Source organism: Trachymyrmex cornetzi, unplaced genomic scaffold, assembly GCF_001594075.2.
Source record: "Trachymyrmex cornetzi isolate Tcor2-1 unplaced genomic scaffold, Tcor1.1 scaffold85, whole genome shotgun sequence".
NCBI classification, from domain to species: domain Eukaryota; kingdom Metazoa; phylum Arthropoda; class Insecta; order Hymenoptera; family Formicidae; genus Trachymyrmex; species Trachymyrmex cornetzi.
Window position 1 is genome coordinate 597,939 of NW_017300191.1, and position 72,089 is coordinate 670,027.

At 35.0% G+C, this 72,089-nt stretch overlaps 5 protein-coding genes across 5 annotated transcripts; 3 read left to right on the plus strand and 2 right to left on the minus strand.

Moving 5' to 3' along the window:
- Positions 1–7,182: 7,182 nt before the first annotated feature.
- On the minus strand, positions 7,183–9,625 carry LOC108769070 (uncharacterized). The gene is made up of 3 exons (XM_018519823.1): positions 9,580–9,625; positions 8,257–8,528; positions 7,183–7,709 (listed from the first exon to the last, which is right to left on the minus strand). The coding sequence occupies exons 1-3, from the start codon at positions 9,613–9,615 to the stop codon at positions 7,184–7,186; spliced, it is 834 nt and encodes a 277-aa protein (XP_018375325.1). The 5' UTR covers positions 9,616–9,625; the 3' UTR covers position 7,183.
- A 2,195-nt stretch (positions 9,626–11,820) lies between these two features.
- On the plus strand, positions 11,821–15,222 carry Mcm6 (minichromosome maintenance 6). The gene is made up of 11 exons (XM_018519804.1): positions 11,821–11,971; positions 12,114–12,257; positions 12,328–12,592; positions 12,706–12,908; positions 12,987–13,185; positions 13,270–13,797; positions 13,857–14,162; positions 14,234–14,591; positions 14,681–14,797; positions 14,884–15,023; positions 15,106–15,222. Exons 1-11 carry the CDS (start codon positions 11,880–11,882, stop codon positions 15,208–15,210), a joined length of 2,457 nt encoding a protein of 818 aa, XP_018375306.1. The 5' UTR covers positions 11,821–11,879; the 3' UTR covers positions 15,211–15,222.
- A 672-nt stretch (positions 15,223–15,894) lies between these two features.
- Positions 15,895–24,501, plus strand: LOC108769059 (urea transporter 1). The gene is made up of 11 exons (XM_018519805.1): positions 15,895–15,940; positions 16,232–16,322; positions 16,817–16,939; positions 18,932–19,051; positions 19,372–19,523; positions 20,151–20,298; positions 21,758–21,844; positions 22,441–22,588; positions 23,478–23,662; positions 23,742–23,900; positions 24,433–24,501. Exons 2-11 carry the CDS (start codon positions 16,284–16,286, stop codon positions 24,499–24,501), a joined length of 1,230 nt encoding a protein of 409 aa, XP_018375307.1. The 5' UTR covers positions 15,895–15,940; positions 16,232–16,283.
- Positions 24,502–30,933: 6,432 nt separating this feature from the next.
- LOC108769057 (uncharacterized) lies at positions 30,934–55,643 on the plus strand. Its single transcript, XM_018519803.1, has 5 exons — positions 30,934–31,004; positions 32,661–33,220; positions 33,829–34,090; positions 37,189–37,496; positions 54,939–55,643. Exons 1-5 carry the CDS (start codon positions 30,934–30,936, stop codon positions 55,016–55,018), a joined length of 1,281 nt encoding a protein of 426 aa, XP_018375305.1. The 3' UTR covers positions 55,019–55,643.
- A 10,553-nt stretch (positions 55,644–66,196) lies between these two features.
- On the minus strand, positions 66,197–71,500 carry LOC108769096 (facilitated trehalose transporter Tret1). The gene is made up of 3 exons (XM_018519897.1): positions 71,309–71,500; positions 69,331–69,406; positions 66,197–67,737 (listed from the first exon to the last, which is right to left on the minus strand). The coding sequence occupies exons 2-3, from the start codon at positions 69,380–69,382 to the stop codon at positions 66,362–66,364; spliced, it is 1,428 nt and encodes a 475-aa protein (XP_018375399.1). The 5' UTR covers positions 69,383–69,406; positions 71,309–71,500; the 3' UTR covers positions 66,197–66,361.
- Positions 71,501–72,089: the final 589 nt, after the last annotated feature.

Consider the following 72,089-nt stretch of genomic DNA (forward strand, 5'->3'; position numbering starts at 1 on the left):
GCTGTTTAGACAGATCTGTTATTTTCGCTGCACCGATTGGGTGCACGTCAATGCGTCGAGTAAGCCGATGCGAATTGTCGATCAGTTGCCTATGCGTGGGCGATCAATGTTCAAAAATCGTGGCGTTCAGTCAACTAGTCGCTATTTGTTTCTCTCGTATTTGTTCGTTACTTCAGTTTCTCAACAAAGGATTAAACACGAGTATACATCAGGAATGGTCGAGATTATTTTGTAATCCTTTGCGAAACAAGACTTAGAGGATTTCTACATATCCCAGCACTTCCTATATCAAGTCATCTAAAAATTAACTTTACCATATTTATTGTCGATTTAATTCATTGTCAAATTTTAGTTTCTTTGACGGAAATATCAAGACGATAATTACTTCTAATATAAATAAAGTACCAGTGTAAGTCGCAGTGAACAAATGTTGTTTGGTAAGTACGTTTTAATTGATAGCAAATTGTATCTCATTGCATTATGAATACATAATTTACGCATTAATAACCGCGGCAGTTCACATTGATATTTTACTAGAATTTTTATTTTATTTTATTTTATTTTAATTATCTAATAAATTTCTATATTAATATAACAATTATAATTAGAAGAATAGAGAAATCTTGAAAAAAGATAACTTATTTTTCTATCTTTAGATTAACATTATTATAATCTTATCTGGTGTCTTAACTTGTCACAAAAAAACGTGATTACAAAAAATAACTTGTAAAAATTATATTTAAAACATTGTTAAAAATATATTAGCCTTTTTAAGTTCAAGTTTTCTTATTTCTATAGAGATAGAAGTAAGAAAACTTGTACTTAAAAAAAAAACGATGGAAGTTTTCAATTTAATAATGTCAATTTATGTATATCTATATAATTTGAATCATTTCTAGAGATCGTCTAAAATGATGAAAAAAAATGTAACTAAAAAAATATATTAAATGTAAGGTGAAATAAAATGTACAGCAGACAATTCCCATATACAAAGAATAACGAGGAGCACGTATAAAAAGAATAATTCCGCGTAAAATTTTATAAACGGCTAAATTTTTTCGCGCGTCTCCTTTGTCCGTGATTCTTTGTGGTCGTGATGATGGAGACAGTCTTAAACCGGCCTTGATGGACCATCGCATCTCACAGACACGCGATGTGGTCACGTCACATTCGTACACGATAACCAGCGGTGGCAAACGAGAGAAATGAAATGCACGACTCCGAGACAAATCGGACGTCAGTCCCCACGGGCATCGAAAAGCCACCGAATGTATCGGAATCTTTCGATCGAAATTTCAATGGTTACCGTTTTCCCGATAGAGTGAATGAAGGGGTGAGAAGGAAAAGGCAAGCCGATGTGGAATTGATCGGTATTGACAGCAAGTAGGTACCACGTATGGATGCGCCGTTCGTATGTACCATTATATGTACTTCGTTCGGCGCTTTGTGCTCCGTCATTCCTCGCCATTCCCCCCAGAGCTTCATATGAGAATTTGATAAGATGCCAACACGGTAGTGATACCCGGAATGCAGACCGGGCTCAAAAGTTCACCGTTGAAGTATCGTTGCTTGCAGTGATAAGGAGAGACCGAGATTTGCTGGTAAAACGTTGCTTTATACGACATAAAAAATGTATGTTATGCTTATATAGCTACAAAATTTATTTTATCATGATTTTTCCGGGTAATGTATAATTGAATAACATTTACGTTAAATTCATAATGTGAATTAATAATTCGCGTTATTTTTAATTATTTCTACACTGGGAAAAAACAGTTGTTAACTTGACTAAATGCATTTAGTTTGTAGCGATTATTTAGTTTGGCTATTTATATATTTATAAGTTAAATATACCCGAGTCATGTCAACATATTATTTGTTTGAATTAACAAACACTTGTTTAAATTAATAAATATTTGTTCGACAGCCCGTCATCACTGGATTTAGTTGAATCAACTAAATTATATAAATAATATTTTTTGAAACAGCAACTTTTTCTTTCAATGCATGTGTCGTTTAAAACAATGAAGTTAAACAATTTCATTCAAGAAAATGTACTAAATTTAATTCAAATTTAGTCATTTGTCATTTACTGAATACGAAAGATGTTGTTTATTTTAAAACTAATCACACAAATGGACTGATTTACATTTTAAACATGAAAGTTAAAAATAACAAAATGTTATTTAAGTGAAAGGATTACCCAGGTTATCGTTGCCTTTTAATATCTAATAACGTAACATCTAATTTGAGAAATATCCATACAAGATTGTAATAATGGAAATTATGACTTTAAATTAATCGTGTATTGGCTGTGATTTAATGTAACTGAGGGAATTAGACAGATCTGGGCTGCGAAGAGAAAGTTTCAGAGAACAAAAAGAAAATTTAACATGACGGGTTAATGCCATATGCCTTCTCGAGCCTCTCTCTCTCTTTTCTCGCAACTCGTTTCGCTTTCTTTCTCGCAGTCGCGCGAAAGCAAGGCAGAATCGGTGAAATGAATCGTATCGCCTCGAGGAAACGTATTTCTCATATTTTATTCTCGCTGCTTTTTACCGTCGCCTTTTTTCATCACGGTTTGATTTGAACCTCCTCCCCCCCCACTAACGCAAAGAGCGCCCAAAGGAGAGCACGGGAATTACAGGAAAGGAAAAGAAACGTGAGGAAATTTGCGCGTCTCCCGTTCGGAATGATGAATGAGCCGCTTTATTCATTCTGCTCTCAGATATCGTTCTGACTATTAAAAGAAAAGAGATGCGCGAAATTCAACGCGACGAACGTGACGACGAAGAAGCCGCCCTCCTCCGGTTTGCGATTCCGCGCGTACACCGAAGCTATTGTTGCTGACTTTCGGCATAAAATATTCATCGTCGCTATATATGATTTAAATAATGCAAGGGCAGAAGCTGCGGCAGAGGCCACTCAGCACAAGGCTGTCGTTTCTCGCTATCACGAGTTGTTTGCATGAAAATACAGATTTGTGTAACAGAATTTTTTTACGCGACGTCTGTTCTTACCAATATACTTTTCTTAAGGTTCGACGACCTTCTCTAGTCTTCCGTGGCAGGTATCGAATCGATAACAGACGGATAATCCAATACGGATGCAAGCTACTCTCGACCAGAATAGAAAGACATCACAGAGGAAAGTCTGTGCACCACTAATCTCGAGTGTATGTATCGATATCCGGCCAAAGTTATTAAGACTCATCGATTTCGCTACCGTAAATCTCGAAGAAACGAATGGCGAAGCAACACGGAAAATACGATTTTCCTACAATATGCTTTCCTAGTGGACGAGAAGCAATCAAGCGTCACTTAAGAGTATGATCGTCTGTTTTATGATCTCGTGGCAAACTTCACTTCGGACGGTAAGATTGAACAACCTGCGAGAACCTGGTCGCCAAATTCGCGATACCTCCCTTCGTCATCCCGCCATGGATCATGTTCCTTCGAAACGCATTTTGTAATTTCGTTACACGTTCGTTTACAGCGAACGCGTTATAGCTGATCGATTTTCGCGTATCCCCGCCAAATTTATTACCCCTATCAGCAATGCAAATGAAACATATGTATACGGCGACTGTGAACGCGTATACATATATATATATATACACACACATATGTAAATATTAAATATGTATATAATAATGTCAAATTACACACCTAATTTGCGTTATTTTTAATCATTTTTATAAGGCATTCCTACTCTCAAGATAATTTAACTGAAACAATGGAATTAAACGATTTAACTCAAGAAAATATAGGATAACTCCGGTATATACACCGCGTTGGGATTTAGGGGCTCCGCACAATAAAAGGAACAGGGAACAGAGAACAGAGAATAAGAATTTCAACCTATCAGAAATTATGTATTGTGGAATATACACTGCGTATTCCGCAATACATGATTTCTGATAGGTTGAAATTCTTATTCTCTGTTTTCTGTTTCCTGTTTTTTTTATTATGCGGAGCCTCTTACGCCGCGGAAGTTAGAAATAATAGAAGGAATGGGGGTAATTTTCTCGCAACTACTCTGTTACATGCCTTTATGTTAGATTAGTATTGTGTTATGATTTCAGTTTCTTACCGTTAATATTAATGAAATTATTGTGAGTTGAATCGATTTGTCACTGTGTTAAGTAGCGCCATCATAAATTATAATCTACATAAAATGATTACTGCAGAAGACTTAGTGGTTATTTCATGATACATGAGTGTAGAGGAATAGTAAAGCATGTTGTATAACAAAACATATAAGTACTTCTTGTATTCTTTGTTTAGTTTGTTGAAACCCTTGCATTTTTGCCATATATCCCACTCATTATCTATATATATAGCAAAAATGCAAGATTTCAAAAAGTTTATTTTTTAATAGGAAAACTAAATATTTCGGATTTCTATAATAATATTTTTTTCATAGTAGTGTAGACAGTACAAAGTTTTTACTCATATAGTTCGTTTATTTTAAACATAGTAAATAATACTTAATAAATTAAGTTTTTGATAGGGGTGCGGCGTATATACCGGAGTTACCCTATTATATATAATAAATTTGATTTAATTTAATATTTACTAAATGCATACGTTGCAAAATTTCAAAAACCATTCGAGCTATTTTGATGAAATTTTTAACATATACAAAGTTAAAATAATTCAAGTTGTTTTTGATATTTTTCCCGAAAAAATAAAGTTTTTCCTTCAACTTTTTGACACTCTGTATCTTTGAAACTCCAGCCATTTCGTGCATATATTACCATATGAAGTTTCTGTTTTGAATTTGTTTAAGAAATCGCTTCTTAAAATCTTTTAGAGTATCCACTCTGAATAACACGCAATATATATATTCACATTTATTGATTAAAGCTCGCCAATGTAAATGGAGGCTTGCGTACATCCGGATAACGATATGTCCGTATACATATATGTCATTCACGGTCTAATTCAAAATTTATTCATAGAATAATCTTGTGGAAATGGATAGAACGTATCCAGGCGTAATGTATATTTGAATATTTATATACAATGGGGGGGGGGGGATTTGCACAGTTACGCCCGCGTCAAGGGTGAAATTTGATGTGCGGGTTGAGATCTGCGCGGGATCATCTATTTATCTTCATATGCCTGTAAATTATGCTTCCACGTTATTTCGGTGAAAGTTGCTTTTCCAACTAATCATCTCGTTCCCGACAATGTGTACTTAACGATTATCCGAATCTAAAATAATCGATAATTGTTTTATAATTGCGAGTCTATCTCGCCGAGAGGACAATCGTAGTTTAGATAAATGACATTGAACAGAGGAATACCTATTTTCAGACCGGTGATAAGACAGAAATGTGTAACGAGAGTAGTTTACTGCTTAATCGGAGTTTCTCGAGCGGATTCCCAACTACTCCAATTAACTCGCCGTAAAATCCGATTGTGAATACGTTCAAGGATAAATTTTGTGTGATATCGATTAACCGTCTAGCCGTCAGATCGCGACAGTGAGTTAAGGATTCCTTTAATAGCGCTTTCTAAAGATTCATTCTGTTAATTACGGCACAGCTGCCGTACGACAAAGACAATTGTAATGCTTAACGCAGAATCGCTTCCACAAATGTTTAAATTTGATCACAAACTTGCCAAAGATATCGATTTCGTCGATCATGAGCAAATAAAACGTAATGTACGCACACGTACCATTCGTGTTTAAGCGCGGTTAGCAAACGTTTAATCGTTTAATGCAAGATTGACCGACGGGACGCAGTTTGCGCTACAGAGAGAACTGCTACGATTGTTCAGGGTCCCGCGCAGGAAGCGGCCGAGGGCCTTGATGGGCGTCGTTATGTCTTTGTAAATGGCTATGAGACAAATTACATTGTGGGCGGCACGGGGAATAAGGGCGGTGCGGGGAATATTTTTATATGTTCGAGCACACACACACACCGAAGAGAAAAACGAACGTCCGATCCACGCCTAGAAGATGCGAGTATTCAGAACCATTGTATGAAAAATTTATATCACAACATTAAACTCAAAGCATTAATAAATAAAAAAAAATTTCACAGATTGTTCTATTATTATGACTAAGAATCTGTGTCAAATTTAAGTACAATTCGCTTATTGGTTTAAAGTTATTCAATTTTTTTGTTTGCGTTGATTCTCATGTAAAATCAAATTATAGTATTCATTTACAAAGATAAGGAAATAATTTACAAATTAAATTAAATATATTGTATAATAAGATTTTAATAAATATTTGTGTGAAAGTTCATTTAAATTCAGTTAAAGTACCGTCTTATAACATACATTTTTTGCATAATGCGATATACGTATCGCGTCTGATTGGTCAGAAGCATTACGCGTTTCCGTTATGTCTATATAACGCCTGTAATTGATTACACGATACGTGAAAAATGTGTATCATGAAACGCGATTTTTACTCGTTTAAAAGTTATTTATCTAAAACTGCAGCAAAATATGGTAATTGCGCTGCATAAATCATTAAAAGTCAAATAATTCGTTGTTTTTTTGCTGTTAGTTTCAAGGCATATTTACGATAAATTTTGTTTACTGATTGGTTTTTATTGGCTGATATTGGCTTTTTTGATACTGTTAGGTGATATTCTACAGTCAAAATATCCTTAATTTTTATTTTTTTTTCTCAAATGTATTTATCTCCATTTTTCGATTTTCGCAACTCAAGACGACAGTTCGAAATTAAAATTCTTTCTCTTTAAAGATGTATGTCATATCTTTTTTTCCTCCGCGAAAGAATTGCATTAGATAGCGCTATATTTATATGGATTTATATGGCTCGATATAAAGTCGGAAGTCAGGAATGTTATGAATTACGTGCGATAGCCTACAGGCAATAGCAGTCTAGATATCATCTAATATTTTATCATATACGAATTATGAGAAATTCTTATAAAGCGTATTCTAGAATCTCATAGCGTGACGACAAGTGTGAGAAATATGTCGATCATTTTATTAATTTTTTTATATAGACATTCTATTGTTATAATCTATCTATTGTTATTTATCGTACATTTCGATAATTGTTCTGTGAGAATAAATTTTTCTAATTGAAGCTAACTAATTGAACTAGTTATCATTTTATTATTACATATTTAGTAACATCATCATACTTTCAAGCACAAATTAATGATATACATATATATTTAGAGTATTTGCTATCTTCTCGTGTAAATCGGCTCCTCATCGTACTCGTATTTGTACTTGCCAAAGGGCTGATGATTGTGGATGTTGTTTGCCGCCAAATACGCGTATACGCGAGGATTTCGCGGTCCAGGCACGTAACGCCCGTATCGGGACAATACGAGGGCTAAAACGGGATTGGGCGGTGGATGTACCTTGCTATTATAACCATCGTCGTTCAGAGTACGGCTTAGGAAGCGATCGAGGGCCTTGATGACTGCCGTTATGTCTTGTGGTCCTCGACGATAATATGTCTCAACTTTTCCACGATACGGCAGTTTATCGTCATCCAATTCATCTGTCAGATATCCGTCAAATACCTTGACATCCTGATCCGCGAATCGAGGTACGTGACGATGATATTCTTGGATATCTTGAGGTCCCGATAACGTTGACGTTGTCGTCGCGGTCGTCGTCGTCGATAGTGGCGACGGAGGCGACGGAGATGCGTTCGGCACTTTCGTCGAAAGCCAAGCGTCCTGATGAATTTCTGTAGGAAACCTCCGAGTATAGAAAAAGGAGATATAGTATAATATGTGCACGAAGTGGAAAATATAATTCATTGTATATTTAAAAATCTTGTCTAAGAGTGTTTTTAAATCAAAATAATTTTTAATTATATTTTTTTAGCACGATATTGAAATTTATTTTAGATTTTCTTCTCCATTGCTGAAAATTAGAAATTGAAATAAATAATCTTCAACTTTGGCTCAGAAAAAATCGACGCTAAAATGGTAGAGGTTTTTATATGTATGTAAATATGTACAAATATGTAAATATATATAAATATTTACATGTACACTTTACATAAGTTAAAAAGATTAATTTCAGTTTTCAGCAATGAGTTTCTTAAAAAGAAAATCTTTAAGTAAAATTTATAAATTTCAATATTGTACTAAAAAAATTAATTATTTTAATTAAAACATCCTAATAAATAATATTAAAATATCAAAATTATCTAAATACCATCTTACGTATATTCATAACTTCTTTTTCTTCTTTCACATACTTTCGTAATTACAAAAAAGAGAAGTAACAACTTTAATACCTCTGAGGACCAGTTTGCGACTTCTGCTTGTGATTACTTAAAGTCGACGCTGATTGAAGTCCCGTTGAACGCTCTGCCTGTAGATTTCTGAAGGATACTAGTTTCTCCAGATTGCTGTTGATAATGTGATGATCATCGTATTGATGATTTGGATGTTTTGGAAATGAAGAACTGCCAGGTGGCAGATAACTATGCCGCTGACGCGATATATTCGTCGGATCCAAAGATGTCTTGGTCACCATTATAGCACTCGTCAAGCAGATACGCATCGCCTATATTCAGGTAAGGATATACTTATTAGCCGTATTCGCATCTGTCTTCTGAAAACACATTCCTATCATGCCGTTCTGTTATACGGCGGCACAACGCCAGACTCATTTTAGGACCAGGGTCGATGCACCTAAACATCCTGAGCGAAAATACGAGCCAACAGCCAAGTTCACGGTACCGATAGCTGATTTAGACTATTCAACTTTTTACTTTGCGATTCTTATTTTGCGATAAGAAAAATCATGCCGTTAACATGTTAAATAATAAACGTAGGTATGTGTCAATTTCAAATCTTGATTAGCATTATATAAATCGTGCATAATAAAAAAATGTATGTAAAATTATACTAACACAAGTGCAAATTAAATCACACACTTATAATAAAAATTTACATAATTATCGTTTTCGTATAACTCTAACATAAAATATTTCTTATAGAAATCCAATTTAATATTGGCCAATGTAATTTTGTTACTGAAAGTAGTGATTAATTATTTTGAGTATTAAAAGCATACGGAAAGGACAATTTTGCTGAAGTATTTAAAAATTTAGCTAGACACAAATCTAAAATTTTCTTGGATTATCATAAATAAAACAATTGTATAGAACGTTTAGTCTGGTTATTAGGACAAAATATTTTACAGCATTGCTCACCATGAATTTTTCTACAATTATTTTAATGATTCAACAAAATTATTCTCAGATTTGTATCTACCCAAACTTTTAGATATGTCAGCAAAATTGTTTCTTCAATGCATTGTTTAAAATAAGTAATGAACATGACGATCTTTCAGTATTGTATTAAATTTCTGTAAGGGATTCATATAATTGTCACATAGAAGATGTATATTTTCATTATAAATCGTACGATTTTTATTTGTTGTTCATATAACTTCACATATTTTCAATCCATTTTACGGCGCACAGAGTTGTTCTGTTTAAATCAATATACAATATTTTTATTCCGTGTTTTCTATATATCGTCCTCACACGCAGTCTCGTTCGAACGTATCGCGAAACACAATAACTTAGATGTTTTGGAACTCTCGTTACCAGACAGACTATGCTGAGTTTCTTGGCAACGACCATCCTCCTTCTATTCCGTAAAAAGGACTAAAACGGCAGCACGCACTTTGCGTGCCATTTATACAGCGTGCCGTCGCGTCTGCTTAAGAGCCAAGTCTTGTTCTGGCCAGGAAATGCGTAAAGCTATGTTACTCCCTGTCTCTGTTCTATACACGCAGATTTCTACATTTTCCCCCCTTTCTCCTATGTCAAGACCGGTACATCATTTACGCAAATTGTCAAGCGTTATTAGAAACTTTCCTTTTGTCTCCGAGAAGACGATTGCGGGACGAATTCTGTATGACGAATAACTTCTGCTTCATTTAAATTTCTTTTGTCGTTTCTTTTTATATTGTCGGAACAGTACACTTTTGTTATGCTGATTACAGATGCAGTTTCGGATAACGAAAATATATCTTTTATCGCTTTAAAGAAAACGCCTTTTATGGAAAAAGAAAAATAAATTAAGACATATCGAAGCATTGATAATTATTATAAATGTAAGTTTTAAGAAAAAAAAGTCGATAGAACAAAACATGCATTATAAGAAAAATTGCATGAGTCTAACCATATCATTTTGCAATAATTGCGCGATAAATTAATTAAAAATAATGATAAAAATATTAATTATTAATTTCTGTCTCGTTTAAACGACAAACACAGGACCGATAAAATGGTGACCTGTGCGATAATAACTTCATTTTAGTACGTATTCTTCTTCTAGAGTACGCAACGTTACGGTAGAGAGAAATCTGAGAGTGGACACAGGTCGGTATTCAGATCTTATATTCAAGATTCGTAAGCACAGTCTTAAGAATACATCAGAGGGCATCTTGAGACATCACTTAAGACAGTCTTGAAATAAGAACGGACTACGAATACCGCCCACAGTTAATATTTCCTTGTGATATTTCTATATATGTATACTGTATAAGTAAATATTCTGAATGAATGAATTCAGGAAATTTGAGTTACTTTCATGCAACATATAGTCTCTTTTATCGACTGTTGGTACATGTTTTAAAGAGAATAGCTATATCATTCTATGGGTACATCTGAATGAATGAATTCAGGAAATTTGAGTTACTTTCATGCAACATGTAGTCTCTTTTATCGACTGTTGGTACATGTTTTAAAGAGAATAGCTATATCATTCTATGGGTACTTTCCATTTGGTGATACAAATTATCGACATAATATGTAAATATAGAACTAGAGAAACAATAATGTTTGTGTTACCTTGTGTCACCACATGAAAAGTTGCTAATTTTTTATTTATATATATCTTTAATTACAATTTGTGAAAGTAGCATACCAAATCCATTTTTATCAACAGTGTCAGAAATATGATACGTAGTTATATCAATATAGTTTATATCAATTACTTATTTAAATTAAGGGGATGCTGCAGGGACCCAATTATCGACATTGCAGTTTGATCAAAATCTCCGAATTGACTAAATGGAATAAAAAATCCTTTTATAGGATTAAAGTAAACACAAAATCTTGATGTGGTGCAGTAGATATTATACTATAAAATCGAAAAAAAGTAAAAAATGTTTTTAACTTTTTTTTTATTTTAGTGTATTTCTTATTTTATATTTTAAATAATTTCTTGTGACTTATTTCTTATTTAATTTTTTAAATAAGTTTCTGGAACTTATTTTATATTTTTTATTTTAAATAAGTCGTATCAGTTATTTTACCGAGTCCTGCTTTTAAAGCATTTGTATCGAAACCTCATATAACATTTTTTCTTTTTTCCATTGCACTTATGTTAGTGTATAAAATGCTTCCGCAATTAATTATCTGTTAAATAATATTATTTAAATAATATTATCATGAAACTTTTTTCCTAGGATGAAAAGTGAAAAGTGAAAAATTTCTCTATTAACTTCAATGGTTAAAATTTTCACTTTTCACTTTCCATCCTAGGGATAAAGTTTCATGATTGATACCCTGAATACACCCAATGCAATAATAGGTCTATTCCTTTTAGCTGAACTTGCATGGCTCATCTTTTTTCTCTTTTATTCTCCAACGTGGAGAGAAAAGGAAGAAAAATCAACCGTGCAAGAACTTCAGCTAAAAAGAACTGACCTAATAACATAGATATTCGCCTTAATAGAAACGCCAGATTCCTGAGAACGTACTTAAAACTTGTCTTCCCGCCAAATTTCCATCACACTTGTTTATAATATCAGCTTCATTTTACTCATTATTCACTTCAGTTTATTGTACTTTTCTGGATATATATATAACGTGTTTTGTTGTAATTCATTGATAAAATGGATGCTGTTCCCCAACAAGCTATTTTGGCACGTGTGCGAGATGAGGTTGGCGTCAAGTGTCAAAAATTGTTTCAAGATTTTCTGGAGAGGTAATTTCTCATATAGGTTGAATATCTTTGACATTATAAATGATATAAATTTTAAGATACATTTTCAACTTAATTTGACTTGCTCGGATTAAAGTTGAAAATTAGTAATTAATTCCCTTTATTGATCGTTTTTCTATCACAGATTTAAGGAATTTGAGGTTGTTAAATACTTGGAGCCAGCTAAAGAACTTATCAGTCCAGAACGATGTACACTAGAGGTGTCTTTCGATGATACAGAAGCATTTAATCAAATGCTTGCTACAACTATAATTGAGGAATATTACAGGTTTATCAGTGATTACTATCTTTTTTTATTTATGAGAAATAGAAATAAAAATTTTCTTTATACAACACAGGGTATATCCATATTTATGTCAAGCTGTCAGCAACTTTGTTAAAGATGTGGGAAATTTACCAAAAGATAAGGAATGTTATGTCAGTTTTACTGATGTACCTATTAGGCATAAATTAAGAGAATTAAACACATCGCTGTTGGGTACTTTGACTCGTATATCCGGACAGGTGGTACGAACCCATCCTGTTCATCCAGAATTAGTCCTTGGTACATTTATTTGTATGGACTGTAATGCGTATATTAAAAATGTAGAGCAGCAATTTAAGGTATGTATAAAAAATAAATAAATATGTATATAAAGGTTTAAGTATATTTATATTATATGTATAAAACACATCTGAACATTTTTGTTTTAGTTTTCAATTTTCATTGTTTACAGTTTACAAATCCAACAATCTGTTCTAATCCAGTTTGTAGCAACAGACGCCGTTTCCTGTTAGATGTAGATAATTCAATATTTGTCGACTTTCAAAAAGTGAGAATCCAAGAAACGCAAGCTGAACTTCCTCGAGGTTCTATACCTCGCTCTCTTGAAATTATTCTGAGATCTGAGATAGTTGAGACAGTGCAAGCTGGTGACAGGTAGGTTTAAAAATACAAACGTTTTAATGTAAGCAAAATTAAAATTGAAAACTAATAAAATCATTCATATTTTTACAGATATGATTTCACTGGAACTCTTATAGTGGTACCAGACGTGGGAGCATTAGCTTTGCCAAGTGCTAAGGCTGAAATGGGACCAAGAACCAGGAATAATGAGCAGAGGGAAGGTGTAACTGGTCTTAAGGCGCTTGGTGTTAGGGAACTGACATATAAAATGGCATTTCTTGCCTGCAGCGTTACTAATACGAGTGCAAGGGTAAACAAAATCAAGCACATGAAATAAAATATATGTCTATGTTTTAAGAAAAATAATATATATTTGATTGGCCTTATATTCCAGTTTGGAGGTACAGATGCAATGGAAGAAATTTCGCAAGAAGCGATGAAGAAACGGATGACAGAAGCAGAGTGGAATCGCATCTACGAAATGAGTCGCGATAGAAATTTATACAAAAACATAGTTTCTAGCCTCTTTCCCGCTATACATGGCAACGACGAAATTAAGAAGGGAATTACACTGATGTTTTTTGGCGGTGTAGCAAAAACTACAGAGGAAGGCACGTCGCTGAGAGGAGATATCAATGTTTGCATTGTCGGTGATCCCAGTACCGCCAAATCTCAATTCCTCAAATGTGTATCCGATCTTTCGCCCAGAGCAGTTTACACGTCTGGAAAGGCATCGACCGCAGCTGGTTTGACGGCTGCAGTTGTACGAGATGAAGAATCTTCGGACTTTGTCATAGAAGCTGGGGCATTGATGCTCGCTGATCATGGTATCTGCTGTATCGATGAATTCGATAAAATGGATCCAAAGGATCAAGTTGCGATTCACGAAGCTATGGAACAGCAGACAATTTCAATAACTAAGGTATTTAAAGTTTACACAATGTACAAGGAACTTTGACTTATTAGATTCCACGTTTCTAGGCTGGTGTAAGAGCAACTTTAAATGCTCGAACTTCTATACTAGCAGCAGCAAACCCCATCGGTGGACGATATGACAGGAGAAAATCATTGCAGCAGAATGTACAATTAACCGCACCTATTATGTCGAGATTCGATTTATTCTTTGTGGTGCTGGATGAATGTAACGAAATTGTCGATAACGCAATTGCTAAAAGAATTATAGATTTACATTGTGATAACTTGAATGATCTTCAAGTGGTATACCAACAAGATGAGATTATCAGATATATCAATTTTGCTAAACAGTTTAAACCCATTTTAAGTCAGGTAAGATACATTGGATAAATTATTTGGCGATATTAAAGTTACATTAAGATAATTTTGTTCCATTTTTATAGGAAGCTGCTGAGCTTTTAGTCGAAAATTACACTGTTCTCAGACAAAGAACAGGTAGTGGAAGCGGCAAATGGAGGGTCACCGTGAGGCAGTTAGAGAGCATGGTTAGATTGTCCGAAGCATTGGCGAAAATAGAATGTATGGACGAAGTAACAATAAAGCATGTGAAAGAAGCGAAACGATTGTTACAGAAAAGTATAATTACGGTAGAACAGCCTGATATAGATCTCGAAGAAGGCATGAACCATGGAAACTTAGGTATGGATATTGATGATGAGCCACCACCGCTCATGGCAGCATTTAACGCAGGAGGCAGCGCAGGAGGCGACGCAGGAGATGATAATGCACCACCTTCAACACGTACGTCTGCATAGTCCTTTTACTGTACATAACGCAGGTAATATACTTATTACATATATTTAAGTTAATATTTACTTTTAATTGATTAGCGTCTAACGGAACGTCGCACGAACCGCCAAAGAAAAAATTAACTATGACCTTTGAGGAGTATAAAAATTTGTCGAATATGCTGGTTCTTCATATGAGAAGCGTGGAAGAGAGCGAAGGTACTTTTATTATATCGAAATAAGAGAATTACTATTACCACATTTTTGATTATATATCCATCTGTTAAATTAATGTTTTTTAATAGATGACACTAGAGGTGGCATACGGAAATCTGAATTAATTGCTTGGTATCTTGATCAAATACCAGATCAACTAGAGTCAGAAAAAGAGTTACTAGATCAGAAAAACTTTATTGAAAAGATTATTGATAGACTAACATACCATGTATGTACCAATATTTTCATATATTTTATATAGCTGATATATTTATACTTTATAATAATTTATTGCACAATTTTATTTTTAGGATCAAATTATAATACCTTTAACAACGACCAGCTTAAGAAGTAGAGATGAAGAAGATGAGAATCCTTTACTTGTTGTTCATCCCAATTATGTCATGGATATGTAATTTTAAGAATTGATGTGCCTTAAGATAAAAAAAAACGATTAATTATTTTATACAGAAAAGCATACGTTTTAAAAATATTATTTTATCTTATACAGTATGTATGTAATGTATTAATATTATATTTTTTTACCTGAATTCGTAAGTGTTATAAACTTTACGGAATTATTAAATATTTTCAACTACTGTAACGATAATAAAAACATTTTTATAGCATCGATGAAGCATTCATTTATTCCTTGTCATCTACTTAAATATTTTAACCTGGGGGGTATAAAAAACTTGTTTGCTATGTCCCATATTTAACATTGCTGACACCTGAAATAAATCAATCTGATTATGACATGCCGAGATATAAACGATACCTTTTTTTAACAATAATAGATCTATATTTTCAAGGTATATTTTCAAGGTATCAAAATTAAAATAATAAATGTTATTTAAATACATACTTATTTATAAATCAGATACCATAAAATATACAGAGTAATCTCGTCTTGTATCTGTTTCAAGAATACATTAATTAACATGGTTATAAGTCATAATAATTAACGTATGACGATTTGCTATGATGCGCTAATTAACACACATTTCAAAGCTTGAAAATGAATCTGTTCTAGATTGAACGTTGAAATCAACAGCAGCTTCAGTAACTTCAACAGATTCGGATTATTTTAAGTGCACCCACACGATATCAAAGGAGATGTTTATAAACACTTTGTCTATTTTAAATGTAAAATTTATAAATATGTGTACATTTTACATTTTTATTATAAAGACGTTTACAAAATTAGTAATGAAAATTTGTAAATTATCTTAACAATCTTTTATCATATTTGTAGCAATTTGTATTGAAATTTAATTATTTGTAGAGCTTAACGTGATTTGCAGACTGTGTTACTTCTACACATTCGTCAGTATATACAGTTTTAATGCGATGAGGATATATAGCACGTGCTTTATCGCTGCTTAAATGTACACAAAGTAATAAAGTATGTAACAAATGTCTTAACTGTTTATGTAGAAGTGTTCTGTGCAGTAATTAGGAACGTCACTTCGCCATTTAATGTTACGGGATGTCTGCGCAAGAGGTACCGATAACAGAATTGCAACAAGTGAGTATTATATATTTGAAGTTTAATATTATATTTAAGTAAGGTGTGAATTTCCGTGTGAAATGGTTGACATAAGTCCATGATAGTGTTCTAGATTATATCATATCTCTCCTGATAACTTCTGTTTGTGCTTAATGATGTTATTTCAGTCATACGAGAAGTATCCGTAAAATATCATTATTTTCATCGCAAAAATAAGTTTCACATTTCATGATTTATTTTTATTTTGAATATAAAATATTCTTTTTTAGTTAAAAACTTATCCTTTAGTTAAAAACATTTAAATTGCATGTTGTTTCTTACAAATCGTATTTTTTTAGTTGCAAATTTTAATGGTCGGTTTAAAATACTTAATAAAAAAATGTGACATACATATATTGTTTATTAAACAAAATTTTTCTCTTATTAATAAAAGAATTTAATTTTTTTTTATTGTGTGTGGAAAGTTGTCATGTGCATAAAAAGTGTATGAAAGAAATAAAATAAATCAACAGGAAAAAACATGGGTAGCGTGCGTAGGCGACTTTGCGATTTTGAAGGAATTCTTTGCACACAAAAGACGGCGAATTTGGCACGCGGTGCAATTACTTGATGCTTTTCTACGTGGATTTGGACAAGTGAGTGATAAAATCTGAACATATTGCATATATATTATTTTTTATAATGTTACAATTCGCGTAACTTGTGGCTATTTTTGAATATTGATGCATTTCGATACGAAAATCTCGGAATATCGTCTCGGAATTTCTCGTATTATTAAAAATAACATTTCCGAGATTATCATATGTCATTTGTTTTTTTCGTCTCGTCTCATCTCGAAAAAAATTGGAGAAATATCAGAATAAGAAATAAACATTAAATAAATATTACCTATGAAAGAGTTAAAATCAGATCAGAGACAGTCGTTGATTCCGTCGCATCGGCTTAATAAAAAATATACATTTCTGCATCAACAGTAACCAAAGTTAATTAAATTTAAACATTAAGAGGTTAAGATCAAACAAAATAATTGATTTTAAAATATTTATTCTATAATATTAGTTATACTGAGAAAAAAATATAGTCAATTTTAATAAATATTTTTAGTTCAATATACTGCCAACTAAATATTTACTTACAGTAAATAAATATTTGTTTAGTAAAAATAATGATTGTTAAATCAAATTAACATTTCTTATATCAAATAAATATATCTTTATATTTAATAAATATTTAGTTGGCAGTATATATATATATTTTCAACTAAATATTTATTGTCTGTCATCAGATCCTGCACTAAATATTTATTAAAATTAACTATATTTTTTTCAGTGTAAGAAAACTAATTAATATAGATAAAAATAAAAATTAAGTAAAGGACATATAAGAGTCAATAATCAATAGAACTTAAAAATAAAATAAAGACATATAATATAATTTCTTGATATCAATCTTTACAATATCTTGGTATAATATCTCGATTGTCTAACAATTACATGTTTCGACTTCTTGATCGAGCCATCCTCAGATTTACAAAATTTGTAGTCGTAAAATACAGTAAACGAGTGAATAGAAAAAACCATGCTATGAATATAGTTAGCGATCTTCAATGGACGTCGATAGACAAAAATTGTTCCCAAACAGTTGGTAGACTGAATGTTGAAATTTCGATTAACCGGAGAAGTCACAATGTATGATAAAAAGTTAAAACGTGTGTCCATTAATGGTCAAAAATATTCTTTTGTGGAAAGTGAGTCAATTACACAATAAAGCAAACTGGATGACAAAATTAACGCATGTGAACGTAACAAAAATCAAGCGACTAATTAATATAGCTCTTAATGAAAATTAAAATATTTTATTTTTTTGAATGAAAATATAATAAAACGTTATAATTGTGTATTGTGATATGACGTTTGCACCGTCCGTCGTAAATAAAATGAGATAGTCGATATTCTTGAATATCTCGCGATAAAATTCGAGAATCTCAAGAAGCGAGAATATCGGCCCATCGAGACGAGAAAATCGTATCAATCATTTGTTTTTGTCGAGACTAAATCTCGGTGTCGGTATTTTCTCGTCTCGTCTCGCTCGAATGCATCACTATTTTTGAATAAAAAGCTAATAGAAAGATAACTATATAATGTAATCAAATAACTTTTATTATTCTATTTGAATTTTATGTACTGAAAATGACTTAAATTGATGGTCGAAACGTTTACATTATTGAAGACAAACTTTTATATACGCATGACCTAATTCTCATAACTTTTAAAAGTATTCTTTTGAGATAATTATGTATCTTCATCACAACATTTGAGGTATTATTATAATTACGCGAGATAAACACAGAAAGGAATACTAGAAAATTCTTTGTAATCCTTATTAATAAAAGAACACAAAGAAATAATGTCTCATATTTTTACAAAAAAATTCCTTCATTATTAAAGAATGTTATATGAAAGCCGTCTTATGAAAGTTGATTCTTCAAAAATGATTCTTCGCGATGAAAAGAATTCAGTATTAGTAGTAAGATCATTACCTTTTTATGCATTTACCGCTGAAATGCCACACAGGAATAGCCAGACATATCTTTAATTAACGTCAATTGGCTTTAATTAACGTTACAGATCGTTTTTGCGAATAATCCTCTCAGCGGGCTGCTGATAATAGTTACCTTGGCTGCGGTAGCACCAGGTACATTGGCGTTGTCTGCGGCCACCGCCGGCCTTGGCCTCTTACTGTCCGTGGTATGTTTTATTAATCATTAGCCGCAGTGTCAAACGGTTTGTTCTTACCAAAAAATGCAACTACGCTTTTTGCCGCATTGCGCCCGAGAGACGGACGGCTTGTTCCTATTTCCCTATTCATATGCGACGATGCATCGTGACGAACGCTCGCTATCTCTTTTTCATCTCTTTCGGACCTAATGGACCGTTTGCGTGCACACGAGGAAAAATCACTGCAATGCGGCACCGCTTTTCGCCTAGCAGCGACCCGAGGAAGAGTTCCAGCGTGGAATTCTCATTACGATCTTAACGCGATTTAAGGATCCTCCGTTTTTTTGCAGCTCATACGAGAACCCGACAATATTGTAGAGAACGGAGTAAGCGTCTTCAATCCTTTACTAGTTGGAGCGATATCGTATGCTCTGATACCGCAGATTTATGGAAGTTTCGATTCCTTCAGCTTTTTACTTGTGCTCCTGGCGACGATACTCAGGTACATCTGATTATTTCATATTCTCTATGGAGTATTTAAAATATTATACAATAATACGGATAAACATAAATACGACACTTTAATTGTAAATTCTATCGATTAAATGAACTCAAAATATATGTATCGCGAAAATGATAAATACCCTTCCGGGTAATGTTCGAATAAACACATAGCGCCGGTATAGGTATGCGTGTAAAATAATTCTGCATATAAATAACAAATTATTTATTTATAAATAACATCTTGATGGCGATACTGAATTTAATTAAGCTAAAATATACGCAAATTAATGTAAATTGATGATTATGTTATGTTGTCAGAGAGAATAGCAGTTTGTATACATTGATGCATAGTTGCACGCATTATAATAAGCTTTAAGCACGAACTTTATGAATTTACGGATAACGTTATGAGTTTAGACAACACCAAGTTAAACGTATAGAAACTAACGTGAAACGCATCGTAACAGTCTCTATTTGAGATTTCGAGCAAGATATCTGGAATAATTCGCGACGGTAGATTATGCGGCAAACTGGATTACCAGAGTTAGCCGGAGTTCACTTGTCATCCACATTGTGGCTTCAGTAACATTCGCAAATTTCAACAGCTCCTGTTAATGTTTTCCAGTGTTTATCTCTCGCGGTCCCTGAGAAGCGATAAATTCTCGTGCATAGCGTGGCCATTTAACTTGGTGGAATTTGCGTTGATTTTCGCCCTCTCAACGCAGAATGGCGTGGACGTGGTAGCTAAATCTGTGGAACCAATGTTTGAAATGGTAAAGCAATTTTACATGCTTGATATGTTTATTAGTTAGATACATGCATTATTATATAGAATTAGCGGTAAGTAAATTTTATTAAAAAGTTTTAGTAAATTTTATTAAAAATATAATATTTTAAAAAATGCAATAATTTTAGATAGAACTAATAAATATGAAATGTCATAATTTTGTAATTTATCAGTAAAGACTCATGCCTTTTCATCTAAAGAAATTAAAGCTAATATAATAAAAATCGTTTAATGATAATCTCCGTATTCTTCTGAAGCTGACGGTGAGAATCTATTAGATTCATTTAATTATAAATTTTTTTGGCAAAAATATCAAATGATTCCATTTTTTTATGTTACATCTGCAAATTTTATTCTTATTAAAATATGCTTAGTATTCATTCTTTTTTATATACGAGTGATCTTGATATTAATTAGTGCCTTTTAATTAGCATAAATTAAATGAGCTTTAATGAGATCTAATGTCAATAATTGTGTTACAAATTTTGGTGTCAGCTCCGGGTTAAATATATATATGTACAATACACACACATATATATACTCACAATTTAATAAGAAAGAAAGAGGGGAAACATAAGACTCATGAAACATGCAGAAGGCACTTTATTTCATGAATGCTACTCTCATTTGAAACAATAGCAAATAAATGATTGAGATAAAATCACAATTTTAGAGTGTCGGTCCTAAACAACGAAAGTAAATTTGATGAGAATAGAGCGGAGGCTTCGGCGCGAAATAAAATTCGCTTGGAAAAGCGCTCTCAGTATTCAGACCATACATATTTGACGTGCCTTCACGAGGGAGAATGCTATCCTCCGTGGGTCGGAGCATGGCTTTTCTCCGTATTGATCAAACTCTAGCACGAACAACTCCGTCGACGATAACTTACCTTGGCTCGGATTTATTTCGCCCTAACTAGTCGCCGGCTGTTTATTTCAGTTAAATATTGGGCAAGTTCTCTTTACGTTTCTCTTTTTCGCGGCCTGTTTCCCGTTAATAAACAGCTCTACAACAGTGGAATATTTGAAAATATAGCTCAGTTGGGTGGTTCTCTTCACTCATGTAAATATATTAACTTCTCATACATCGTGCCATTACTTCTGCTATCCACCAGGATCCTCGCAATAATGAGAAAAATTAACTTTGTACTCTCGTTAAACTTTGCGATGCTTATGTACGGAAAATTTAATGGTAAATAAGGAAATTTGCAAAAATCGCAGGTGCATGTACCTCCTTTCTCATCTAAAAGGTGAAAAGTTTCTTCCTCATATTACAAAAATTTACGGCCGAACTGGACGCGCGCATGGCGGAACATAAATTACTTCTCCGTGAGACATATTTCATCATAAAATAGTTTGAACCTTCTCTACACTCGTCGAATGACTGCCGCGTGCATTTCTCTATCATACGCGGGTTATTGTGCAAGACTTTCTCATTGTTTTCAGGACAATGCAACAAGTGAGACAACGACAACGGACGCCGCCGGATTCTACGAGCAGAATGCGACCAGCGTTTACATCGACTGGGGAATGGTAGAGTTTACTCATGTTCTACTTTTTGAAACTTTATATTCTTGACTTTGCATATATATTAGCATCTCGAGGGTCTTGAAAAGTACTGCAAAGCTTCATTAGTTACACAGTTTCGTACGTCAGAACCCGTGATTACTTTTCCAATTGTAAATACGCTTATACATTATAGTCAAATCTTATTACATGACGTATTTTAACAAACTTTTTGAAAACAATTTTTATCGTTTAATTGCCTTGCATTTCACTACAATGAAAGCCATATATATTGACACAATACACTGTGATTTTGTAACGGATAGTGTTGTACGTGCATACGTCAAGGCACAGCATTCTCTATATGTTGATACAGTTGCTTATAGATAGACGATACTTGTAACTTTAGATTTATTGAATATTGTTACAATATTGAGAGACATTTGTTGGAACAGAATCTCTTTTGTAGCTGCTCGGAATAACTGTGTGTTTGTGAGACGTATAAAAGTAAAATGGAAGTAAATATATCCGTATCTTCTGTTGCTCGAGGGAAATGTTGCAAAAGGTATATAAATTGTGATATCAATCTATTTGCTTGTTCTCAAAGTTAAATCGTGTTTCAGGTTGTACGAGGCAGCGTTGTCTCCGCGTCACAGCTGTTCGGAGTCGATAATGTGATCGTTGGAGCTATCATGTACCTGGCAATGCTAATATACTCGCCTGTAACAACCGCATTTTCGTATTTCGGTGCTCTTTGCGGAACATTCGCAGGTATTTAAATAATTGTTACGATATTTATACACAAAAAGTGGCAGGAAAGTATATGTACGATAAGAAGAACGATTTTGTTGAAAGATCTAAAGTTTTAGACTGGATACAAATCTGAATATGATTTTGCAATACGAATGTAAATAATCGTTGTCGATGTATTTTTTCCTGCTGAACACAAATCCGTTGATAAAATTTAGCTAGTATGTTAATTTTGAAAAAATAAGGCAAAAGTGACGATTTTGAAGATTTCATATAGCATCGGTATCGAATTTTTCTTTAAATTTTATTAATGCCCTGCAAAAATATCAACTTTTAGCTTTAAAATGCATTTTGATTCGTTTCGATATGATTTTTCAAGATATATCAATTTAAAAAATAGCTCTTTTCCTATATGTAATACACGTTTTTATGAACATATTCAACAGGCAAAAGAGTACGTCGGAAATGATTATTCATATTTAGTTTATTAAAATGTACATAAAATATACATGTATATTAAATTATATATTCGTATTGCAAAAAAGGTCAAATTTTAGCGGACAGTAATTTTGGATTTTATCAAAATAATTTTGTTAGAAACTCAAACTGATTGCTAGAATATCAAAACTTTTTGCGATATTGCTCATCATTTTAGTTTCCAACAAAATTATTTTCAGGATTTTAAATTTTTTAGCGAAATCGTTCTTTATATGAGAAGAGGAGAAGAGGAAAATGAGAAAATTGTTGATCTTTGCACATTTTTAATGTACGTTCAATGAAGTATAGAGAGTGATTAAAATTCGCTGAGCGAATGCTTTCACGAAGGGAGGAAGGGGTTGAAAGCAAGAGCATTTGTTTTTAGATAAAAGCGTGAAGGGATAAATTATCGTTGTCATAAATTTTTCGTTAGGCCTGGAACTTGGAGCGGATAAACACAGAACCTACAGCGGGATGTGGGGGTACAACAGTCTCTTGACCGGGGCTGCTTTGGGTGGAAATCTGTTGGTGCTGAACGGTCAAACGGCCGCCGCCACCATCATGGCGATTATTTACACTCCACTCCTGCAGTACGCCATAGAATCGATATTTGTAAAAGTGACTGAAGCCTCTCTTTCCTTCTACTCGATTAATTCGTAATATCTCGCTGACTTTTAACATTTTATCGATATTTTAGATGCAGTTACCGGTACTGTCGCTACCGTTTGTGATAGCGACTTCGTTATTTCTTAAATTGAGTGAAGGCAGGGAGGATCCAACATTTCCGTGGCCTGTATCAGTAACCTTTCCTGAGAAGCAACGTTATTATTATGTCACACGTCGTGCATTTCAAAAGGTACTTCTCTCCCAATTTCATATGCTCTCTCGCAGGCCTCTCTCTTTCGTCACACCTTAGATATAAAATTTTATATTCGCGATGATAGAAGTCGGGATAAACGGCGTACTTTATCATCGCGGCTTATATCAAATTCCGTCTTGCCTAAACCTGATTTGTGACTGAAACTTTTCCCGCGATAAGATGGCTCTCAGAACCCATCAAAACCACGCCCTACAAGAAGGACGGAAATTGATTTCTGCCCTACTCTTAACTTACGCGTAGGTTGAATTGTCTGACAAATCAGAGCTAAAAAAAAATAGAATTATCGAATCTGATGTCATAATTATAATTAATAATAATCTATAGTAAAAAGCTCGAAAAGCTGGAAGAGGCAGATTGAAAAATTTATTACTAAAGTTAAATACAGACGAAATGTATAATTATTGTTTTTTTTATTACAAATAAAGTAAAATTAGATCATACATTATAAATTACATATTGAATAAATATGAATTTAAAATATGTTATTTAAATTTATGTATTATTGTAGGAAGGTACTGCGGAAGAACTTGAGCTCGTCACCGGGAATGAAAAGAGGCCAATCCCATCGGATAATTAACGGCCTTTTCTCTAAGTAATATATAATTATAACTTAGATTACACATAGTAGGCGTTAGTTTTGAACATTTTTCGTACCATCTTAATCATTTAAAATAATCTCTCACTTTTAAGTATTTATATGTACAAATCATTCTCATTTTTAAGTATTTATGTATGACTAACAGTCGATCATTTAACTTCATTGAACTTGCTGTGTATTTCTGACAATGGCCTTCAATTTAACTAACGTCAATCCAATAACCGAGTTTGCCATCTATATCTGCTCGAAAAGGAATTATCCTTCTGCCAATTCGATCACGCGGAATAGATAAAGTTATTCTTGCGAAACTTGCGAATATATACGTTCTTCAAGCATCAACGATTGCTAATAGAAATCAGATTTGTATTACGCAGATGGACGAAAGTTAGGTAAATGTAACTACTCTATTGCATAATACCCTGTATAATATTCTTTATAGACCAAAGCAAAGATATTTCAGCAAAGATATTTCAGGTTTAATATCTGACTATCAAATTATGTATTTCATGCTAAATACAATACGGTTGGTGATTTTATTCTTGGACTACTATTTCTAACTTTAAACTTGTGACGTATCTCTGGTTTTACAAAGCGCCTCCATTATAGGATTTTCATATTGTACCAAATTGTAATGCTCAATATTTAATTTCGTCTACCTTTCGATTCTACATTGAAGATGACCTTAATTGTGGTCGAAACGTTTATTATTTATTATTGTTAATACTAATCCATACAAGTTTTATACATTACTATACTGTGTCGGCTTACATTGTCTTGCAATTCTGATTTATCAAAAATAATATGTTAAAATTTTTGAAAGCACAAGATGAAGAATTTACGAAAACAGATTGAGATACTTATAGAAAGTTATACATTGTTACTGTAAAAAATTCAAAAGTTATTAAATAAATTCAATAAAATTAATTTGGTAGAACAATTTCATTTAAAAAAAAAAGCTTTAATTTTTCAAACCATGCACGTACGCTCTCCTTTTTGTATGCAGCTTGCGCTAATGTCTCAGGAACGTTCCTGATTCCACCACGATTCTTCGCCGCGTTTCTAGATAATGGCGTACGTGCTAATCGTCTTATTTCACGTGGGCGATCCAGAACATAGGAGAGAAGATGATACATGAAGGTTTCTTCTGGTGGAAAGTGCTTTTTCGACGGGGTGCCTTTATTGAACTGCGAGAAGCTACAGGTCGATCGATGAAATTTATTTCGACGCTTTGGCTGTCAAAGGTTATAAATTCGATCGCCAGATTTTCCGAAGAAGCAACATTGCACCAAGGGAGTCACATGAAGCTCAATTGCTTACTGCTATTGGATATCGATTCTGGATTTCGATTCTCACAGTCGCACGAAAGCAAGCTGTTGCGAAATGTAAGACAAACAAAATTCGGCATATGAAGAAGAAAGTCCAATTGGCACTCTTCCAAAGCGGAAGAATAAGTAGATAGCTACAATCAACCTGCGAAAGAAATTTATCTCGAGGATGTTTTAACAAAGAAGAGGTCAGCCTGAGGGCCTTCCTTGACGCTGACCAATCTAATCAAACTAGCGAGGAAAGCGCTTTACTGTTCGTGCAGAAACTACCACAATTCGACCTCGTTCTTCAAGAAAGGGGAGCTAATAATGAAGAACAGTGGAGCAGGATTTCTGATTCCTTGCACGATTGTTACTCCTAACGTTACTTTGGCATCATTTTTTAGTTTTAATTTGTAATTTGATTTATGCAATCTTGGCATGCAGGGTTGGAAAGTTTCTTTATAAAGGTAATTCGATCGTTATGTTAACGTTTATTTCTCTGAAAAGTAACTCATTACTGATTTTAAAAAGAAATTTGTTACCGTTATCGTTTCTCAAAAACTACGGGTTATTATAATTTATGTTACTTTTTCACCGAAATTTGGTGATCTTTTTCTTTAAAGTTCTTTAGAATCATCTATGTGTCTGATCGCTAATTAATTTTCAACATGAAATTTACAATGATTATAATTAATCGCAAAATATAATGAAACATAATATTACTTTCTTTTTAAACTCGATTACACAATAAAAAACATTTTTTATTTATATTAAAATAAATCCATGTTAAAATTCCTGAATTTTTAACGTATCCAAATATTAATTTGACGTAATATAATTATGTCATTTGAACATTTTGTATTAAATTAATATCTCACATTTTTTAAGTGTTAAAATAACGCAATTTATTAATAAATAAACAATTAACATAAAAAGAATGTATTTTAAACATAAAATAAATGAATAAAATGTATTAATATAACATATTATAAATGTTAATTTCGTTGAAAAAATATGCTTCTATAATTTGCTTATAAATTGTATCAATGTCATATTTTTTGCATTAATTTTTACGTAATATCTGTGTTACTTCTCAACATACACGTCTTGTATTAAAATAATAATAACACAAAAATTTGAGTGGATCGTTTGGGACACGTGAAGTTTGTTAAATTTAACACAAATTTTCCAACTGTGTACATACGTTCTACATATATGTATCGTAGATATATAAAATAACGATTAACGGTCATATTTGTTATCATTACAGTACCGAAAGTTTTCAGAAATATTTCAGAAATATTTTAACTAAAAGGTGAAATATTTCATAAAAATTACGAAATATGTCTGCAACATTTCTGAAACAACTCTGGAATAGTAAAATGTCCGCGATTCTTGCACATGAAATCTTGTTGAAAGATTGATGAAAGATTACAGAAAGAATTTGCAATCTTTTTGAAATACTAAAAAGGTTTCATCTATTTGTAGTAACTACTATAAAAACAACATTTAAATATATATATTGATTGATACTTGAATAATATTTAAATTTATTATATGTCAACATAATAAATTAAATATTGTTTAAGTATCAATTTTAAACATATATTTAAATATAATTTCTGACATACTTAAAATTTTTCAAGAGTTTTGTGATCTGTTTACAAAACTTATTGAAATAAACTTCAGGTATTTCTCAAAAATAGTAATTATACTGCCAACTATTTTGATTAATTAATTATATTATATGTATAAGTACATATACGTAATCACTATTAAAAATCACACCTACAGTTTCCACACAATATCATTATTTATATACAAAAGTTTTTCGCAATTAAAGCAGAACAAGTCATTCATATACAAAAGTTTCTCACAATTAAAGTAGAACAAGTGATAATAAGATCAAAATAATGTTAAACTGAATCGTGAATGATTAAAAAAATGACTTTCAGTAAACATTTTGGAGCCATTTTAATATTATAATGATTTTTTGTTCTATTTAAATATGTTTTTCTATTTATTGCATATGATAATAGATTTCAGAAACATTTCTGTTAAAACATTTTATATGACATATTGCAAAAGCCTTTTAGAATCGTATGTGAAAGGTCAAAACATTTCTGAAAATTTTCCGTAATGATCAGTGTGCTGTATGAGAATATAGCTGCGTTATCATTAACGTTAGAAATAAGAAAATGTAATGTTAGTATTCATTGGTTACTGAAAAAAAGTAACGGCAACGACGTTACATGTAACGCGTTACTTCTCAACTCTGAATTATGGTTATTAATGTTAAGAATATGTATACGTTACGACGTTGTTAAAATGTAAAATTTTATCTTCGTCTGGTACAGTGAGTATCACGATCTATCTTTATAACGTAACCCGTAACTGCGCTGTTGCAGCAAGTAATAAAATGATTTATATCTCGATAAGCCCGGTTTAACACAGGGCCCAGATGCCTCCGCAAAGTCGGCTTTTCCTCTGCGAAACCTGTGTAACGGACATTTTCACATAGATAATTACACGATAGTACGTTAAAATTAATGTTGGTAATTCTCGGTTTGCCGACGTGCAATTTGCCATTTTGGGAGTAATTAAAGGCCAATCATTTTAATTTAGTACATCGACTCACTTACTAATAGCAGGACAATGAGTACGCGATACATCGATAATTAAACTATAAATTAAAGTTTAATTAAATTATAAAATTCATGCGAAATTAAACTAATATTATTAATGATACATACAATCTCTTTGTATTATTGAAATGCAATATTTGAAAGGTTTTACAGTACTCGAGAGCTTTTTATACCGTAAAAGCTATTGATTCTTGGATATTTTAAGAGCCACCATCCTTTTTAGTTCAGCTTTCAATATTTCTAATCCGGAGAGAGAAAAAGAGACTGCGCAATTTATAGAGCGTGCGATATATCTCTTTATCAAATTAATTAGCATACAAACCTACATTTCGAAGTCGCTGAAAGTGGCGCGGTTGCGTGTCGAATAAAAAGCGCGTGTGAGTAAAATAGTAAGGACTTTAAAGGATAAACATCTCGGTTCGTTGGCACCCTTAGAGTCCAACTCCAGCCAGGGAGAAGGGAGGAGAGAAGAGTCGTCCGTCGGCGATGACGACGGCGCCGACGTCGGTGATGCTGGTGGTGGTAACGACGTCGTCAGGAAGGGGTAGGGCTGAACGCATCCCTGCCAGATCGGCTACCTGCCCGCCGCCAACCCTGTCCGTTCCACGACGCTACCCCAGTACTCGGGCGATCGCTAGCACCCGCGCACGCGACATCCCTCCGTCGAGGGTGCGCGCCACCGCATCTCTATGTATGTATGTATGTGTGTGTGTGCGTGCGTGCTCACTGAGGGTGCTGCCGATTGCAGTGGCAGCCAGCAACGTGGTGCAGCCAGCAGCGTGACGTAGCCCACCCCGCGTGGCACGCTAATAGCTCGATCAACCCTCGCGCCCGTGCCGCGCGAGGGTGCACGGGGTGCCTAGAACCGTCACGACCTCCCGCATTAGGCGTATAAGAGGAGCTAGCCGCAGACCTCTGGTCAGCATCCGCGAGATTGGAATAATGTAGCGTCCTCGGTAAAGTCGTGTACAGAAGAAACGCGAGCAGTGAGTAGTATACACGACCAAGTATTGTCTTAGGACGCTCAGTAGTAGTGCCCGGGTTTGTGTGTGACAACAAGTACTCACGTTCGTTTCAGAGAGATCCGTTATAGTTGCTTCGGTTTCTGTCTCCTTCTCTATTTCCCTATTCATTGCAGATACATTTCTCAATAGAATCTGCTTTTTCTTTAAAAAGAAGAGTTTTGATGATCGAACTTTTATCCACGATGTTGTCATTGTACAGTCCAAGATTAACTCCTTCCATTTGTATCTTTCTTGACTTGAGTACTGATACTTTCTCGCACATACTTCCATTTCTTTTGCAAAAAGAAACATTTCAAGGATAAGAAACACGCATTGTGTTCGCGACATCTCATTTTTCTGAAGCTGTATATCATCTTCTTGTCGCTTTTTTTGTCTACGTTCGGCTACCCCCTCGTGTACGCTTTGTTTCGGCGCCTTTTCCCAGCTTACAAGATATCATGTATACGTTCGAGATAGCTACATTTCCTCTCTTATTCCCTGGAGAGACACGAGAACCGTTCGTCAGTGTGGTATTTGGGGTTTGCGGAAAAAGGATCATTCGAAAAAATTAGGGGTGACGTGAGCAGATCGGATGCTACGTCATGGTGACTGTAGTGAATAAGTTAGGATGATGTTTGGAAATCGAGGAATAGTTTGAAGCTCAGGTTTCCTCTCGCACTTTTATGTGTTCGCAGATCCGTCTCATGATACGAAATTGCAGAATCATCGAATGACTCAAAGCGCGGGAGAGTCCCTACATAGTTCAACATTCTCGGTACATCCATGTAGTATCGGGTGATTTTATGGTTAATCAGCTGCCAAAGCGTATCGATGTGTTGCGCTAGCCAATCAAGTCCTTCAAATGCTTTGACGCTAGAGTCTATAGAGCGGCGATGCTTGCCAACAAGCTACTTCATTTGCTCTATTGTTTATCGCTTTTTATTAAAAGAGGAATTTCATCCTCCTCTCACCGTATTTTAATTATAAAGAGAGTACTCTAGAGAATTTCTTTCTAATTTTGTTAAAGTTAAGAGTCTATATATAGAGAGATGCAATTAAAAGATTTTTTAATCTATAAAGTTATATTTTTAAAAAATTTTGTTTTATTATAAAGTTATACTCGTCAAAACAAAATTTTATTTTATTATAAAGTTGTATTTGAGGACTTTTATTTTGTTCTAATTCAAAGTATATAGAGATGAAAAGTTTTTTAAATTTTATAAAGTTATTTTTAAAAACTCTTTATTAGATTTTATATAATATGTGTAATTTATATATTCGTCGCTGAAATACTGCGGTATCAACATTTTTATGTTTATGTGCAATAATTTTCTCAAACCTATAATGTGTGTTAAACTGAATTTAACCGTATTATTAGGATAATCTGGATCGATGATGAAATGGGTTTTGATTATTTATCGACCATCGAGAACATTCCTGAAACGCTCTTCGACAATGTCCAGAGAATATATAATGCTCACGTTATTCAAGGCTATTCAGGGTACACCAGAATCTAAAATTATCGGGTATAATAGTTCGATTATGCGGTCACATTGATATAGCTAATAATTTTTTACTCGGAACGTTTTATCTCAAACCCCAAAAGTTTCGGAATTTATTTCAGAATCTAGATAATTCTTAATCTCAATTAGGATGACTTCCGCGCAATTCGTCATACCGCATTCTAATCGGACATAGCCTGCGTGTTTCGGTCGTCCTTCGCATTGCGTCGAACGAAGGAACGGAGTCATTAGCTATATACGTGGGTAGTCGGAATAGGTCGTGAGAAATCGCTCGAGCTGAAACGAGTACCAGCGTGATTCTGATTCTGTTTCAAAAGGGACCAGTCGATCCATCACTGTTGCTGCTTTGGATTCTGTTTCAAATAGATTTCCTCGATTTAAATATATTTCGATAATCGCGTCACGAGCATGATTTTGTGTTTGCGAAATACACAAACGCAACATATCTTCGAGGTTTGTGTCATCAAATGATCCTCAAGTGCGTATTCTTGGTAATTTAAAGGACGTCAAGTATTTCGAGAGCATCGAGCGTCGCAGCCAATCGATAGAAAATCGATGGGTCATTGAAGATTATCTTTCGTCATTAAAATTGTATTCGCTGCAAAAATACGACAGCGGTGTAACGGACTTTGCAATGAGAGACTAGAAACGTAACGCGACACCGGCAAGCGATATCGGGTTTATCGGGTGCTTTCGATTATTCGCGCGTACACATCTGCGCAAATAGTGGCTTCGATTAATCATCCGGTAAAGCAGACACTTGTGGAAGAGATACTCGCGTATGATGGAAACGCGAGCGCCGGCGGAGCCGCTGGAAGAAATTTACGGCAACCGCGGGGAATCATCCGTCTCGTCGAGCACGGCGAATCATCTGATATTTGCCATCAGATAATGCACGGCCATCGCCGATAATGGAGCGCAAATCCGGCTAAGACTCGCATCGCGAAGCTGACCGTTGGAGCCAAGAACGGTTCGCCGAACATCGATTGGCTCCAGGCAACAGAACGAATTCAGACTGCTTCCTGACGTGGCGAGCACGCCCGAGCGAGCTAATCGGGCGTGCAGTTGCATCTGCGGAGATCTTGGACCTCTCCTCGATTTTGGATCCGCTGCGGAGCAGCGACGAGAAGCGCGAGAAATTGGAACAAATGAAGAATTATCGATGTTTTATCTTTCTTGCCAAGTAGAGCAATTAGCGATAAGCAAACGGAACCGAGTTAGATACTGCCGGCAAGATGCTTGCTCAAGTATCAAGATATTTACATAAATTGCGCGCATCATTTGGCACGCGAGAGAAATAGGAACGAGCGTTTAGCCTAGCTCGTTTTCGATTCAGTGAAGAAGAAAGATATACTCCCCTCACACGGCCATTGATGCAAGAAGTCCTGGCTGCTAATGCGGACGTATTGGAACGACGGTGATTACCAGCTTTTATGCGGCTTGTAGCTGTTACCGTTACCGGGGAAGAAGATCGTTAGTAGCGTCGCCCGGAAATCCTACGGAAGATTAATGACGGTAACAACGTCGCGACGACAGTAACCGATAAGGAACCACGGCCGAGAGAGAACAAGATCGCGGCTCTCTCACTTTCTATCTCTGTCTCTGGTCCAGCGGTCGGTGACACAGGCGGTCGGCTTCATGTTGTCGCGCTTCCTGCAGGAACTGTCGTCAGCGGACAACAGGAGTGCCGTCGCGGCGAAACGGAAGGAGGAGGGCTTGTGATCGTTTCGGCAGCGGGTCGATCGTTCCCGCGGCACAACCGATCGCACGACGGCGATCGCCACGAAAAAAAAAGACGGTGACGCCGTCGACTTCCGACGTCGCCGACAAGGCGGTGTCGACGGACGATGGCGGCAGCGGCGGCATGGAAGTGGCGCGTTTGGAGGCTGTCCTCGCCGCCCTGGTGGAGACTAAAGTGGAAGCGATGAAGGCGTCGTCGACGCTTAGCCGACGTTCCGGCAGCGCTCCCACCAGTCCGCGTCGACCTAGATTGACCTCAACCTCGACGGCCTCCTCCTCGTTGAACCATCACCACCATCATCACCACCACCATCATCATCATCATTCCCAGCAGCAGCAACAGCAGCACCAACATAATAAGAAGAAAGGCCAGCATCATCAGCACCACCGCCATCATCGCAGACGTCACGACTCCGCGCCCTGCGGGAGTGATTACCTCAACAACGCGGTGGATCATTCTCAGCATAAATTATCTAATGGTAAGTGTGTGAGTCGTTTTTATGGATATAACATAATGGGCGAGAATTAGTTTTTATGGAGATAATGCAATTAGTGAAAAATTAGCTTGGATCCTTTCAATCTAATAAAACCGAAGAGATTTATCTTCTTACGAGAGATTTTTCTTTGCATAAATATACGAAGTAAAACGTTAATCGGTTTAATCAATCACACGCGCGAATCTGAATAAAAAGTAAAATAAAATGAAAATGTTTGGTAGATTATAAATAGATAAATAAGGCGTTTATTATTGTTATAGGGCAAACCCTCTAAAAAATAACAAATAGATTGAATGGAAATAAGGAAAAATAACATAGAACATAAAAAAATAATACAAATGGAAAAATATAACGAAAATAAATGAAAATAAAAGAAAAGGATAATAAAAGATACGAGATACAAACAGAAAAGAGATACAAACAAAATATAAATATATTGTAAAAAAAAAAATAAAAATAATATACAAAATTTTCTCTCCGGTTTGGCTTGATGCATAAAAATAACGCAACGAAAACATTCACTTAATTAATTTTGTTAAATATTGATGAAGGCTGACCGATATTCGCTAATTATGCTCTTCCTGTTCTAGGAAGGGGACGGAGAAGAGCCTCCGAAAGTCCTCGAAGCCCTCGAAAGAAGCGCAGGCATTCGAGGAGCCCAAATGTTCTCCAAGGCGTCGTCCAAGACGTTCACGCCGGCCTCGATTCGCGCTTCGAGCTGCTTGGCATTGACGGCGACCAAGACGTGGCCCTAATAAATTTCGAAAGGGCTAAAGAAGTCCTCGGCGACTCCTGCGAATATCCGCGGCTGCACCGAAGTGCCTGCTACTTTTCTCAAAGCGCAGCTCAATTGTAAGTACTTCGAGTGTACAACTGTATGCGACAATAACAAATGTCGGCGAGATAAATCTTTAATGGATTTCGTAGAAAGAATAAGATTTCTTTTAAAATCATACTATTTTCTTAACGCCGAGAATTAGGACGTCGCGATAAAAACGCCTTCGCTAAGAACAAATTGACTTTAAATTCGGGAACTGGCTTATCCTCTTTCGTGGAAATTCGGAACGTCTCAGGAAATCTTGGCGTATACTTTGGCAAAGTTTTCGCATTTACGGATGAAGCTGCGGTTCTCCAGCTTTAGTCGCCTATTAGTAGCAAACTCGTCCACTCGCGAGCCTTCGCTTCCCGTCTTCTCGTTTACGAGGTCGCCAGGAGTGCTGCTGCTGCGTCTCTTGTCCTTCTTCCATATTCGATCGGACGACCACGAGGAGAGAGAGAGAGAGAGAGAGAGAGAGAGAGAGAGAGAGAGAGAGAGAGAGAGAAAGACACGGTTTCGGCATGAGCCAGCATACCCAGTGGAACTGGGTCAGCGTGGTGCGTGGTTGCGCGCCTCCGTCACATGCCGCTCTCGGCAAATACGGTTTGGCGTCTGAACCACCTGGGCGACAAAGGACGAGCGCTCAGTTGGAGCGTGTAATGAAACTGGGGTGATAGCCGACGGCGATTAGCGATCACGAAGAGGTGTTCGCCTCAATATCCCGTGCGTCCTTCCTCCTTTTTTAATTCGGCGAAACGATCTCTAAAATTACGCGCGGCAGGTGCATTTGACAACCTTTGAGGATGAGATGTGGAAGGACACCTCTAATAACTGTTCTACATTAATCAATTTAACACTCGAAGCTCTCGTGCTTTATCACATAATTTAGCGGTTTACTTTCAGAAATAATTTCTGTTGGTTAAAATTCCTAAAAATACATATTTTCTAAATACCAAATTAATACCACATTTTTCATAACAGCAGATAAAAGTACGTTTAATTCAGTATAATAACACAAAGTCTCAGCAATTAATATAAATTCTATTAATTTATTGTAAAAGTATGAAATACCTTTCAATTTTTAAATTATACTGTTAAACTGTATTTGGTATGTTCGGTTAAATGAAACGTAATGACGAGTGCCCTATATATATGCGCAAGATCGCGAGATACCGTGTATCTTGACAGTTACCAAATAACTGCCCGATATGTCACAGAGGCAATATTAATTGAAATTTTTTTTTGCACGGAAAAAATAACTGTCAGAGTGACTGATTCAACATCAACGTTTACTACTTGATACGGTCTTTCTCGATACGGTGAAATCTACTACTAGTGTATCAATTTACTTTTCTCTCTTTATCGAATATCTCCTCTTAATTGAATATCCTGTCGCTGTAGGTAGTGACTTCTATTTATAAGCTTTTCGCGATTCTCCCGATAAGCGTTATTAATAAATGAACTTTGGATACATTATATTAATAATGTCCAGGAATTAACTTGATCGTCGCATAACTGCAGAATAACGGAATGTACATATTCATAAATTTCGAAAGATCCAATTCCTCTTAACGGATGCGACGGAGAGTGCAAACGGTGATAATACGAGAATCAACGTGAATCGCCATTGTCCGACCACACGCCGGTTGTTATCACTACTTCGAATTTCATCCAGTTCTCCACAATGTCCCGGCACCTCGGTTATCGTTTTTCCACTTTTCCGTCCTATTCCAGCGGCATTTTCTAAAATTATACTCAGAGAGCACGTGATGGCCTTCGTGTGTGTGACGTAGATAGTGCAACGATTGTTCTTTGTTCAGCTCGATACCGGGGTCTGCTTCTCGTTGGCCGTTGTGAACGTATATATCGAATTGCTGGCCCGCTTTTCCGTACATTACCGAGCTTCGATATATGATAGAGAACGAGTTGAACAATTTTACCGCAAATTTATCAGGCATCTTCTTTGATGCTCTATATTACCTTTAGTACGTCAGCAAAACTATACATAGCTCTATCTCACTACTATTTTTATTTTTATCAATACATTTTTAACCACTTTTTGTGGAATATTTTCCATATTTAATATCACGAAGACTTATTCGCAGCCTGCATTTTTATGATATCCATAATATCATACATTTAATCAAAAGTCTTCAAATTCGAATTTCAATTTTGACTTCAAAGCTCCGAAATGTATACGTGAAGATATATAATAGATTTATTACTTTCACATTTACGTTTAATTCCTTAACATTGCAAAAACGTGGTTGATTGTTGCGAACTTCCGATCTTATGCCGTTCAATCGCTTCTATTGATCGAAAATGGGGTAACGTTCTTAATTCCAAGTCTCGATTGAAGATACGCGGTTCATAACAATGAATGTTGGCTTTTCAGTCACCGCCACCCGCGGTACGGCAACTTCTCAAGTTTCACGAACAATGCAGGTACCACGATGATCGATACTCGTTCGTCGCTCGCCCTTTTTCGAGCCTTTACAATCTAAAGTCGGAAACGTGTTCCGCTGTTCAAATTACGAACGAAGTGCAAATGAACGTAGATTTTAATTAACGACATTGATAGCTCGGTTTTATTCAGAAAATGAATGTTTTATATATTTACAAAATGAATATAAAATTTCATTGTAAGAACAGTCTAAAAAAAAGGCGAAGCTCTCGATTTCTATTTAAACAACCTCTTTTTTAAAAGTAGACTTCTTAAAAATGTTTTAAAAATTTGTGAATTTATATATTGTCATTTGTTTTCTATTGTTAGACAATGTAATTTGCAAATTTATATTGACATTTGTTTCCTATTATTAGACAATTCAAGAGGAAAAAGTTTATTTTTGAACGTCTACATGAGGTACACGAGGGAAACGTTATTTTTTTCATTCAAATGAAACGTCAGACGCAGCCAGAGTACTCGCACGTTTCATTTCTGAAACGGTTTTGCTGGAGAATAACGACTCGATGAACAATATAGCCATAGTTGTGGAAACAATAGCCTGGTATATTATTCGTGCGGTTTTTGCATGTGTCATTTCAAAGCAAATCGTCACTCACTCGATATTTCCAAGTAAATATTTATTGACAGAGAAGAATTTTTTTTGATTTTTTCCAATATTTTTTTCAGAAAAATTCATTACGACGACGACGACTACGTGGCGTTGAACGTAGCCGACGAGCTGGAGGAAGAGGAGACTCTGAGCGGACCAGAGAAGATGGACGAAGCTCAGGGAAGGTATCACCGACCGCGAAGAAAGCGCAAACGTAAACGACGCAAGATCGAACCCGTCTGCCCGGAAGAGGAACTTGTCGATCCCGAGGAACTTCCGCCTCGTGCACGATGGACGATCATGGCGACCGCTTGTCTTCTGCTCGCCATGTCCTTACTCCTGGTTGGTGTTACGCTGCGAATGGCGCCTATAATTGACGACATGGGTGAGTCGATTGCGACAATAAATTCGTCATTCTTATATCCATTTTTATCAATATGGATTAACTTTAATTTTGGTTTAAATTATTCGTTATCTTTCTTTAATTCTTAAAACTAGAAATAGATAAAAAAATGAAGTTACCATTAAATACTGAGGTAAAAAATAGTGACACTTTTATCAAAGTCCCTGGAACATCGATTTAAAAAAAACTGTAATAAAAACACAGGAGCTTTATAAATCTGTTTTATTAATCAAACCATTATAAATTAGTCTTTGTGAAAGTATTGATAATAAAACAGATATATATCGTTTTATTTTTTTTTCACGTAATCAACGAACTAACCTTAATACTTGAGAGTTAATTCCAAAATGCTACGTAAATTTTACGTACAGGTAGTGAAGTCATTAAGCGCTAAGTTATGCTTTAGTGGTCATTATAACGTCCACTTTGCCATGCTAAAAACTAGGACAAGTGAAGCAAACTTTAAAAATTCTGTCCATTATACTTAATCAGTTTGGACCATCTCGGATCAGTGTTATAACAGAGTGTGATAAGTGAGTTTTAATTTTTAAGTGTTTTTTGTGTGTTATTATATACTTAATTATATTATTTAAGTATGAGAAGACACATACACAATTGACTATATTATTTTAAGATTGAATTTTATAATATGTTTATTACATCTTGTTAACATTGAGAATGATCCGATTGGCGTTGAAATGTTTGTTCTGTTGTTTAATTTCATATTTATAATTAAAATAGACTCTCTTTATTTATTTTGTGTATCTCTGGCTCGTAACCCTTCAAATTATTGTTTTTATTTATTATTATCGAGCCTTATTACTCTCTCTTTATATATTTTTATTACTTCTTTTTAAGTTAATAATTATATTATTTGCGTTTATAAAAGTCTAGATTATAAATATTTTGTTTATAAAATATATGGAAATTTGTCATGTTAATTAAGAATGGCCTATTTCCTTTTATGTAAAATTTACGCATCGACAACAATACTGTATCGTTCAATAGCGACAGCATTCTACATTTAAATCGAGATTAAAGTTAATGTACATACACTGGTAGAAATGGACATTAATCATATGAAAATCGAGCGTTGCGCGTTTATTCCATTCGATAACATCTCACTGTATAATTTATTTTATGTATTTTGTAACCCACTTGCGTTAGCACGATCTTTCTTCTTTCTTTCTTTTCTTTTTCTGTTAAATTTACGAAGGAGATGTTCAAGAAGATCTTTAGAAAATATTCTGTGCTCGATAGATGCGTTTATTCCTCAAAGATTTTATTAGAACGCTATAAAACGTGCGATTTATCTCGCACTGCGGACTTTTCACGGACGGAAAGCCATCCAATGGTTGACGCGATGCGTCCGAAAATAGTAGCTAAATAGTAGTGTGGATTTACGTTTGAGAGCGTGGGAGAAAATCATGCCGGATTACCGGCACTAAAATATGCAAGACGGTCCCAAGGGTAGTAACCTCCGGATGAAGTTGCAAAGCATTAATGATTTAATGTATCTTTATTATACAATCCTGTTGGACTTGAGAAACGCGATATTGTCGCTTAAGCAGATCCGATTAAGTGCAGTGCCAGGTCTCACGAATCTAAATTTGATTAATTTTCTTTTTCTTCCTTTTGTCATCCACTCGCAATTTCTTAAAGACTTGTCTTCTTTCTTGTAAATATTGATATTAATTTTTTCTGAAGACTTTTTATCATTATATTAATATTTACAATTTGTGTAAGGCATATATACGTATAGAATAATTACGAATTAACGTAAATAAGAGAAAGAATCCTATATTCAAAGTAAATCTTAGTGCTTAATAATATTTACGTGTAAATTTCCAAATACACTTTACAGTTCTATAAATTGCTCGTTGATTCGGTTCGTCAGACTTGCAACGCAATGATAAACTGAAGCTAAAATTATAATAGCACAAATTAAATCGACCTTGGATTTAATAATAATGTAATTAATCTTCTTAAAACTTTGCGAAGAATTTATAATATATATAATTGCGAAAAACATTAAATACGAATTACTCTTTCAAAGAATTTTGTAATTCCAATCATGCACGTTTAAAAGAATTAAAATACTGTGTGTAAAAAGATTAATTTTAATTTCGGTTTCAACTTACACTTCATTCCTTTTTAATTCTTAAAATTAGAAAAAGATGAATTAGATAAATCAAGATTAAAATTAAACTGCGTTGCTACACGGAGAAAATGTTATATTTAAATTTACTATAATGTGGTAGTAGCTGCGGACATCATGTAAATTATAAGTTTAAATGCTATAGTTATTATTTTAAAAACAATAATGCAACGTAATTTTTACACTTTTTTATAGTAAAAATGTTTTATTACAAAATCACAACTTGTTGAATAAAAGTTCGTATTGCAAAGATAAGTAAAAAATATATACCTAGCAAATTTTGTTTGCATACCATAGTAAAAATTAACAGTTTTCATGTTAGAATATGGCTTAAGCACTGGTTTAACAAAATAATTACTTTATTTATTATAATTATGTGATAAAAGTTAGTATTACCATAGTAAAAGTTACGTCGGAATCATGTTGTGTCCATCGGAAATACTAGACATAGTAAAGTGTAATTTAAAAAATTGTATTAAAACTTAATATAAAATTTTCTCCGTGTAGAAACGAACATAAGATTAATGTATGAAGTGACTCAAGGCTAAGTTACTTCCGATGCGATAACAGTTCGGTCAGCGTCGTTAGTGGTTTCGTGGTTGACACTTGCGTCGTTTCCTTACACTGGAAACCACAAAACCGCATTTCCTCTTACACTAGGTAGCAAAACCATCGTTGGTTCTCTAAATTGAGGCTTTTCCCATCGTGGAAAAGGGAGTGCATGGAGAATTTCAATTATAATTGGTAGCATTACACGCAGACTGATGATACTCCTGAATGCCGCATTCAGCATAAAAGTACACTTCTGCATTAGGCTTTACAAATCGTAAAGCGTGCAGGATACACACAAATGTATAATACACGAATTTCCACTGGCACAAATAAACCGTATGCAGCGTGCGAGGTCGAGGGCGCTTCGTGTTTCTAAATTAAAGGCGCGCGTCTGCGAATCCTCCAGTCAGCCGTCGGATTTCCGCAGCTAAGCCACCTTGAAGCTCATACTCGTTCCACGGTCGAGAAAGCTCGCCGAGAGTAGCTTTCGACAAGTGCGCGTTGTCTTTTATGTGCGTCAAACGACTGTCTCGCTGATCCGCAGTGTCGTTGATCCTCTTGTGACGAGCGAGTGTCGCAGGATCCAGGATGTTACCCTTTGGCAAACACGATTACAGTTCCGCCAGTGGACCTTCCCATCATAGTCATGGTTCAATCGAGAGCACCACGCAAGAAATAGAATTAAAGTTTCTACTCAGCTTTCACATTTCTGGTGCCCGCATTTTTCTCTCGCAAAATTGTTAGACCGGCTCTACGGGAGTTAATTCTCATTTCTCTTCGAGAGGAAACAATTTCCTGGACATCCGTGCTCGAGAGCAGTAAAGCAAAAATAAAACCGCGCTTTAGCAGTAATCGCCGGCGGCAAAGCAACGCGATTTTAACGCTTCGAAATTCTAAAGATCGTTTAACTGCCGTTAAATTGCCGACACCAGCAACCGTTACGCGAAATAAAAGTTTCCTATTGTAGAAATTAATTATTGTCAATATAAAATAAGGATCTCGCTCTGTGATTGTACAGAAATAGATTGAGATATGTGTTGAAAAATCTTGTTGTCCTAAATGTTATAATATAACATAGGTTATTTGTTGCAAAACTTTTTTGGATTTAATTTAGATTATTTACCTCGATTCTGCTTAAAAATATATTAAAATTTTTATTTTTTTAAATTTTTACTAGCCATGAGCAATATCTGTTTCCGATAGAACGCGTCAAAGTGCGGATGACGCTGTATAAATACACCATCGCGCGCGAAATCAACAAGTCAGAGTCGATACTGGAACTTACACGGTTCAAACGATGTTTCTACATAGAGAGATTTGCGGAAGCGGATGTCATTGTGTGCGGTAGATCGGAAAAGTGTTGTGGCATTATTGATCCGAGGAGATGAGCTTATTAATCTTTCGTTTCATGATCATCCCCATCCTCGAGGCAAACGTTTGATAATATTTAACAGCATAACTAATAAAATCTCAAAGATATAAATAAGATATAGAATTATTTTAAATCGTGCGTGAAATTTATTTTCTTCTTTTTCAAGATTCTACAAAGTTGTGTGACAATTAATTTGTATATTTCTTCATTATATTTAATTTAAATATTTTCTTCTGTATAGTAAACAGGAAAATTATTAATTGGCTGTATAAATATCCAGTGATATTTGTATGTCGCATTTATATTGAAATTAAGTTTTACTGTAGATTTTAATTATCCGTACATGTCGTTTATATGTATATATATATGTATATATAAAATCGATTAATTATTTTTATTATATATAATCTAGTTAAACGGATTTCAATATTCAGATGTATCGGATGTTGTCTCGTGCTCGGACAGAATTGTTTGCAAAAATGGTACCGTATTGATTCGCACCAGATGCGACGTTCCTTTACGTCTACCTTTGTCGACGTCAATATCTACAATATTTTAATTTAATTGAATATGTATCTTTCTCGTCATACGTATTTATAGCTTTTATATTTCTCATCTCAGATTGGAGTAATATTCAGTGGTTTAATAATATACCATTGCGTGATTGAGTTAAGTGATTAAGTTAAGTAATTAAGTTAAGTAAAATTATAAAATTAACGTTTTGCAAAGAAGATACTCTTTGTTTGTTTTAATAAATATTAAGTAATTTATATAAAGCTTTTAGCTTTATATGTCTAAATTTGTATTCACTTTTTCTAAAAGTATTCTATGTATTTTTTAATATACGCGATGAGTCACCTAATGTTAAAACCTGAAATATCTTCGTTATTTTTGATGGTACGAGAAAATGTCTGGGAAGAACTGATTTGCTTTGAATAGACAAGTATTAGGTATAACAAGTAAAAAATTTTTTTAAGATCATTATTTTCGAAATTTAAAGGTCATTAACAATTTTTGGGGATATCATATTTTTATTATCACTGTATTGTAATTGATAAAAAAACACACAAATTTAACATGATACGTTGGTCTTCAAATGATCCTTTGAGATGAGTTTACTGCACCAAAATAATCTTTAATCTCGAAAATAACGATCTTAAAAAGTATTTATTTATCACATTAATTAGAGTAATTTCCTTCGAGGCGAACAAGTTCTTCTTTAGATACTTTCTCGTATAAAAAACGGAGATATTTTAGGTTTTATTTTTAGGACACCCTGTATGCAATACATTTTTAGACCATTTTGCAAACATGTCACTATTCATAGCGAGGAAACGCTATTAATTTAATTGAGTTTTAGAGTAAACTCTCGCTTGTCATGACGTTCGCGAATTTGAGGAAACAGTGAAAAATAGTTGTCGAATGTCTATAACAGTTGCTACGTGATCGATAAAATTATCGGGTATCGTATTGATCCTAAGTTTGCAAGATGACTTTCTGCGTGCAAATTTCACGGAAGGCGTCTCATTTCGGCACTTTACAGCTTCGCGTTTACATTGTTTCGCGCTCATGGCGAGAATCAGGTCAGGCCTGAACATAGCGGTTGATTTTCGCCACCGTTCGATTTTGACGTTATACGTCATTAAAGGGTACGGATATAGAGCGATCGTCATTGCTGACATTTGGTTATACCCACAATTGCTGTAGTTGATTCATTACGATCATTTCCTCGTCAATCGTGCGTTTTACACGCACTGGATCGAGTGATCAATCAATTAGCGGTCTTTAATCACTTCCACCTGCTAATTGTGTGCTAAATCCTTTTAGTCAATGCTCGAACAGAAGTCCATAATCCGACCGCCTCATACATTTTCCACACTCGAAACTTGATGGAAATTTGCTTGTTAATTTTCCAATTTCAAGTTAACATTCACTGAAGAATTTGTATATATATTAAACGGCAAACGAAATTTTACATTTATTCCTCTCACAAAACCGCGCTTATTAAAGTCTGCACCGGCATTGTAACTCTGAAGCGCTAATACCCCGCGTTGCTTTTACATCGTACGCTTCCGCGTAAAATTGTACTACGAAGTACGTGAATTTTTTATTTCGTTGTCACGGAAACGGGAAGCGGAGATGGAGGACAAGTGAAACGGCGAGACCAGAGATGGTAAAATTTGTGAAGAGCACCCAGCTTATTTCACACTGTCGTAACACGCTGCCAGCCATTATGCTTGAGCACAGTGCGCCTCGGCAATATCGTAAAGCAGTGTGTATCGATCTTGTGCAGTTAGGAGATGACATCTACTGCGCAAATTATACGCGTCCGGTGTATTTGCATAACTCCGAGCGGTGACAATTCGCGGCCGTTGCGTCGTCATGCGTGAGCAGATGACACCTATTTGCCGCAGAACATCGTAGTGAACTACATTTGGCGCATCACGAATTGACGCGTTGTCAACCTTCTCGATATGATGATCATTTATGTTCTCGCGACTGAGTATTTTGGGGATTCCGATCGATAAATGTTGAATGCGCACGATTTACAATATGAGTTTTCGACGTATTAATACGTATTGTCTATTTATTTCGCGAAGCTGTCGATTAGAGAGAAACTATTGCTGATATAATTCGTTGATTTGAAAACGAAAATCGTTCATTGGACGAGAAATTTGATATTATACTAGTTTCGAATGAAACAATGCAGTATAGAATATAACGCGTTGTCATTGCTATCATATCGGTAATATTTATTTATATTCTTTTATTTATATTCTTGCGCGACCGAGTATTTTGGGGATTCAAGCTGACTAGTAGGTATTGAATGCACACAATTCTTAATTAATTAAATTATATATCTTATTTTTATATTTTTACAAAGTAAGTTTTTAATGCATATTATTTATTTACTTTGTAGATTAAAGGGGAACTGTCGCAATTATAACTTGCTGACTTGAAAATGGCAATTGTTTATTTTGAAATTCAATATTATATTAGTTTCGAATGCAACAATGTAATATAGAATATAACAAGTTTTCATTACCTTTGATATAATGATCTTTTATGGTCTTGCGACTATTTTAGAGATTTGAGTCAACTAATGAATATTTTGTGAATGCATTCAATTCTTAATTAATTAAAATATATATCTCATTTTTATTTTATTATACTTTTATAAAATAAATTTTTAGTATATTGTTACTTATTATCTATTTATTTTAGACTTAGAGAGGAACTATCGTGGTTATAATTTGCTGATTTAACGGGAATTGTTTATTTTAGATGAGAAATTTGATATTATCATGTCGATCATTGGTTTCAAACGCAACGGTATATAATATAATGCGTATGATATTATCATGTTGTTGATATAATGATATTTTATATTTTTGAACTGAGTTTTAAATTTTAGGGATTCGAGCTGACTGATGAATATTATGAATGCGCGCAATCCTTAATTAAAAAATATCTCATTTTTATTTATATTTTATATTTTTACAAAATAAGTTTTTAACATACTGATATGTATTATCTATTTATTTCGCGAGGCTGTAGATTAGAGAGAAACTATCGCAGTTTAATCCGTTAACTTGGAAAAAAGGGAATCGTTTTTCGGAAAAGAAATTTGATATTGTATCAGTTTTGAATGCAATGATGTAGTATAACATAATGTGGGATAATCCATTTGCGTTTGGAGAGTGAAATTTAATGCAAGTTGAATTCGTATACGTATTACATTATTTTGGAATCAGAACCTATGTATGTTGATGTTTACATGGATCTCTCGATCTCTGGCTCACGGACCGTACAGGTGCGAACGCATTAGAATTTCTGAAGCGAGTTTATATCATTTGCGAATGTATATCCTGGCCCCGAACATCGGAAAGCAAATTCGCGAAACCGTTTTGGCAGAGGGAGTTAACTTCTTTCGCGTTTCAGCGGATTAAAAGCGGTGGGCCGTAAATACTCCCGTCGTAATTTGAAAGCTCTCGTGTTCCAGCACTTCTCGACGCATGGATTCTTTAAATGGCTCTCTCGCAGAAATGTATTTGGCGCATATGAAAATTTCATTTACAAGAAACTAGCCCGGATCTCACGCTGCAGCGACGCCATTAAAATAATGCGACATCATTATATATGCGCGTCGCTTGACGCATCGGTGTCGATAAATAGCATAATTTTCAGTTGTTTCAATGAAATTTCCCACGTCCGCACACAGACACGTGCACACTGTTAAATTTTATAGGGTCAAATTAACTCAATGTGAGTCGCCACTGCTCCTACGCAATAATATCGTTATTTTTAACTAAAACGATGATTACATTTGACACTATACAGTATCAATTTAACATTATATAGTGTCAAATTTAACTATCATTTTAGTTAAAAATAACGATATATTTAGTAGGAGCAGTGGCGACTCACATTGAGTTAATTTGACCCTATAAAATTTAACAGTGCACACTCATTAGTGGAGCTGCGGTACGTGTACTGACGTCAAAGCAACTTTGCGCCAAAACAGGGTCAATTTCCCCGAGGCCGGTCGATTTCTCAATTTTTCCTCTCGTTCATTATTGAAAAGGAAATGGAGAACAAGCGATTTCTTATATACACTTTTGGCAGCATGCGCAGTCGGCGTCGGCTGCCGGACTACACGAGTAGTCCATTAACTGAGAGTAAGTTCGCAGCTTCCAGACGCTGCCTAAGTTGCCAGTTTATGATCGATCCATGCGGTAAATTAGAGCGTGACACCTCGACAGCTCATTGTCTCACTGTGTGCAGTGCTTGTATCACAGACTGAAGGTAAAGATACGATATATCATCATGATGGATACTCTTCTATATTTCCTCGCCTCGTGATAACTGAAACAAAGAGCAATCTGAAAGATTTACTGCGAGATGCAGTGAAATATACGATTTCTGCTTTCGCTACTTTGGCGCAATTTTGGTAGAAGAACGTGCCGTAATCTTTGTTAGCCTTTATTTTCTTTCTTCAAGTCACTGAATAATCGTAAAACGGTGGCGGAAAGAATTTTATTGGCGGTGAAACTGCGTGTTTCGTCGTCGATGTCAATTGCGATTTTCGAAGTGAAACGGTAACTCCTGCGGAATTGCGTTACGCGCGGTTCGCCGTTAATTTCGACAGCCGAACCGAAGTCGAAACTCGTGCTGAAATTAGATTGGATAGTATGTCGTTCTTCATAACAGACCAATAAAGTAAACAGCAATTGGCAGTGTATCACGAATCTTTTACACGGATTTAAGCCAACACGGATTTAAAGCCAAAGGTTTATCTTCGCGCGCAAAGCTTTCGGGATAAGTGTGACAGTAATGAATGTAATTATGATAAATCACGCGAAAAGTAGTGTGGATATTGGTTTAAATTTATATTTAAAAAGAGCCGCACAATTAAATTAAATTTATATTTAATTTATTTTTTATATTTAAAAAGAGGCACAATTTTTTCTTTTACAATTTTTCTGGCACACAGTTCTGATTTGGAAACTCTTTACTGCATTTTATGGAATGTTTTCCTGATTTTAACGTACATAAGCGCGTTAAATTTGGTATAATTTTAAATTTACCCCTTCTGCTTCTTGAGAATGGAAATGCTGACGTTCGATACATACAGTCGTCATACTATTTCGCATTCTATTTTCTCACACTTCCGCAACAAACTCGACAACTCGCGCTGTCATCTCCATTCATCTATGCCATAAACTGATGCTCGAGCGAAAGGGCAGTCTCATATTCAACAACGCTATCTTTGATTGCAATCTATCGTTCCATAATAACGTTTACTATCCCAACTCGCAAGAAGCTCTTTCTCTTGATCATCAGCGTGTCCATCATTATGTTGTCTCAATAATATTTCCCTTCTCATAAAATTAGGACAATGTTGGGCAGTGTTGAAACAGATGCCTCCTTTGGCAGTGGTGTAGTCGTCGGTTTATAATTCAAACTTCAAAGTGGTCAAAGCCTCAAGTTACTTTTGATTGCGCCTTTGAGATACATGAAGCTCAGACAGCGAGTTCGAGATTCAGGTGATCTAACAAAATAAATATTTTGTAAAATAGGATTTTCGTGTATATAAATAAACGCGCACAGTGTAAATAAGGCTACGCAGAATAATTTTATATCTTGCATTTTCACTCGCGAAAAAAGACGGTGATTATTTTTCCACTAGTATCATTGGTATACGCTCTAATAATATTGCCTACGGCATTTTCCTTTGAGATAATTATGAAGGAGAAAAAGAAAAGTGGAGACTAAAATGTCGGAGACATAACGACGGTTGGAATAACATAGGTCATGAAATTTGACATTTTGCGCGTCTCATTTAATATCTGTACTTTTAAAAGCCCTTTTTTCTCGTACTATGATTTTTTTACATGGAAATGGTGGATTGCAATATGCGAGCGAGTTCCATTTATTCGGACAGAAATCACTTCTTTCCGAGTATTCTCGCTCCGATTCGTGAGCTCCAAATATTAGTCCTCAGTTATTGCACCAAGGTAGAAAGCCGGCTGAGCTCGGATTATTCGTATGTTTCTCATTTCAAAATTGTAAGAGTTTAAAGAATTGGAAATCTCTCTAAAATCTACTACGTTTTTCATGACGAATATTATGTTAAAAAGTATAAATATTTAAAAGGTATTATTCCACTTAATTAAAAAATGCTGAAATAAGATATGTCAATGATTAGCAATTAATAGACACGTTCAGTTCTTTAAGAAATAGTGGATATTTGTTAACGTTTTATATTAATTTTTTTGATATTATTTTTTATTACGTTAAAATTACAGTGAAGTTATTACGGTTTCAAGAAATAATTTACGAACTTTACTCATTAATAAAACGCTAAATCTCACATTAATTAATCATAATACCTATTAAAACTTGATATATATGATTCTTGGTTGCATTCAGTATGAAAATAATCTGGGATTTATCTTCTTTCGAACCGATTCAGCATTTTTATTGTTAAAATTATTTAAGAAAAATTATCCTTTAACATCTAACAGCTAAGTTTTGATATTCGGTGTCTTGAAACTAGCTATACAAAATTAAATTAAATTCTTTAGTTTATTTAGTTTAAAAAAAATGTTTTTCCCTATATATAATATACATATAATATAAAAAAAAACTATATGGTATTCAAGAATTCATTCATAAAATTCTTTAATTTATTTAGTTTTAAAACTACATTTTTTTACATTAACATACAAAAATAAATTATTTATTATCCTAGTTTAAGAAAAATTAAGTTTTATCGCAAGAGATCCGCTACATTATTTTTCCAACAGGACATTTATATATCGATATTGAAAGAAATGATTTTGTTATAGGAACAAATCAAGGGAAAGTAAATGTGATATTTGTTAAAAAAAACAATCGATTGCAAATTAATTCGTCAATGTAACAAACAATCAATAGTATCGCTAGCAAATAAGAGGCTCATATATATATAAAAGTCGTAGACGGTTGCAGGATCTCAAATCGTAAGAAATTGACTAATTCTAGTCAAGTATTCTCCCTATATTTGACTGTGCTTGATCGGTTTCCTACGTCTTAAAACTCCACGATCATCTACGAATTCTATGTAAACGAGCTAAAGTATATCCAAAAGATATACTTTTCTCTCAGTGTAAATTTAAATTCTTTGAGAGAATCGCTCTCTTGTTACAAATTTTCATTGAAATTTTTATTATAACGCGGTCGCTGTATTCTAAATTTCTAGAATATTCTCTATATATCCGACCCAAATTACGTAGATCTGACAACGATATGTATGAGAGTATGGTTGGGAAATTAACGAAGCATTGCCGGTAGTAACTCCGCTGCGCAGCATCCGCAGTTCCGGCGACACTATAAGTGCTTGTATCACCTGTTACGCCTGTCATTCGCTCTTCCGCGCATCTCCGACATCCGGAACATTATTAGGTCCTTCATAGCATTCAGTATTTCGTATGTGCTAACATCTGTAACCGGCACAAGAGCATCATCGATTACCGATATCTGGCGCGTTGCGTGAGGAGAGGACGGATCAATGGGAAATTCAGTGCGCGAGATGCTGGAGCCAATCTCAAATGCCGTAGGAGAAAAGTACGCCGGATACAACGAATGAAGTGAAATTGCATTTACGGTCTCAAACGCGATCGCTTGAGTAATTTGTCACGTACCGCAAGAAGTCTTTCTGGTCGAAATACCTATAAATCCTTATCCAGCCTTACGAAGCGCAAGACCTTCATCCGATTATGTACTCGATCAAAGTAAATTGGGAAACCTAAGGTCCCGGGGATCGTTGGACGTAACAAAAGGAATCCGATACCATTACAACTAGTTTCCGTTTCCGGATACCAATCCCTCGATCGCGTGGGTATCGGAATGCGGTAAATCGAAGCCGTGACTATCGTTAAGAGCACTTCGCCAGGTGGATAACTGTGGTCGATGGCTTCAGTACGATAGGTTTCCAAGTAGGAGAGAAAAATTGACGGCCCCGCCATTCAGGCTATCGTTTACGCTCTCATCCATCCTACGAGACTATCCATCTGTCGAGAATCCGTCGAATTCACTTTGCCAAGGGATTTTTTTAAGGGACTAGCGAGAAATCGATCGTCGTCTTCATTCTACACGCCGACGACGAGATTCAAATATAAATTTCAACCGCTACCCGTGGGTGCTGAGTTCTCTAAATATTTGGCCAAGTATATTTGTCGGCATGAACGTGAAAATATGTGTGCGTGCGCGTCGTACACGTGGAATTTGCGTATATCCGTCGACGGATTTTGGGCTGCAAAGAAAGAGACACGGCGAGCGGATCGGTGGTGCCTTGGATCCACATCGCTATAAATACACGTCGCAATAAACTCAAGGGTGACGTCCACTACATGGATCAACGTTTTTAGCCGTCCTTCTTCTTCTTCTTCTTCTTCTTCTTCTTCTTCTTGAGAACTTTTGTTTCTTCTCTATAATTACTTCTCAATAATGTTCTCAAGATTTCGCAATGTTTACGTCATTACTCGCCGCCATAAACTTGGGATAATTTCATCACGGCGCCCATATTCTCGAAGTATAAAAATAAGCACGAAAAGAATAAAATTTACACAGTTGGAAAATATGTGTTAAATTTAACACATTCCACGTATTCCAAACGGTTCAAATTTTTATATTAATTTAACAGATGAATATATTAGGAAATATGACACAAATATTATTTTAAAAAATAAAAAAGGTAATATTAATGCAGTTTATAAATAAACTATAGAAACACATTTTTTTTTCAGTAAAATTAACATTTATGATATGTTAAATTAATATGTATTTTATTTATTTAGCTTAGAATTTATATTTTAAAATATATTATTTTTATGTTATTTTTTTATCCATTTAATTTTTTATAAATTGTATAATTTTGATACCAAGAAATTTTGAATATCAACATAAAATATTTAGATGACATAATCACATTATGTTGAATTAACACACTCAAATATGTTTTTCAAATTTCAATACAAAATTTTACAAAGATTTGAGTGAATCGTTTCCAATACAGAACGTTTTTTACTATGCAATGTTATATCTAATTATAGGCACAAGATTGTTTTAATAGATTTCCTTCGGCTTTGTTTCTTTTATTTGAAATGCTTGGTGCACTTGATCGGAGCAATAACAATTTAGAATTGACGTGTGATTGTGTTCATTGCGTCAAGCCTTTCTAATAGGTTTATTATAATAAGATACCTGTACAATGTAACATTACTTGTCAAGGATAATTAATAATAACTACGTGTCTTCGAGTTCAAAGTCCTTGAGAATCAAGGTCAAGAACATTATTCTTGTTATCGTTATAATTATACAGTTTAACCATCTCATTACGCAAGATTTCAAAGTTATCTCTACTGTTTTCGAACTCCACATTGTTTTACAACGAATATATATGTAACTTTAATATCCGCATCAAATTTCGTAGAGCTCGATAAATACGAATTTGGTCCAAACAACTCTATATTATAATAAATTATAATATAGAGTTATTTGGACCAAATTCAGTAAAAATTCAGTACGCTAATTCTTCTCAGATCGTCATAGTATTTTTCAGAATTACATAAACCGTCATGTTAAATACTTGCGTTATCGAGTTAATTTCACCGTTTATTTCTGTCGACAGCTATTTCGTTCAAAACACGCTTATTATCGGTACCAACGCGGCTAAAATTCGTGACAGTGTTTCTACCTATCAGCTGTTTACTTCGCGTTACACGATGTACCTATACATTCACAATCTTTCTTTCTTTTCTCGCGAAGCGAAGGTTACCTCTCGGTACCTGTATATGTCTATCGCTTAACGACGACAGTTGATTTCGAATAAAGCTCAGCAGCACATCTCTGTACATCGCTCTAAGTCTCTACTCTTTTCAACACCTTCTCACTCCTCGTGTATGTTCGTGATAATTCCGACGTCACTAGTAGAGACCTGGTTATTCGGTACCATTTCCTTTCGCAATACTCCCAACAAGAGTTATTATAATTGAGAATTATAATATCGTTGTTAATTTTATATATAACGGAAAAGTGAAGTATTTGAAGTAAATTTAAAATTATAAAATTATTACAAAAACAATTTTTTGGTCCTTAATAACTTACCCAGATAGCCAAGTCTGTAGAAAACAGATTTTTTAAATGTCTGCTACACCTTATGCCAACAAAATAACAACAGAATTAGATATACATAAAACTATTGACAGACTGCGAGAAAAAATGTAACAGAATTTGCAAGCGTCAGATAATGTCGGTAGGATCTGCTCAGTTTCTGCCAACAGTTTGCCTTCACATTATATCGATAGGCGATGTTAACAGAACACAGCCTAATGCGGACGCAGTTGATGGCAGACTGCCGTCATTTTCTGCTCGAATCTGCTGACAGTCTGCTAGAAGACTGTAGACATTTTGATCTGGGTTAGATACTTTGGTTAAACTTAAATTGGGGGTATATTGGACCAATATTTGTGCCAATAATCGTGATACTAAGGTTTATATTTCCTGAATAAGATGATAGTTAAGACTGAGTAATTAGCTGACGAATATATAGGTAATATATATTCTGTAACCGTCTTATACATGGGAAGCGCTTATGCGGCATTCTTGCAAGAATATTCGAACATTGCTGACGTTTATAGAAGACGTGGCCCCATCTCGCTTGTTGCGGTGTATCGTGGTCGCGATTAAACGCGAAAGTGCTCGCAAGAGAGAATGTTCTATCCTGTGATGGGAAACCCGTGAAAACCGCGGTCGATCTACTTTAATCACCCTTTACGACGCGATATAAATAGCTCTCCAGTTATTTATCACCTACTCTCCATAAAAATCTTTTCCCGCAGCCAGCAGCGAGGATACGATTAAAGTTTCTGTCTTCAAAATCAATTCGTTATTTTAGAGAAATAATTATTTCCGAATTAATAATAGTACTTTACGATAGCGAGTCTACAGGGACAAAATGATGGATAACGTGACCCTCGAAGATGCGATATACATCATCGATAATATGACGGGATATGAATCAGTCATTTTATAAGTGTCAGACTTACAATTCCCTCGAGGAAAAATATATCTTTTGGTGTAAGCCCCGGTCAAATAGACGTAAAGCAATCGATGGCGAAGATATAACGATGAAGAACGATATTCTGGACTTCTCGGCGCGTTTTCGAGATCATTAATTCGCTCGCCATGGACATTAATCATCGGGACGATCGGAATCGACGGCCGAGTGTCGCGTCGTGCGAAAGGATAATTCTCTATGTGGATGATTTCGCGGCAGCAACTGGCCAGGATTTATCGTCAGGATTCTATAACCGTGCTAAGGATGTTTACGCGTTGTCCGGCGAACCGAATGGTACCCGGACAGGTCATCGTTCCAGTCTACATCCGCCCACTCCAGACAGTCTGGGCTTCCAACTGGACGATCGTTCCGGTCTTTATCTTCCCGACTCGAGCGACAGATCGCCTTCTCCTAATGTATACTCTCAAACGAACAGCCCGAGACGCTCCAGATGCAACCTAGACATCGATCAGCGGTCCAGCAGACGTTTCAGCTCGTCGAGTCGCTCGAGGACGAACAGCTGCAGCAGACAGCTGCAACCGACTCCTTTAGGTAGGAAATAATTGGAAAGAGAATTTAATGTATAGAAGAAAATGTTTTATTCTTCATAATTAATTAAAGGAAACTATAATTAACCTCGAATCAATATTGCCTTTGTAGAGCTTATAACTCACAGTTGACGTTTTGTCTTTTCTCGACATCAAAATATAATCGGATAGAATGATCGACTTTCTCAATTTTGTGTGACGTCATAGTTCGAATGCATTAAAGACGAATGGAACGTATCGCGTTTTGCTTCGAAGCATCCACAAAAAGGATTATCGCTTCTATCGATCAATTCCTGTGGGCGTACGGAAAACGTTTTAACATTAATATGTGACGACGACGTGAAACTTCAGGGGATGATAGAAGAGCCAGCGTTAGCAAGAAAACCAGGCCACGAAGAGCAAGTACCGCAGCTTCTCGAAAGGAGTCTATCCACCAGACAAAGGTGGACGTTAAGCAGACGCGGAAGATGATAGAGGACACTCAGGAACTCGAGCAAGCGCGACGTCATCGACGGATCGCCATGATCGTTTTGGGGACCTTTATCTTCCTTCTGGTGGCTTCGGTGCTAGCGGTGGTGATCACCTTGACGCACAACAGCTTTCTGAATCCTGCAACCAACTCAAAGGAACTGGCCGAGCATAATTGTAAATTGGAGAAATGAAATCTAAAAGTTTGGATACTAACCCAGAATTATAAAAGCTACTTTCCTTTTAGGAGGCACAAGTGTCGTTCTATCTTTGTTATTTATTGAATGCCAAGAAGGATAAAACGACGTTTGTGTCGATTGCATCTCCTCAAAGGAAAGCAGCTAAAATATTAAATATTAGAATACCGAGACTTTCGAAGTTTAAAGTCACTAACTACGACCCTTCTCCATCATTTTAAGCTAAATGGAATTTCTCCGCGGTTAATTCACTGTGCTCGTGGATTTAACTTCTGTAATACAGTTTCGCCGCAACGCTCGATAAGACTAATTTAAGTTTTGTGCTACTTTTGATTCACGAGCGATTAAGTCTAATCCGAAGTTGAGAAAAATCTGTTTCAACACGGAAGGAAGGTAACATAAATCTGTATGGTCGTCGTGTTCGCTCGCATTGTGAAAACGTGCGAGGACGAGAGATGCTTAGTGTGTCATATGTCTCTAAGAAGATAAGTTTTTCATTTTACTTATCAATATTCTTATCGTTTCAGTACGGAAGGAGAACGAGGAGCTGCTGAACTCCCTGAACAGAGATATTTCCGTGCCCGAGAACGTTACGGCGCCTCCCTAAGACGAGGCGAATTCTTCCGGACGGAAATGCATCGTCTGTCGATCTCGATTCGCTTCAGCTACGTGATACGAAGTTCTCGTCTCGCGAGAAGCACGACGACATTTCACGGCAACGAACAACGTCGTTGAGGAATCTACGTCGCCAACGAGTTTTAAGGAGACGTTCGGGCGATTCAGAGAAGAAATTCCGAGACGGTGAGAAAGAACGAGTCTTTGATCGGCAGTAATGCTGATTAGTTGTATCGCAGTATTTTAACGCGACGCTCCAGAGATGCGTCTCTTTATACGACGTACATGTATGTATCGCAGAAACGTTATTGCGACGAACTCGTGAAAGTCTGATCGCGGCATACCATATTGCGCCGTTGATTGTATTATCGCCGCGTTCGGAAACGTCACGTTGGTACATATATCTCGTATCGATGCAGACTAGGTGCCCTCAATTTCAAGCTTCGCCAATAAAGCTTCATTCCGATTAGAAACGCAAAACCAGAATACAATTTCAAGTACTGGTAAATTGGGTCATAAATTAACTATTGAAACTTGGCAGTACTTAATAGTACTTAATAGTAAAATTTGTTTGTAATATATTAATGATAAATTATAAAATATTAACTCTTAATACACACACGATGAGTCTTTCGTGTCCAGGTTTATTTTCATCGTTTTTACAAATATTATAAAAATTACTATAAAGAAAGTAATACAAAAATTATTAAGTAATTCTTGCATCGTTGGAAAATTTATATTAAATTTAATACATTTCATGTGTCTCAAACAGTTCATTTAAATGTGTTAATTTAATACAAGAGATAAATATGTTAGAAAATACAACACAAATATTATTTCAAATGATAAACACCAAAAATGTAATATTCACACAGTTTGTAAACAAACTGTTAGAAGCATATTTTTTCAGTAAAATTAACATTTATGATATGCTAAATTAACCTTATTTTATTCATTCATCTTATAAGAATTTACGTTTTAAAATTTATTTTTATGTCATTTGTTTATTTCTTCGTAAATTACGTTATGTTATTTTAATTCTAAGAAATGTTAATTATCAATTTAACACAAACTATTTAAATAACATTTATTTAAATAACATAATCATATTGTATTAAATCAATACTCGAATATGTTTAAAATTCAACAAAATTTTAACAAGGACTTGAATAAATCGTTTCCAGTACTGATATGAATACAAATACGAAATGTTTTTCATTGTGTATACTTTAATATCTTTAGAAGGTATTTGTAAAGTTGTGTATTAAAAAAAGGAAAGAAAAGAACATTATTTAGCCAAGTACTTATGATATTTCAAAGGATAGAAATGCGCAAGACACAATTAATGACCCATCTTGTGTACTAAGAGTTATATATAATATATAATATAATTTATAATAATTTATTAATTTAGTCGATCGAATAAATAAGCATTATTTAGCCAAGTACTTTTGATATTTCAAAGAAATGCACAAGACACAATTAATGACCCATCTTGTGTACTAAGAGTTATATAATATATAATATAATTTATAATAATTTATTAATTTAGTCGATCGAATAAATACTTCACATTGAATTTGGCAATTTTTAATGTAGTTGCGATAAATCGTCTAGTATACGTAATTTGTTATAATAAATACGAAGCAATTAAGAGCTCCTGATTTGCATGGATGCGAGCAGTAACTCTTCAGGAACGCGATTACGATCTTCGACGAGAGTTTGCGCAGCTCATTGCAAAATTTATTTCGACGATAGATCGCACACCGAATGTCAACAACGAAGGAACGATTTAGAAGTCACGCAAGAATATGATGTCATGTGGCATTTGGCCGTCGGCGAAGAAATCGGTTGGTACATGAGACCTCTCGTCTATTCATGTACTTCTTTAAATGCGAAAGGATACGTGGTCCGAATCAGATACACGGTAGTATTGATCTGCGAATATTAGCATGTGGGTACGAGTTTCATGAGTTTTACGCGGATTCGCGAGAAATCGTATCGTGACAAAACTGACATAGAGTGTAGACTCCTCGGTGCTTTTTTACATGTCTTCCAGGATGAGAAAGGACACAAGCTCAATGAACGGGGGCTCTCAAGCCGCCGATTCCTCGCGCTGACGACGGCCTTGGACATTTTCGTGCGTGTAGAAAGCTGTACATAAAAACGTTCGTTATTAACAATCGTTTGTAGTTACGCACGTCGGGAGGATAATTGAAATAAGGATGAAATTTGTTGTTGTCAATTGTAAGATAAATTGTCATAAAAGATACCCGCCGAAATCGCGCGATTTAGGAAAGGGAGAGATGAAGAAACGGAGCACCATTGGCGATCGGTTATTAAATTGTGCGTGTACCTGCATGCGTGTGTGTGCGTGTTCGTCCGTACACGATTGTACGGGCAACGATACAATTCACGCCTCGCGCGAAACAACAAAGTATTTTTATTCACTTCACTCCGCTACTCCCAATGCAATTTCCCATTTCGCTTTGTGACTAATTGCTTAAAGTTTTACCGGATATTTTTCGCCATGATGATGGCGATTCAGTAGGAACTTTTTCCGATACATTTATTCCGCAATCCCTTTATACAAGCATAGAAAATATTTGCCAAGCATTATTCGATCCTATAAATCTTATATTTCACAATTAAAAAATATTTGTAATTTCGCGATAGCGAAATGTATATTCTGTGTTTTTATAAATTTATTGAATTTTATAAAAGAAACTTCTATTACGTTTATATATTATCGTTACTCGCAGTAAAAACATTCTTGATTTTTATCATTGAATTTTTATCATTTCATTTGTTCTGTCTGATTGAAATTATTTTAATTTGAAACGTCAGATCAAATCTTCGATGTCGCTGAAACATATGACGTTTCATGACAGTAAAAGGATCAGTGATATACATATATCGATAAAATAAAATATAGCTTTTCGTACATATGAATACTGTTTATGTATAACTGATAGGTACAATCTGGTTTATACTGAAAAATAACCGTCGCATTTGGCAACAAAAGTTCTCTATGACACAACAGGATCGAACTTCAATGTTGCTAAGGTTGGAAGAAATTTATAGGAATTTTGTGAAAATCGCTCTCGTTCACGAAAGCTTTTCTCGCGTTGAATAGAGGGTAAATTGAATCGTTCAGGTTGATATACAAACATTATTTTTTTTTAGAACTATGACATTTATCACATTGGTTCTCTCACTGGTGCGCGAAGCACATTGAAATGTAAACGCAATTTTTTCCATGTGCCAATTTTATTTATTTTTCCATATGAATGTAGAAGTAAACGTGATATTCCCGTAAAAACCAATTTTAAAGAGTACCGTATTTTTTTTCTTTTTCGAGGAATTCGGTCATAGTTTCAAAATCCCTACAAGTTGGTTAGCGATCGCTACGGTTAACGCGGGAAGACTTTTTCTATCTGACAATGAGATAATGTACAATACCATAACGTCTATAAATACTGTCGGAATTTACACGCATATATGTATAGTGACACATTAGCCCCTAATGCCATTTCCGCGATGTAAAATTAACGCGACGCGGAATATCGCTTAAGGAACGTAAAAGAAAGGCGAATTTTAGAATTTTCATGATTACTTGTTACCAAGCTCACGTATAAGTCGAACGTAAGATAATATATACGTCTTCGAAATGTTACGATAGTGCGACAGATCGATCGCAGTGAGGAGCGGCAAGAAGAATTTTCTCCGTCTTTCGACCAATCTCTTCGACTCGTCAATTTCTCTGTCCTATGTGCCGAATTAACGCGTCTGCGTTGCTCCGTTTCGCTGTCTATTCTAAAGGTAACCGTCCTGAGAAATTATGTTTCACCACAAAAACCATTGTATTATATTTCGATCGCGTTTTATATCCTTTGCTCTATCTACGAACGACGATGCAGGCTCGATCGATCGACTGATCGCATACATTAGATGACTCATGGTGGAAGAAATCCAGATATGCTATTAACCATACACATTTCTAATTCGCCAATGAGAATTGCATGTCGGACATCATCTTGTCGCGGTGATTTAAATCGATACCACATTGTTATTTTTTTACTTACATAGTTTTTACTTAATTATGCTTACAATTGAGTCTTAATTCTAGGAATTATATCAGGCTGCTCGTCTTTTTAGCAGCAAAATCTAAATATGTCTATTTGAACATGGCTATAGATCTGGCATTTGAATTGTATGGAATTCATCTCGAGAAAGAGCACATCTGGATTTTTTCCACAAAGCATCAGATGACTGTTTATCGTCGTTGAAGGGAAACGATCAGTTTAACAGATACGTTCGCGTCGTACAATCAATCGGCAAACGTAGTCGCCGATTCCTCGCGATTTACATCGCATAAGGACGTAAGATAGAAATTATCAGTAATCGGTTTTTCGAGCGTATATAAGTCAGGCTTTTTTTTTCTAGATAAAATTGGAGATCGTTATACGTTCGAAAGCGGCACAGCCGATTTCGCTGATAAGCTTGTTAACGTAGTCTTAAAGCAGCTCACGGCCGTAGATCTCTCGCCGGAAATACCTCGGCCATAGTTCTCGATCGCCGATCGACTCGGCGACTCGGTGAAACACACAATAATTCGCGCTATACGTTGCGTAAAAAACCTTTTCTATAAAGATATTCCCCTTTTTTACCTATAATTACTAATTTCTAGGGCCACTTGGTAGACGTTACATAGCGGACGAGGATCTTTTTTTCACTAAGCCTGTCTCTCGCGACGAGCCTTCACTCCCGTTTTCTTTTTTGCATACGCTTGGAGATCACTTGGCCTAACGCGAGAGATCCGTTTTAATAAGCGAGCTAATATATAGCTTAGTACTCGTGGCTTTACCCGAGTAAAGTCTCGAAGGGATCCCACAAGGGCGAATCGAGCTTGACGAGTGGTTGCGCATATAGTGGACGTTAGAAACCTCGAGGATAAGCGGAGATAAAAAGAGAGAAAGAGAAATATTTGCGCTGGTCGCGTTTTTATTTCATACGACACTATGATACCACCGACGATACGATATAATCCCTTTGTCAAGGCCGCACCGTACTTTGAGCCCCCGAGATACGTGATGCGTGTGCCAAATCTGTGTGTGTACTGCACGGTACGCACTCCAGTTACAATATAAGTAAGAACAGTAGGTACACTCAGTTAAAAATAATGGCGACCGTTCTGCACAATTCTGCACAATTTGCAACATGGCGCAGCAATCAGTTTCCCTATTCCCTAAGATTATTCGCTCTTATTGGTGCTTACGCACAATTTTCAACATGGCCGAGTGGGACATAAAGATCAAATGCGCCGACACAGGGTGTACTTACTGTTCTTATTTATACTGCTCCAGTTCCCTTCGACAATCATAGTGCCGGTGTGAGTACGATCGCTTGTGTGTGCGTTTTTACGAGAGAAGGAGAGGGCATTTTCTGTGTCGCAACAATACGCGCGGCGTGGCTCGTTACACGAGCGACAAGCTCCAACATGAGAGAGGGTGGATGGTTGTCCGATCGTTGATCGCTCGGGATCGTGGAGCAGAAATGACTCTCGTGCTTCTCATTGCTTCTTACCTTATTGCTTCGATATCGCGCTGGCAACTGCACGCATCCGCCGGCGGAAAAAATGTGTTCGCAATAAAAAAAAAAAAAAGATGAGGCACCGATAAAACGTACAAAATTTTAACTTCAAAACTTCATCTACAGTTCGAGAACAGTTGATTGCACTATCACTACTGCAATCTAGAGATTCGCGATTGTGAGAGAGGCACATAGCTCAATATTATCGAATTTCTCGAGTTCGAAAGAGATTTCAAGAATCTATTTACTTTGAATATTTTCTGAATGTTCTCCATTGTGAAAATCATTTTGTTGAATCAATTAATTCCTTGTTTGGATATGGGCCTACAAAATCCTTGGTTGATGCAGGAAAATAATTTAGTTTAATCAGCTTATCAAAACGTTTATTGTAACGGTTATTGTAACATTTTACTTGTTTCTGATAAACAAGTTTATCAGATGTCAATGTTTATCAGAAACGAGTAAAAGTTACAATAACCAAATGTTTGGCTTCAACTAAATTATTTTATTGCAACCAAGGATTTTGTTTACCCACATCGAAACGAGAAATTACTTGATTCGACTAAATGGATTTTTCAGTGCGTGTAATGTAGATAATAATGCCTAAAAAGAATGCCAAAATCATTTGCATAATTTTTTTTCAGTACGGAGAAAAAACCTGCCTTATGCTTTACTTTTTATTCTTTTATCACGCTAAAATTCCTCAGTTATAAATACACACTGAGGGCCTAGCAGGTTTCAAAACGATCATTTTCCTCATTTCTTTTTATGATGCCAAATAACCTTTTTAAAATAATGCATATTCATAACCAGTTTTGCGGTCTGGATACAACTATAAAATATGCACGTAGATAAATCTGCGATTTTTTTTTCGGTAAAATTGGGCAACGTGCGTAACATAAAATAATAAGCGGGATAAAAAGCTGTGTGCAAGTTTCATCTTGTCGCTCTCGTACGCGAGACACGCGTGTTTTATTCAAGGAAAAGAGTCACGCGAGTGATGTATTCCGGGCACGCTGACGAGATTTTACGCCAGGGATTGTAGTAATATAATAATCTTGACCACACGAGGTGTGTATCATAGCGAGGCGTTGTGAGATGTTACAATGGATGAGATATTATAAAAAAAATTTATGTTTCTATATTGTAATAACGTTTATGTATAACGAGATTATTATAATGCAAAAATATACATACTAGTTGTCCGGTTTGCGACCGCCTCTTTACTGACCTTTTACCGAATCGCGCTGCCTCCTGAAATGAATCTGAAAAGAAAGAAGAAAACGAGAGGAGAGGTGCAAGATTGTGCACGAGGGAGGATGCAAGAAAAAAGTTCACTCGGTATAGCTGCAGATCAAAGTGGTGAGTTTCTTTATTTGTCAACGGATATTGCAAACTTCTACATTGTAGAAATCTGTAAAGTCGAGGTGGAGTTCGATTAGTATTTGAACCCTGCCTGAAAGGGACGTGTAGAGAGTCAGCAATAGCGTGAACATACACTTGACACTCGAGTTAATAAGGTGTAGCTTATCAAATAACAGGGAAGGACGGTTTTATTAAAGTATCTAAAAATTTAGCTAAATACTTAGTTAAATAATTTTGTTGAACCATCAAAATAATCAGGGTTGGGGAGTAACTCGTTACTTGTAATAAAATTAGAATTAGGGTTACTTTTTTTCAGTAACTCTAACTTTTAACCCTCACCGTGTATATGGGGATCATTTGTGTCCAAACGATTTTTAAAGGTTTGGATATATTTTGAAAACAAGTGAGTATACAGGTGCCGTTCTGTTCCTAAAAAACTTGTGGGTGGAGGAAGATACTTGTGAAAACCCAGCAATGGATATCATTTTCTCGTTGAGCAGTTGATATTCAAAATCGAGCGAAGATACAAATGATCCCCGCGTATAAACTCAACACATATTTATCGTACAAATAAAAAATAAATTTTTTTCGCGTTTCTTGACTATTTTTATAAGTAAAACACATATAAATAACGAAAAAATTTATATTCAATGTTATTTTAGAATAAAAATGTTAAATCGCTCTGTAGAAGAGATGACATTGTAAGAGAACGATTTTTTCGTTATTTTACAATGTCATCCCGTATGTATTTTTTTATTTACAAAAGTGTATGAGATTACAGATTTTGAATAAAAAACTGTTTAAAGTTATTAAATGTCAATTTGATTTTTTTATAAGAATATTTTTATATAAGTTTTAAAATTGTAAGACTTTATGTCCCGAACTTAAGCCTTTAAAAAGTAAACAAATTAAAAATATTTGTTGGCATATATTTTTTTCTTAAAATATGAACTTTATTTTCCTTTTTTAATTATTAGATTTCATCGATTTGATCAAAAAAGTTACAAATTTTTGAAAGTACCTCTACCATACTCACATTTGTGTTTACATATTTGCAAAAATAAAATATTTAAATAAATAGATTTGTTAAATTATGTACAAATTCTTCATTTAAAGTAGTTAAGAAAACTACATGAATTTTTTAATATTTTTTTTTATCCATTTAAAAAAATCCATTTAACTTAATCCATTTAAAAAAATACGCCGGACATGAATGGCCCCCGTATACATTTAGCGCCAATTTCATAACTCATGGTTAACTTTTAACCGAGGTTCAACTTATTCCTCATATCTTTCTAATAATGCTAGAATTGAAAAGAGATGAGATATAAGGTGAACCTCGGTTAAGAGTTAACCATGAGTTGTGAAATTAGGCGTTAATGGGTACTAAAAAAACATACAAGGTGAGAGTTAACTTACTTGTACTTTTAATAATTAATTTAATAGTTACTTTTTATATCAAATCTATTCGTCAATAGGGACTGAAATGTTCAGTAATTCTGTAAATATATATATGTATGTATTAAGAATCCTTTTAGTATCTTAATATATCTCACAATTTTTATTTTAAGTGTATATATTAATTTATTATAATTAATATAGATATTAATTTATTATAATTAATATAGGTATTAATTAATATATTGGTTTATAATATCGAATGTTTCGTGTAATAAATGAAATAATTTAGAATATTAGAAATGTATAAATTTTTAGATACTTCAGCAAAATCGTTCTTTCCATGAAGTGCCCCGCGCGTACAACGTAGCCATAATTATAAAGACGAATGACCTACTATCCACGAATTATTTCTGTAACGTGATGTCCATTCATACGCTTTCGGCCGTTTACTTGTCAAACACGACTACATTCCTTGTAGCGGTGTTCTATAATATCAGTAACAGGTGGATCGCGTCGGCAGGAACAAGAATAAACCTTCCCTTGAGTGGGGGTGCCGTTAGTCCGATTATGAAAGCCATCTTTCCACATCGGCCAGACTATCATTTATTATTGGCGGCCATTTACGCACGGGTACTCCGGGTAAGTTTATAACGCACGTCGGAACGTGTGCGAATGTTTTCTTTAACTCTAATAACGGGCCAGTTATATTCTACGCCGAAGCTATTTCTATAACGTACGTATGTGTCTCACCCTGCCTGAAAGGGAAATATAAGTTAGTCATGCCACAGTGCTCGTCTAAATCCTTCTTGCATCAGGGCCATAGGCGTGCGCTCGTATCTGCATGAGACACGGGCGGATCACACGCGCTATTCTTTAATAACGTTTAATCGTAAGCGTTATATCACGTGTTGTTTTACACCCTGCCTTAAAGGGATAAGAAAGATGTTCCTAATCGCCATGGTATCGCGCCGAACAGGATTTTGCCGTTTCCTCTTTCCTTTTCTTTTACTCCTCGAGAGATTCTTTATATATTTGCTTTATTATTTTTCTTCTTATATTCTTTCTTTATTTTTCTTGTATCAGAAAGAGATTCTTCAAGTTCAGTTCAAGTTTAAGATATAAAATTATTCAAGGAATGTTTTTATCATGAAAGATATACGCGGAATTAAAAAGCGATGGATTCTTCACGCATGAAATTTCCCGCGAAAATCTTTTGCCTGTTCGGAGCTCGGCCAGGGCGATAATAAATACTTTACGATTAATTAAAAACTATCAGTCTCTTTAGTTTAACCCTGCCTAAAAGGGAAAAAAGATGGTCATGCAAGATTGCTCTTACAATTCGGGGCCCCAGTTAACGCACGTTGGATGTGTCGATGAGCGATGGTTTCTGAAGGAACGATTCCTTTGAAGCGGTTCTTCGGAAACCATCGGACACACTGTAAATTCGCATTATTCTCGGCTGAGATTTCTTCGCTAAATCGAGACTTTTACCGATCGAGCTGACGTTTCAAAGCCGACGCAGCAAATAAGTTGTCTGTATTATTACCACAAAAGCAGAAAACGTTTAGCGAACACAGCAGTTGGAATGATCGGCTCTTTGAGAACACGTTTGCTTCGACACATAAAAATGTGCTCCAACAGACAATTATTGCCGCATCTGTTGTGTACGCTAAAATCTTTCATTCTACTTGTGTATAAATGAAAAACTTGATTTCCACGTGCTGCTAATGATAACAAAGAATAATAGCGCAAAACTTACGCCATTATTTTTCTATCATATTCTGCGTAGTCCAACATACGTTTTTGAATCAAGATATTTGAGTTGAGGTATTCTTAAATCAATATAACGTTTGTACAAGTGATAAACACTTATTTGCGTATTTGAATTGTAAATGTAATCTAAACAAATATGCGTCATTATCACGAGTTGGAGTTTCTGTCTAATTATAACTACGATAATTTCTCGATCGGGCAAATGCTCTTTTAGCGATCTCATTACTTCAATCGAAGCGCCTTCTTCAATGGAATATAAGGGCCCTTTTTTAAACACTAAAATCTTATAAACTAGCTTTTCTCTGATCTTTCCTTCGTATTCTAATATTGATTAGACTATAATTCAAATTTCATTCCAGTTGCAATAAAGTGTAGAAAATAAAAAAAAACGTTTCTGTAATAACAGATTCAAATCAAAATGCAAAAGATTGTAACTAGCAATATAGAGATTCTTAAAATTTTCACACAATTAAAAAAAAGGTCTTTAAACATTGGCTAGATCTTGTGCCTAATAACATTTCTGAAAATTTTCTTTCAAATTTCTTATATGAAAGAGCTTGTAAATCCTTTGACAGGGAATGCTCTCCTGTTCTTTGGAATTATTTGCAAACAGTAATGTTTGTTTTCATTCAAATTTTGCAAATGGTAATGCTTTGTTATATTTAAAATTTGCAAATAGCGTTGTATTAACTTCATTCATACCTCGTTGAACCGATAATCCAATTATGTGTTTGATCACACTGTGAAAAAAGGGTCTGATAATAATTAAATATTGAATTAAATAATTTCAATTAGATGTTCGATTAATTTACCGAAAAATAATTTTTCTTTTCTAAATATTTTGTAATTATTATGAAATGTTAGTTTTTATTATTATGTCTAGTAATATTTATCGAACATTTAAAAAGTAAAATCATTTTTTGTTACATTATCTGAACATTTAATTGAAATTATTTCACTCAACATTTGATAGCTATTATCAGACTCTTATTTTCAGTGCAAATATTATAATTGATCTTATCGATGATTGTTGATCTCTCGTTCGCTTTTACGATCGATCCGGACATATATAAAAGAGCGATCAGCTTCGAGGTTCCCTGTCAAATGTTCTGTAATCCAGGAACGCGCATTGCTTATTTCTATCATTTAAAAATTATCGAGAATTCTCTTCATAAGCATCGCGGTTTTACTTGCACCTATCGACTTAAAAAACCGTACTTATTTGGATTTGCAGTTCGCCTTTTGCGTTTTTCTTCTTCTTTTTTTTACAGTTAAGCTCTTCCTGAATTTCTAGCAAGGACTTGCCTTTGGTTTCGGGGACGTATAACATAATGAAGAATACTCCGACGTAGCAGCTGACAGCGAACCAGCTGAAGGCTGCGTACACTCCCCAATTGTCGGAGATTACTTGATACATTTTGGAGACGATGAAGGCTAGCAACGAAGACACTACATTGGCCAACGACACGGCGGCGCCTTTGACGTTCGTCGGAAACAGTTCGCCAAGCATCATGTAGGGTAGCGGATTCAGGCCCAGAGCGATGATCAGCTCATAAAATATCACGGAGCAATGAAGCAGCCAGCCGTATCCAATTGTATTCACTCCGAATTGGAACTTTACGAAGTAGAAGACGCTAGTGATGGTCAGCGCAATTCCAGCTAGAAAAGTAGTGGTAATGAGTAATGGTCGTCTACCTAGTTTGTCAACCAGAGCCACCGCTCCGAGACCAGCGATCAATTGAAGCACGCTTAACAGGATGACAGAGGAACTCGCAGGCAGATGTGCATCGCCTTCCTCGAGAATCTCCTGAGTGTATGACTCAACCGCAGCGATACCGCTGAACTGAAGTACCAGTTGCAGGCCGATGCTGATAATGACCGCGCGTCGATTGCCAGGCGCGTCAAACAGATCCCAGAATTGGCCGCGATCGCTGAGATCGCGGACAACTATCTTCTGCATCTGCTCCAAGTCCGTCTCCAGTTGATCTTTGGAAACGCAGCGCTTCAGACGTTTCAGACTCATCATTGCGTTCTTTGGGCGATTCTTCATTAATAAATAATACGGTGACTCGGGCATCCAAGGAAAGCTGAGGAAGAATATCAGCGGGATCACCAGGCAGCTATAACCAAGCCACCAATAGGAGACAAACGGTCCGATTGCATGAGCATATAACTCTCCGAAGGTTACCATCAGCTTGATGAAGGATCCGAGGGTACCTCTAATCTCTTTATCGGCGATTTCGCCGATGTACATCGGACAGATGACGTACGCTATGCCCTGGCCGATACCACCGATACCGCGAGCAGCGTAAAGAACGTAGGGATTCCACGCTGTAATGATCAGAATGTATGAGAGAGTCAGAGGTATGCCGCCTAGCAGCAGGCTCATTTTCCGACCTAATCGGTCTACGATTAAGGCCGCCACGATGCATCCGGGAATGGTGCCCAAAAGGTAAAAAGAGGCAATCCAGGAAGCGTCGTCAGACGTTATGAGAACGTGGGAATCAGTTGACTTCAGTACTGGCAAGATGGGTGACGTCCAGCCTATGTGAGATCCGGTAATTGCCAGCGATAAGGTAGCTACGGTAAAATCGAACGGATGAATAAATCATAATTTACGCTGCTTTTCAGCTGATTTTTCTATACATACATGAATTATTTTTAAAAAATGATCTCTGAAAAGAATTTTTATATGCAGCTGCTGTCCTATTTTTACGATTACCCTCAAAATTTTATTTTCAATTTAAAAAAAAAATGTTTCGGACGAAGCTAAATAATGAAAGCGATATAAGCTGGATCTTAATTTGAATATTTCGATGTAAATTTTATATACATACATATTAAAATCTAAATTGTGCGCCAAAATATTTTCAGTCTTGAAACGCAAAACTATAGTGACAATTGCAACAACTTGTTACAAAAATTATGCACTTTGCACTATGCAACCACATATCTTTTTTAAAAAGCAACTTACGTGTTCTTTTTAGACTAACTTTATCTCATTATTCTGTGCATTATAATATTAAGGTAAAGTTATTAAAACATGAATAGATTGCAAAAATGTTTTATATTTCATTTTAAAGTCTACTATAAAATATTTTATAAGCTATCGTTTTGTTATATTTCTACCTTTATTCTTTTATACGCAGACTAATTAGAGGAATCATATTAAGCAAAAATTCATATTATGTAAAAACATCATGTAATTCTGTTTTTAAAATAGTGATAATTTTTATGATTTTGAAAAATGGATTTTTTAAATATCAGTTTTATCATTATTTGTTTCCCTCGTGTAACTTTTGTGTGTGTGTGTGTGTGTGTGTGTATAAAATTAGTCCAAAAAGTACACGTAAGTTGCTTTTTAAAAAAGATATGTGGTTGCATAGTGCAAAGTGCATAATTTTTGTAACAAATTGTTGCAATTGTCACTATAGTTTTGCGTTTCAAGACTGAAAATATTTTGGCGCACAGTTTCGATTTGAATAGGTATATAAAATTCACATCAAAATATTCAAGTTAAAATGCAACTTATATCGCTTTCATTATTTAGCTTCGTCTGAAACATTTTCTCCAAAATCGAAAATAAATAAAAGTTTAGAAGATGATCGTTAAAAATGAGACACTCTGTATATAGATATAGTATATAGATACACTATATATAGATGGAAGAGAGATTAATTATATAATCTTTTTTTAAATAATGTAAATCAATCGCAGTAAGTTATCATTTAGAAAATATAGGATAGGCATGAGTTGTGTGAGAAAATTGTATCATACAAAATTACAATAAAAGTATTATTTGTAATATAAACTCTAGTTTGATCAATACTTCTGCTTTGGACTTTGAATACTTTTAATTCTGAAATTTTCAAAGTCCATGGTTATAATTTCAACGTGATAATTACACTGAAATAACGTGATGATCGCACAATTATCCGTAGCCGAAAAAGTAAAAATAACATTTATATTCTCTCTTGACAATTTTTCTAAATTTAATTTAAATTAATTATATATCTTTATATATTAATTAAATCTTTATTAATAATCTTTATTAAGCTTTAAAGTTTCAAATTATTAATTTTTTTGTATCAACTGCTTGCTCAACTTGGGAACTTATGTCTGGGAAATTAGCATGAGAGTTAAAAAAATTAAAAATAGTTCAGATTTATTTACCTGTAATCGCTGCTAAATATTGAGACCACCGTTTAACACGGGACTGCTCCATCTTTTATTTCTTCTTATCGAAGGACTAAGGAAAGAACCAGAATTTCTTTATTATTAAGAAAGTACAACGATATTCTAAAAAATGTACTCCTTCCTAGGAATATATTGGGTGCGTTTGGGGTGATGCTATTCGCGCTATTTAGCGCTACAAACTGTTTGCGGAGTTGTAGATAGCGCTAACAAACACAATCACTAATGGTAGCGTGTTACGTCATAACTGCACGCTATCAACGCTATTCCTTCCAAGGTAGTGTATTGGTAGCGTTAGCGTTTACAGATCCGTGAACAACCCTAGCGTAGCGTTGCTAACGTTTAACATTCGTCAAGGTTAGATTAATGTTCGAAGGGATTCTATTCTTAAGTGCCCCCAAACTTTTCTCTCTTTAGAATTTCGTAGAGTAAACGTACGTATGTAACGTGTGAATTTCAAATTTTATCGTAGTGAATGCAATCTCAATTTCAATCTCTGCAATTGATGGCTTACCACTAGGCTGGAGTGAACGTAATTCTTGCTTGTGTATCATCTTTAACTTTTCAAAGTTTCTGCAGAGTTCAACTTGTGTATTTGATTTCATCACAAATGTAAAAGTCAGAGGTTGTTACTGGCGATTTTTAATTCCCGTGTACAGAAAAAAGTTACTATTGCTATAAAGCGCGGCAGAATATTCCGCTGCAGATGCTTAAGGTCCTTATTAGATGTAGATACGCTCCTTCTCAAATCGACAATGGATGCTCAAGGATTTTTCCTTTTATCTGATTAATTTACTCAGTGTAACTTAATTTTTTGATCTAGTTTACATTGTTCACTCCGGCCTAGCGGCAAGCCATCATAGAGATTGCAATTGAGATTGCGTTCTGTTATTCACTACGAGAAAATTAAAAATTTACGTTACACAACACACACAGATACTATACAAAACCCTAAAAATTTAAATTACAGAGAAAAGTTTAGTCGGTAATTGAAAACAGAATCCCCTACATTAACTCAACCTCGACAAATATTAAATCTCTCTATAGTTAAATGCTACCGACGCTACGCTAGGATCGTTCATGGAGCTTGCTAACGCTATCGCACTATTGACTCCACGAACAGCGTTCGTAGCGTTTGCGTCCATAGCGAATAATGTCTCCCCGAACGCACCAATTGTATATTCTATTATTTTATACAAAGAATATAGGAAAACTTAATATGCATAATTTAATAAAAACTTAAGAAAATAACTCTAATGATCTCACACTCGTCTTTATTGCGGTTATAAATTGCAACTCGCGCGAGCGCGACTGTTTCTAGCAATGGTTCACGACTTTCTAAACTTCTTTGTCCTAATCGAAATACCAGTATGTATCACGTAGCTTCTTTAGTTAGTTGACAAAGAAACTGATACGGCTCTAGACGAAACATAAACCAATATGAATTCTTTCTCAGCTATTAAAAGAGTTCTCGGTATACGTCGCGCCATTTGAAAGAAAGTACGCACACGTCACCCATCCCACAAAAATTTAGAGCAAAGTGGATCAATCATTCACCAATACTCATGCAGCACAAAATATTGCAGTAACATTGCAACATTGCTGCAACGTTGAAATGTTACTGCAATATTACTGAAACATTGCAATGTTGCTGTAAATATCGTTAGAATAATCTGTATAGGTATTAGTAATATAATACCATAATTTATAAAATATACTACGCAATATGATATCAATCTTATAAATCAAAAGCTTAGTTCAATTTTATCTCTCAAAAAATTAAAAGATTCAAGGCAAATGAGAGGCGCAATAATTGATGATTACTCTCATTTGCCTTGAATCTTTTATTTTTTTTTAATTTGAGGGTTATTACTAAACTTCCTATTTATCCCTTAAAGCTGTTTCTACGGAAAGTTCTATTAAATTTTAATTTATTAAATTTTAATATTATGCTTACAGAGATAACGATGAAACACGCTAATGCTACCAGGAAAGACGACGAACCTCCACGCCTAACGACACCCGGATTTTAATGCATTTCAGATGGAATAAGAACGCATTCATGTCGCTGTAGATTATATATGTTCTTTATCAGTGCTTTTCTTATCAGCGATTCGTCAAATCTGTCGCCACTCGCCCCACTTGAAAATGTTTGTTCATTACTAGTTAGTTCGGACGAAGGACAGGTAGAATAAACATCGAATTGCAAATAAAGATAAAAAAATAAATAAAAGACAGAATAAAGAATAATTAATTATTGATTATATTATTTCAACTGTGTTAAGTCTTTTTGAGCACATTAATCTCAGAAAGAAAAATCAAAAAATAAATATGAAAAAATAAATAATAATATAAGTCAGAAGAGTCAGAGAATAAAGCATAATATGATAACAATACATAAAATAACCAATTACGGTATAATTTAAAATAAAAATAGACTAAAGAAATGAAGAGGTTACGATTAAAGTCAGAAACAATGTCAATTATATAAAATAAATGTGTATAAACTTCCAATTTGATCAATATAATAAAAAATAATAAAAATAATATAATATGAGGGGATCCCGTTTGTCTACAAATTGATTGCCTACAATTCGATTGCCTACATGTATTATTGCCTACAGCTCAATTGCCTACATGTATTATTGCTTACAGCTCGATTGCCTACATACATTATTGCCTACAGCTCACAACCTTCCACAAAGAACTATCTCACACCAGCAAATAGTTTGGTTAGG

Coding starts and splice junctions, on each gene's coding strand:
- Mcm6 (XM_018519804.1), top strand. CDS start 11,880: ATGGATGCTGTTCCCCAACAAGCTATTTTGGCACGTGTGCGAGATGAG. Junction 12,909..12,986: donor ACAGTGCAAGCTGGTGACAG/GTAGGTTTAAAA, acceptor ATATTTTTACAG/ATATGATTTCACTGGAACTC. Junction 15,024..15,105: donor TTGATAGACTAACATACCAT/GTATGTACCAAT, acceptor TTTTATTTTTAG/GATCAAATTATAATACCTTT.
- LOC108769070 (XM_018519823.1), bottom strand. CDS start 9,615: ATGGTCGTTGCCAAGAAACTCAGCATAGTCTGTCTG. Junction 8,529..9,579: donor AACTCAGCATAGTCTGTCTG/GTAACGAGAGTT, acceptor ACCTGAATATAG/GCGATGCGTATCTGCTTGAC. Junction 7,710..8,256: donor TCGCAAACTGGTCCTCAGAG/GTATTAAAGTTG, acceptor CTATACTCGGAG/GTTTCCTACAGAAATTCATC.
- LOC108769096 (XM_018519897.1), bottom strand. CDS start 69,382: ATGGAGCAGTCCCGTGTTAAACGGTGGTCTCAATATTTAGCAGCGATT. Junction 67,738..69,330: donor ATATTTAGCAGCGATTACAG/GTAAATAAATCT, acceptor ATTTTACCGTAG/CTACCTTATCGCTGGCAATT.
- LOC108769059 (XM_018519805.1), top strand. CDS start 16,284: ATGTCTGCGCAAGAGGTACCGATAACAGAATTGCAACAA. Junction 21,845..22,440: donor TTTACATCGACTGGGGAATG/GTAGAGTTTACT, acceptor ATCGTGTTTCAG/GTTGTACGAGGCAGCGTTGT. Junction 23,663..23,741: donor TAGAATCGATATTTGTAAAA/GTGACTGAAGCC, acceptor TCGATATTTTAG/ATGCAGTTACCGGTACTGTC.
- LOC108769057 (XM_018519803.1), top strand. CDS start 30,934: ATGTCCAGAGAATATATAATGCTCACGTTATTCAAGGCTATTCAGGGT. Junction 31,005..32,660: donor CCAGAATCTAAAATTATCGG/GTATAATAGTTC, acceptor CGCTTCCTGCAG/GAACTGTCGTCAGCGGACAA. Junction 33,221..33,828: donor TCAGCATAAATTATCTAATG/GTAAGTGTGTGA, acceptor TTCCTGTTCTAG/GAAGGGGACGGAGAAGAGCC.